Source organism: Molossus molossus, unplaced genomic scaffold (genome assembly GCF_014108415.1).
Source record: "Molossus molossus isolate mMolMol1 unplaced genomic scaffold, mMolMol1.p scaffold_m16_p_2, whole genome shotgun sequence".
Taxonomy (NCBI): Eukaryota; Metazoa; Chordata; class Mammalia; order Chiroptera; family Molossidae; genus Molossus; species Molossus molossus.
This window is the reverse complement of record NW_023425355.1, coordinates 85,581,869-85,653,957: the sequence shown is the minus strand read 5'-3', so window position 1 is coordinate 85,653,957 and position 72,089 is coordinate 85,581,869. Positions and strand designations below refer to the sequence as shown.

General features: G+C 37.3%; 1 protein-coding gene across 14 annotated transcripts; it reads right to left on the bottom strand.

Moving 5' to 3' along the window:
- Positions 1–27,826: 27,826 nt before the first annotated feature.
- FMR1 (FMRP translational regulator 1) lies at positions 27,827–68,956 on the bottom strand. Of its 14 annotated transcripts, none has more exons than XM_036270478.1 (17): positions 68,838–68,956; positions 58,488–58,540; positions 54,462–54,555; positions 51,861–51,932; positions 51,429–51,577; positions 50,284–50,377; positions 50,082–50,198; positions 45,967–46,137; positions 45,794–45,872; positions 41,697–41,806; positions 40,390–40,524; positions 39,825–39,887; positions 37,413–37,499; positions 34,764–34,959; positions 33,049–33,231; positions 32,501–32,583; positions 27,928–30,253 (listed from the first exon to the last, which is right to left on the bottom strand). In XM_036270478.1, exons 1-17 carry the CDS (start codon positions 68,886–68,888, stop codon positions 30,092–30,094), a joined length of 1,899 nt encoding a protein of 632 aa, XP_036126371.1. In that variant the 5' UTR covers positions 68,889–68,956; the 3' UTR covers positions 27,928–30,091. The 14 variants fall into 14 exon arrangements, with proteins under 14 accessions (XP_036126375.1, XP_036126371.1, XP_036126374.1 ...); XM_036270481.1 differs by having other exon boundaries at positions 27,928–30,202; XM_036270480.1 differs by having other exon boundaries at positions 33,049–33,195.
- Positions 68,957–72,089: the final 3,133 nt, after the last annotated feature.

Genomic DNA, 72,089 nt, shown 5'->3' with positions numbered 1-72,089 from the left:
CATCTATCCCAAACTCTGGAAGTCCTATGCAGAACACCAGAACTACATTCCAAGGCACTGAGTAAATGAGACTACGAGCCACCAGGAAAAAGCTAGAGATTAGCTGAACCTTTCCTGGGCTTGCACATCTACCCAGGAACGTAAGATTTAACAGTGGTGTTTAATGTGGGCCCACCCAGGCTTATCCAAACACAGGAGAGACAGCCATGAAGACCAGAACACCAACACCCACAGGAAAAATTTGGCAAGCTCCAAAACCCACAGAGACAGCCAAAATGATGAAACAAAGAATAAAATACCAAATGAAAGAACAAGAAAACTCTGTCAAAGATGAGATCAATGAAATGCAGCTAAGCAAATTATCAGAGATAGAGTTTAGAGCCATGATTTTGAGGAGGCTCAACAGCATGAGTAAGGACATCAGCACTATGAGTAATCATATAGAAACATTGAAAACCAACTAACTGGCAATAAACAATGACATAGCAAAAATAAAGAACATATTGGAAGGACTAACCAGCAGAGTAGAGGAAGCTAAAGACCATATCAGTGAATTAGAAGACAGGATAGAAAAAGTCAACCAATCAGAAAACCAAAAGAAAAAAAAATTAAAAAACAGGAAGACAGCTTAAGAGAACTGTTGGACAACTACAAACGTAATAACATTAGCATCATAGGAGTCCCCAAAAAGGAATAAAAAGGGCAAGGGTTTGAGAGTATATTGGCAGAAATAGTGACAGAAAATGTTCCTAACATGGAGAAGGAAGAAGGCATTCAAGTTCAAGAAGCACAGAGAGCCCCAAATAAGAAGAACCCAAACGAGCTCACACCAAGACGCATACTAATTAAAATTTCAAAAATTAAAGACAAACAGAGAATTCTAAAGGCAGCAAGAGATAAGCAACAGGTTACCTACAAAGGAAACCTCATAAGGCTCTCAGCTGACTTCTCAACAGAAACACTATAGGCCAGAAGGAAGTGGCATAAAGTAACCAACGTCATGAAACCCAAGGATTTGAATCAAAGTCTACTCTATCCAGCAAGGCTATCATTCAAAATAGAAGGTAAAATACAGAGCTTTCCAGACCAAAAAAAAAAAAAAAAAAAAGGCTAAGGGAATATATTAACACCAAACCAGCACTGCTAGATATGCTGAAAGGACTTCTGTAATTAGTAGAAGGCATAGAAAGAAAAATAGAACTATACTAAACAAAAACAGCAATCATTAAGTACATATCAATTATCACCTTAAATGTGAATGGTTTGAATACTCCAATAAAAAGACAAAGAGTAGCTGATCAGACATGAAAGCATAACTTACATATATGTTGTTTACAAGACACCCACCTCACAACAAAAGACTCACATAGGTTGAAAGTGAAGGGATGGAAAAAAATCTTCCAAGCAAAAGGAAAGCAAATAAAAGCTGGGGTAGCAGTACTCATGTCTGATAAAATAGATTTCAAAATGAAGGCCATAAGTAAAGAGAAATAAGGCCACTACATAATATTAAAAGGATCTATCCAAAAGAAAGATATACCCTTGGCCCTGGCCAGTTTGGCTCAGCGGTTAGAGCGTCGGCCTGCGGTCCAGAGAGACCAGGGTTCGGTTCCCGCTAAGGGCATGTACCTCGGTTGCAGTTTGTCCCTGGCCCTGGTCGGTCGTGTGGGTGGCAGCCACTCGATGTGTTCCTTTCACGTCGATGTTTCTCTCTCTCTCTCTGTTCCTCTCTCTCCCTCCCACTCTACCTGAACAAAACATAAAAAAATAAATAAAAAAAAAAAGAAAGATATACCCTTGGTAAACATATATGCATCCAATTTAGGAGCACCAACATATATTAAAAATCTTTTGGAGGACTTCATAGGAGAAATAGACAGCAATACAATCATAGCAGGGGATTTCAATACCCCACTGACATCACTGGATACACCTTCTAGACAACAAGTTAACAAGGAAACACAGACTCTAAATGAAGCACTAGATCAAATAGACTGAATAGATATCTACAGAGAATACACTACCAAAGTGCAGAATTCACATTTTTCTTAAGTGCACATGGGATATTCTCAAAGAAAGACCACATGTTAGGGCATGAACTAAATCTCTACAAGTTCGCCCTGGCTGGTTTGGCTCAGCGGTTAGAGCGTCGGCCTGCGGTCCAGAGAGACCCGGGTTCAGTTCCCGCTAAGGGCATGTACTTCAGTTGCAGTTTGTCCCCGGCCCTGGTTGGTCGTGCGGGTGGCAGCCACTCGATGTGTCCCTTCACGTCAATGTTTCTGTCTCTCTCTCCCTTCCTCTCTCTCCCTCCCACTCTATCTGTACAAAAAAATGGAAAAATATCCTCGGGTGAGGATTAAAAAAAATAATAAAATAAAAAATTAAAAAAAAAAATAATAAATCTCTACAAGTTCAAGGAGATTGAAATTATATCAAGCATCTTCTCAGATCACAATGGCATGCACCTAGAGATCAATTGCCACAAGTACATGCAAAGACATTTGAAAACATGGAGGCTAAGTAACATGTTATTGAACAATGAATGGGTTACCATGGAAATCAAAGAAGAAATTAAAAACTTTGTGGAAACCAATGAAAATGAACACACAGCGACACAAAATCTATGGGATGCAGCAAAAGCAGTTCTGAGATGGAAGTTCATAGCACTACAGTCCTACCTCAAGAAACAAGAAAAATTTCTAATAGACTATCTAACCTCATAACTTAAAAAACTAGAAAACAAACAAAAATTAAACCCTAGAGACAGTAGAAGGAAGGAAATTGTGAAGATCAGAGCAGAAATAAATGACATGGAGCCCAAAAAAACAATTCAAAAAAATCAGTGAAACAAAGAGCTGGTTCTTTGAAAAGATAAACTAGATTGATGGACCCTTAGCTAGACTCACCAAGAAACAAAGGGGGAGAACCCAAATACACAAAAGCAGAAATAAAGGAGGAGAAATAATAACTGGCACCACAGAAATACAAAGGATTGTTATCAGATATTATTGACAATTATACAAAAACAAATTCGACAATCTAAGCTAAATGGACACATTTCTGGAGACACTGAACCAGGAAGAGATAAAAAACTTGAACAGACCAATAACAACAAAAGAAATTGAAGAAGTAATCAAGACTTTCACAACAAACAAAAGCCCCGGCCTGGACGGCTTCACAAGGGAATTTTACCAAACATTCAAAGAAGAACTAATACTCATTCTCCTCAAACATTTTCAGAAAATTAAATTAGAAGGAGGACTTGCAAATTCTTTTTATGAGACCAGTATAATTATCATTTCAAAACCAGAAAAAGACACTACAAAGAAAGAAAACTATAGGCCAATATCCCTGATGAACATAGATGCCAAAATCCTGAACAAAATACTAGTAAGTCAAATCCAGCAATACATCAAAAAAAAATTCTCACCATGACCAAGTGGGATTCATCCCAGGGATGCAAGGCTGGTACAATATATACATATCAATAAATGTGATACACCACATAAACAAAAAAAAATAAAAATTATATGATCACATCAATAGATGCTGAAAAAGAATTTGACAAAATCTAGCATGCATTTCTGATAAAAAAAAATGCTCAGCAATCAGGGAATAGAGGAATCATATCTTGACATAATAAAGACTATATGTGAAAGACCTACAGCCAACGTCATACTCAATGGGCAAAAATGAACAGGATTTCTCTTAAAAACAGAAACAAGACAAGGATGCCCACTCTCGCCACTCTTGTTTAACAGAGTACTGGAAGTCTTAGGCACAGCAATCAGACATAAAAAAATAAATAAAAGGAATCCAAATTGGAAAGGAGGAAGTGAATATGACATGATACTATACGTAGAAAACCCCAAGGATTCCATCACGTATTTACTAGACTTAATAAATGGATTTGTCAATGTAGCAATATACAAAATAAACATCAAGAAATCGATGGCATTCATATACACCAATGATGAACTCACAGAGAGAGAAACTAAAAAAAAAAATCCCATTTACTATCCTGGCAAAAAAATTTAGATACCTAGGAATATACTTAACCAAAGAAATAAAGGAGCTATTCGCAGAAAACTACACGTCATTGAAAAAAGAAATAGAGGAAGATATAAAAAAGTGGAAGCACATACCTTGTTAATGGATTGGAAGAATTAACATCATTAAAATGTCCATACTAACCAAAACAATTTATAGATTCAATGGAATTCCCATCAAAATACCAACGACATACTTCATAGAACTAGAACAAATGCTTCAAACGTTCATATGGAACCAAAAAAGACCCAGAATAACCACAGCAATCTTGAAAATGAAGAACAAAGTAAGAGGGATCACATTACCAGATTTCAGGTTATACTACAAAGCCACCATAATCAAAACAGCCTGGTACTGAAACAAAAACAGGCATATAGACCAGTGGAACAGAACAGAGAACCCAGAAGTGAACCCAAGGCAATATGTCCAATTAATATTTGACAAAGGGCAAGAGCATACAGTGGAGTAAGGACAGCCTCTTTAATAAATGGTGTTGGGAAAATTGGACAGCTACATGCAAAAAAATGAAACCAGACCATCAACTTACACCATACACAAGAATAAACTCAAAATGGATAAAAGACTTAAATGTCACTCATGAATCCATAAAAATCCTAAAAGACAATATAGGCAACAAAATTTCAGACATCATAGGCAGGAGAATTTTCATTGATACATCACCTAAGGCAACAGAAACAAAGAAGAAAATGAACACATGAGACTACATCAAACTCAAAAGCTTCTGCACAGCAAAAGATACAATCATCAAAATGGAAAGGCGACCCACTATATGGGAGAGCATAATTCCCAATGATATATCAGATAAAGGGTTAATTTCCAACATATATAGAGAGCTCACACAATCAACAAAAGGAAAACAAAGAATTGAATTAAAAAATGGGCAGAGGATCTAAATAGACCCCTCTCTAAACAGGACATACAAAGAGCTAGGAGACATATGAAGGAAGAAATGCTCAACATCACTAATCATCAGAGAGATGCAAATTAAAACATGAATGAGGTATCACCTCACACCTGTCAGATTGGCCGCCATGAACAAATTATCAAACAACAAGTATTGGCAAGGGTGTGGAGAAAAGGGGACTCTAATACCCTGCTGGTGGGAATGCAGACTGGTACAGCCACTATGGAAAACAATATCGTGTCACCTCAAAAATTTAAAAGTTGAACTTCCATTTGACCCAGTGATCTCACTTCTAGAAATGTACCCTAAGAAGCCTGAAACACCAATCAGAAAGAATATATGTACCCCATGTTCATAGCAGCACTATTTAAAATAGCTAAGATCTGGAAACAGCCCAAATGTCCATCAGTAGACGAATAGATAAAAAAGCAGTGGTACATATACACAATGGAGTACTGTGCAGCTGTAAGAAAGAAAGTTTTCTCATCCTTTGAGACGATATGGAGGGACCTGGAAAGTATTATCCTAAGTGAAACAAGCCAAAGAGAGAAAGACAAGTATCATATGATCTCACTTATTTGTGGAATATAATGAGCATAACAGTCTGAGGAATGGGGTAGTCCCAGAAATGTGGAAGTGGAGTACAGACTGACAATTCCCAGAAAGGGTTGGTGGGGGAGAGATGAACCACAGAACTTATATGCATGTATGCATGAACAATGGACATGGACAACAAAGCTGGGGACAGGGAAGGGAGGGTTAGGGAGGGGGAGTCAGTGTGGGAAAAAGGAAAAACATCTGTAACTAAAATAAATTAATTCATTAATAAAAAATTTAAAAAAGATAAAGTTTGAAGTAGCACACTACCCAATATCAAATTATGGTACACGACCATAATTTTCAAAACAGCATGATATTGGCATAAAAACCAGCATACATATCAATATAACAGCATACAGAGTACAGAAATAAGCCAACACATTTATGAAAAAAACAATATTTGTCAAAGTAGACAAGAACATGCAATGGGTAAAAACAGTCTCTTTAATAAATGGTGTTCGAAAAATTGAACATGAAATACAAGGAAGAAGCAAACAATAAATAAATAAATAGTATTATCTAAAGTTCATCTATTGTTTTCATTTCTATTTAATATTTTCTTAAATAAAAACAGTTAAATTTAGTTATTTTATTAAATATGGCATAAATATTATAATACATTTTAATAAACACTTTTGTTGTTGTTTTTTTTTAAAATTAAACTAGACCATCAACTTACTCTGTACACAAGAATAAACTCAAAATGAATTAAACACTTAAATGTAATTATGGACACCATAAAAATCATATAAGAAAATATAGACAGTAAAATTTCAGACACTTATCATAGCTATATTATTGCTGATATATCTCCTTGGGCAAAGAAAACAAAAGAAATAATAAACAAATGGGACTACATCAGACTAAAAGTTTTTCACAACAAAAGAAATCATCTGGAAATGGAAAAGGGAATCCACTGAATGTGAGAAGATGTTTGACATTGATACGAGGTTAATTTCCAAAATATATAAAGAACTTATAGAACTCAACTCCAAGAAGAAAACAATCCAATTAAAAAATAGGCAAAGAGCCTGAATAGACATGTCTCCAAACAGGACATAGGGCAATAGACCTGTGAAACAAGCTCAACATCTCTAATCATCAGAGATATGCAAATTAAATGACTAGGAGATACCACCTCATGCCAGCCAGAATACTGCCATCAACAAATCATAAAACAACAAGTGCTGGTGAGAATGTGGAGAAAAGGAAACTCTAGTACATTGCTGGTAGGAATGCAGACTGTTGCAACCACTGTGGAAAACAATATGGTAATTCCTCAAAAAATGTAAAATGGAATTGCCATTTGACCCAGTGATCCCACTTCTAGGAATATATCCTAAGATGCCTGAAACACCAATCAGAAAGAATATATGTACCCCTACATTTATAGCAGCACTATTTATAATATTTAAGATCTGGAAACAACCCAACTGTCCATCAGTAGATGAGTGTATAAAAAAGCTATTGTACACAATGAAATACTATGCAGCTGTAAAAAAGAAAGATCTTTTACCCTTGGAGACAACACAGAGGGATCTGTAAAGTATTATGCTGAGTGAAATAAGTCAGTCAGAGGAAGACAAGTACCACATTATCTCACTTATTTATGGAACATCATAAACAAAATAAGCTGCCGATCAAAATAGATCCAGAATCATAGAAGTAGGGAACAGACTGACAAACCTCAGAGGGATGGGGTGTAGGGGGTGGAAAAAAATAAACCAAAGAACTTATATGCATGTATGCACAACCAATGGACACAGACATTAGGCTGGTTAAAGCAGGAGGGGGTGGGATCAGCGAGGAGGAGATCTGTGAGGAACATCTATAATACTTTCAACAATAAACATTTTTAAAAAAGAAAGAAAGCTTACATTTTGGGACAGCATGGGTGGACCTGAAGATTATTATGCTAAACAAAATAAGCCAATCAGAGAGAAATTAATATCACGTTATCTAACTTATATGTAGAATCTAATTAACAAAATAAGCTGTTGAACAAAATAGATACAGAGACATGGATACATTGAATGGAAGATATCTGTCAGAGAGTAAGGTTTTGAGGGGCAGGATAAAGGAAGGTGAAGGGAATAAGTCATATATGTATGTGTGTGTGTGTGTGTGTGTGTACAGAACAGTGTGGTGATAGCCAGAAAGAAAGAGGGTGAGGGTAGGTGGAGGTGGGCAAAAAGGGGGAAATGGGGACTGAAAGATACTTGGGGCAATGAATGCACAATGCACTGTGCACATGATGCTTAATTAAGTTATAAACTTGAAACCTGTATGGTTTTGAGAACCAATCTCAACCCAATAAATTCACTAACAAAAGGAAAAAATGATGTAATTTGGAATGGGCCTCTTTGGGTTCATCTTGTTTGGGACTCTCTGCACCTCCTGGACTTGTATGTCTATTTCCTTCACCAGGTTAGGGAAGTTTTACATCATTCATTTTTCAAATAAGTTTTAAACTCCTTGCTCTCGCTTTTCTTTTGGCATTCCCATGATGTGAATATTGGTATGCTTAAAGTTGTTCCAGAGTCTCCATACACTATCCTCATTTTTCTGGATTATTATTTTTTCTTTTAGCTATCCTAATTGGGTGTATTCTGCTTACATATCTTAGGAATCTCTAATTAGACCATCTACTTTATCTACTCCCTCTAATGTATTCTTCATTTCAGATATTTTATTCTTTACTTCTGATTGGTTCTTCTTTATGTTTTCTATTTCTATTTTTATATTTCCTATCTTTTTGTTGAAGTTCTCACTAAGTTCATCTACTCTTTTTCTAAGTGCTTTGAGCATCCTTCTAATCAGTGTTCTGAACTCTGCATCTGGTGGACTGTTTGTCTCCATTCATCTATTCTTTTTCTGGAGTTTTGTTCTGTTCTTTCATTCGAGACATGTTTCTTTTTTGCATCATTTTGGCTGCCTCCCTGTGTTTGTTTTTATGTGTTAGGTAAAGCTGCTACATCTCTCAGACTTGGTACAGTGGATTTATGTTGTAGGTGTCCTTTGGAGACCAATATTTTAGCTTCCCAAGTCAAGAAATCTGAGCACTCTATGTGTACCCCCATATGGGCTGTGTGCACATCAAATTGTAGTTGAGTCTTGATTGCTTTTGGCACATTAATGGGAGGTATGTACCCCCAGGCAGAATGGCTGTAAGGACAGGCCACAACCAATATGGCATATCTGCTTGTAGGGGCTGACCCCATGGAATAAGAGGTTGGCACCTCCACAGCAGGACTCACTTCAGTGGGGCTCTGGTGCCTGATGAATCTGCCCCTTGAGTGTGATGCTTGTGGAGGTTGTTGGTTGGCACTTTGGCATGATCTGAAGCTGTCCACAGGGTGTGCTGCATCTGGGGCCTCCTGGGAGCTGTAGGCCACAATCGGCAACCACTTGTTTCCCACCTGAGGCCACCTGGAATGAGATAAAAAGTGATCCTCAGGTGGTTGCTCCTTGTGTTAGGCTTAGCAGGGCCCAAGAGAGGCCAAGCTATGAACTGAGGCTAGCTGTTGCAGTGCTGGGGCTGGAAACACTTATCAGGATGTACAGGCATGTTGATTCCAGATGCTGTTGTTTGAAAGACTTTAGAAAAGTCTACAGCATGAGCCAAGTCAGGCTATTTCTTTTTTGTTTGTTTGTTTTGTTTTTATTTAATTAATTAATTAATTTTTGTTACAGATGTTTCTCCTTTTCCCCCCAATGATTCCCCCCACCCCGGCCCTGTCCCCAGCTTTGTTGCCAATGTCCATTGGTCATGCACACATGCATATAAGTTCTGTGGTTTATCCATCCCTCACCACCCCCTCTTCTGGGGATTGTCAGTCTGTACTCCATGTCACGTCTCTGGCAATACCCCATTCCTCATACTGTTATGTTCATTATATTCCACAAATAAGTGAGATTATATGATACTTGTATTTCTCTGTTTGGCTTGTTTTGCTTAGGATGATGCTTTCCAGGTCCCTCCATGTTGTCTCAAAGGATAAGAAAACTTTCCTTCTTACAGCTGCATAGTACTCTATTGTGTATATGTACCACTCCTTTTTTATCCATTCATCTATTGATGAACATTTGAATTTTTTCCAGATCTTAGCTATTTTAAATAGTGCTGCTATGAACATGGGGTACATATATTCATTCTGATTGGTGCTTCAGGCGTCTTAGGGTATATTCCTAGAAGTGGGATCACTGGGTCAAATGGCAGCTTCATTTTTAATTTTTTGAGGTAACATGATATTGTTTTCCATAGTGGCTGCACCAGTCTGCATTCCCACTAGCAGTGTACTAGAGTCCCCTTTTCTCCACACCCTCGCCAACACTTGCTGTTTGATAATTTGTTGATGGCAGCCATTCTGACAGGTGTGAGGTGATACCTAATTGTTGTTTTAATTTGCATCTCTCTGATGATTAGTGATGTTGAGCATTTCTTCATATGTCTCTTAGCCATTTGTATGTCCTCTTTGGAGAGGTGTCTATTCAGTTCCTCTGCCCATTTCTTGCTTGGATTCTTTGTCTTCCTTTTGTTGAGTTGTATGAGCACTCTATATATATTGGATATTAACTCCTTATCTGATACATCATTGGCAATTACCCTCTCCCATACAGTGCGCTCCATTTACATTTTGATGATTGTATCTTTTGCTGTGCAGAAGCTTTTTAGTTTGATGTAGTCCCATGTGTTCACTTTCTCCTTTGTTTCTGTTGCCTTAGGTGATGTATCAGTGAAAATTCTGCTCTGTATGATGTCTGAAATTTTGTTGCCTACAGTTTCTTCTAGGATTTTTATGGATTTATGAGTCACATTTAAGTCTTTTATCCATTTTGAGTTTATTCTTGTGTATGGTGTAAGTTGATGGTCTAGTTTCATTTTTTTGCATGTAGCTGTCCAATATTCCCAACACCATTTATTAAAGAGGCTGTCCTTACTCCACTGTATGCTCTTGCCCTCTTTGTCAAATATTGAGCGTATTGCCTTGGGTCCATTTCTGGGTTCTCTATTCTGTTCCATTCATCTATCTCCCTGTTCTTGTGCCAGTAACAGGTTGTTTTAATTACAGTGGTATAACCTGAAATCTGGTAATGTGATCCCTCCTACGTTGTTCTTCTTTTTCAAGATTGCTGTGACTATTCTAGGTCTTTTTTGGTTCCATATAAACTTTTGAAGTATTTTTTCTAGTTCTGTGAAATATATCATTTGTATTATGATGGATATGGCATTGCATTTATAGATTGCTTTGGGTAGTATGGACATTTTAATGATGTTAATTTTTCCAATCCATGAACAAGCTATGTGCTTCCACTTTTTTTTATCTTTCTCTATTTCTTTTTCAATGTCCTGTAGTTTTCTGCGAATAGGTCCTTTATTTCTTTGGTTAAGTTTATTCTAGGTATCTTAATTTTTTTACCGTGATGATAAATGGGATTGTTTTCTTAGTTTCTCTTTCTGTGAGTTCATTATTGGTGTATAAGAATGCCACTGATTTCTTGATGTTAATTTTCTATCCTGCTACTTTGCCAAATTCATTTATTAAGTCTAGTAGATTTTTGATGGAGTCTTTAGGGTTTTCTATGTATAATATCATGTCATCTGCAAATAATGACAGTTTCACTTCCACCTTTCCAATTTGGATCCTTTTTATTTTTTCTTCCTGTCTGATTGCTGTAGCTAAGACTTTCAGTACTATGTTAAATGACAGTGGCGAAAGTGGACATCCCTGTCTTGTTCCTGTTCTTAATGGAAGTGTTTTTAGTTTTTGCCCATTGATTATGATGTTCTCTGTAGGTCTTTCATATATGACTTTTATTATGTCAAGATAGGATCCCTCTATTCTCACATTACTAGGCATTTTTATGAGAAATGGATGCTGGATTTTGTCGAATGCTTTTTCAGCATCTATTGGTGTGATCATGTGGTTTTTATTTTTCACTTCATTTATGTGGTATCACATTTATTGATTTGCAAATATTGTACCAGCCTTACATCCCTGGAATGAATCCCACTTGGTCATGGTGAATAATTTTCTTGATGTATTTCTGGATCCGATTTGCTAATATTTTGTTCAGGATTTTGGCATCTATGTTCATCAGGGATATTGGCCTGTAGTTTTCTTTCTTCGTAATGTCTTTTTCTGGTTTTGGAATTAGAATTATGCTGGCCTCATAGAACGTGTTTGGAAGTCTTCCTTCTTCTTGAATTTTTTGAAATAGTTTGAGGAGAATGGGTGTTAGTTCTTTTTTGAATGTTCGGTAAAACTCCCCCGTGAAGCCATCTGGGCCTGGACTTTTGTTTGCTGGGAGATTCTTGATTACCTCTTCAATTTCCTTAGTTGTTATTGGTGTGTTCAAGTTTTCTATCTCTTCCGGGAATAGTTTTGGGAGACTGTGTGTTTCTAGAAATTTGTCCATTTCGCTTAGATTGTTGAATTTGTTGCCATATAATTGTTCGTAGTAGTTGTTAACGATCTTTTGTATTTCCGTGGTGTTAGTTGTTACTTCTCCTCTTTCATTTCTGATTTTGTGTATTTGGGTTCTCTCTCTTTGTTTCTTGGTGAGTCTAGCTAAGGGTCCATCAATCTTGTTTATCTTTTCAAAAAACCAGCTCTTTGTTTCATTGATCCTTTGAATTGTTTTTTTGGTCTCTATGTCATTTATTTCTGCTCTGATCTTTACTATTTCCTTCCTTCTACTTGCTCTGGGGTTTTCTTTTTGTTTGCTTTCTAATTCTTTAAGTTGTGAGGTTAGACAGTCAATTAGAAATTTTTCTTGTTTTTTGAGGTAGGCCTGTAGTGCTATGAACTTCCCTCTCAGAACTGCTTTCGCTGCATCCCATAAATTTTGTGTTGTTGTGTGTTCATTTTCATTGGTTTCCAGGAAGTTTTTAATTTCTTCCTTGATCTCCTCGGTGACCCATTCATTGTTTAATAACATGCTATTTAGCCTCCATGTGTTGAAATGTTTTTGCATATTCTTCTTGCAATTGATTTCTAGTTTCATGCCATTGTGATCTGAGAAGATGCTTGATATGATTTCAATCTTCTTGAACTTGTGGAGATTTAGTTTGTGTCCTATCTTGTGGTCTATATTTGAGAATGTCCCATGTGCACTTGAGAAGAATGTGTATTCTGTAGTTTTGGGGTGTAATTCTCTGTAGATATCTATTAAATCCATTTGTTCTAGTGCTTCATTTAGAGTCTCTGTTTCCTTGCTAATTTTTTGTCTAGAGGATCTATCCAGTGCTGTCAACGGGGTGTTGAAGTCCCCTGCTATGATTGTATTGTTGTCGATTTCTCCTTGGAAGTCCTCCAGAAGATTTTTAATATATTTTGGTGCGTCTATATTGGGTGCATATATGTTTATCAAGGTTATATCTTCCTGTTGGATAGATCCTTTCAATATTATATAGTGGACTTCTTTGTCTGTAGTTATGGTCTTCATTTTGAAATCTATTTTATCAGATATGAGAATTGCTACCCAAGCTTTTTTTTTTTTTTGCTTTCCATTTGCTTGGAAATTTTTTTTCCATCCCTTCACTTTCAACCTATGTGAGTCTTTTGTTGAGAGGTGGGTCTCTTGTAAACAACATGTAGATGAGTCATGCTTTCTTATCCAATCAGCTACTCTGTGTCTTTTTATGGGAGCATTCAATCCATTTACGTTTAAGGTGATTATTGATATGTACTTATTTATTGCCATTATTGTTTAGTGTGGTTCTATTTTTCTTCTCATTTCTACTGCTAATTACAGCAGTCCTTTTAACATTTCTTGCAGTGTTGGTTTGGTCCTAATGTATTCCCTTAGCCTTTTTTGTCTGGGAAGCTCTTTATTTGATCTTCTATTTTGAATGATAGCCTTGCTGGGTAGAGTAGTTTTGGATTCAGACTCTTGTTTTTCATGACTTTGATTACTTCATGCCATTCTCTTCTGGCCTGTAGTGTTTCTTGTGAGAAGTCAGCTGAGAGCCTTATGGGGTTCCCTTTGTAGGTAACCTGTTGCTTATCTCTTGCTGCTTTTAGGATTCTCTCTTTGTCATTAATTTTTGGCAGTTTGATTACTATGTGTCTTGGTGTGGGCCTGTTTGGGTTCTTCTTACTTGGGACTCTCTGTGCTTCTTGAACTTGAATGCCTTCTTCCTTCATCAAATTAGGGAAGTTTTCTCTCACTATTTTTTTGAATATATTCTCTATCCCTTGCTCATTTTCTTCTTCTTCGGGGACTCCTATGATGCGAATATTATTACGTTTCCAGTTGTCCCACAGTTCTCTTAAGCTGTCTTCCTGTTTTTTAATATTTTTTTCCTTTTGTTTTTCTGATTGGTTGATTTTTTTCTACCCTGCCTTCTAATTCACTGATCCGGTCCTCAGCTTCCTCTACTCTACTTTTTAAACCTTCCAATGTGTTTTTCATTTCTGATATGTCATTTTTTATCTCTTCTTCATGGTTTTTAATTTCCAATTGGCTTAGTTTCAGTGTCTCTATGTCCTTACTCATGCTGTTCATCTTCCTGAAGATCATGGCTCTGAATTCTACCTCTGTTAACATGCCTAATTGCTCCACATTGATCTCATCTTCAGAGGAGGTCTCTTGCTCTTTCATTTGGTTTCTGTTTCTGTGTTTCACCATTTTGGCTATTACTGTGGGCTTTGGAGCCTGTCAAGTTTTCCCTGTGGGTATTGGTGTTCTGCTGTTTGTGGCTCCCTCTCCTGTGTTTAGATGAGCGAGGGAGGACCCACGTTGAACACCACTGTCAAGTCTTACTTTCCTGGTTAAAGTTGCCAGCCAAGGGGATTTCCTGAGGGTGGGGCAGATGCTGGTTGTTAGTGAGCCTCAATTAGCACTTCAGTGGCCCACAGGGTGGGGTTGGATCTCCGAGGGAGGGGCTGCTGCCTCTCCCCAGAGCCCTGGGAAGGAGCAATATGCCCACCGTCCTGAGTGGCTGCACTCAGCCAAAGTTCTGAGCACCCTCCAAATCTCAAATGTCCCCACACAGTTCCAGTCCAGTCTGCCCTCCCTCTGCTGGAGCCCAAGGTGAGTGGCTGTGGCTGTTTTAGCCTCTGTCCCGGCTCTGTGCTGTGGAGCCACTTGGGAGTGTAATCCCAGAGTGCTGCTCCCAGCTAAGGCCGCTGCCGAGCTGGTGACCGAGGGCTCCCAGCCCCCTTCTCGCGCTTTCGCAAGCCTACTGGGATGGAGTCAGTGTCCCTTGTTGTATGGTCCTCGCAAGCTGCTTTTCTGTTGGTTTTTCCCATCGATTTGTCTGTGTTATAGTTGTAATTCCAGTTTGGTTCTGGGACATGGTCTGTGTAGCTTCCGTTCACTCCGCTGCCATTTTTCCTTCCTGTTCTTTATTTCTGATATGTCATTCTTTATTTCTTCTTGGTGTTTTTTTTAATTTCCAACTGGTTGATTTTCAACATTTCTTTGTCTGTACTCATGGTGCTCATGTCCTTATACATGCTATTGAGCCTTCTCCGGATCATGGCTCTGAATTCTAGTTCTGTTAACTTGCTTAACTGCACCTCATTTATCTCACCTTCGGTAGAGTTCTCTTGCTCTTTCATTTTGCTTTTGCTTCTGTGTTTCACCATTTTGGCTATCTCAATGGGCTTTGGATCCTGCCAAATTTTCCCTGAGGTTGTTGGTGTCCTGCTGTTTGTGGCTCCCTCTCCTGGGTTTGGATGAAGGAGGGAGGACCCACATTTAACACCACTGTCAAGTCTTACTTTCATGTTAGAGTTGCTAACCCAGGAATGGTACAGTTATCCTTAGTTTTTGCCTGGAGGCTATCAATAGGGTTTACTTGAAGAGCCTTGGCATCTCTGTTGAATGAAAAAGTCTCTCAGGTGTTCAGCATAAGGGGATTTCCCAAGGGTGGGGCAGATGCTGGTTGGTAATGGGCCTCAATTTGCATTTCAATGGCCACTGGGTGTGATTGAATCTCTGAGGGTGTGGCTTCCACCTCTCCCCAGAACCCTGGGAAGGAGTAAGATAACCACTGTTCTGGGTGGCAGCAACTCAGCAAAAGCTCTGAGCACCCTCCAAATCCCAATGTCCCCAAACAGTTCCAGTCCAGTCCACCCTCTCTCTGCTGGAGCCCAAGGTGAGTGGCTGTGGCTATTTTAGCGTCTGTCCTGGCATGAGCTGTGGAGTCGCTTGGGAGTTTAACCTGAGGGCGCTGCTCACACCTAAGGCCACTATTGTCTTTGGGCTTTCAGTCCCCCTCTCATGCCTCCACAATCCTACCATTGATTTAGTGTTCCTGGTTATATGGTCCTCCAAGCTGCTTTTCTGTTGCTTTTTCCTGATAATTTGTCTTTATTTTCGTTATAATTCCAGTTTGGTCCTGGGAGACGGTCTGTCTAGCTTCCATTCACTCCGCCGCCATTCTCAAAAACCCAAGACAGGCTATTTGTATGGAAACACCACTAGAAACAGTTTGGGTGAGCCCTCTAGTTAGTGTGGAGGGGTGGAGCCTCAGGAATCATCAGGGCAGGGCAAGCCAGGTTGATAAAGTCTCAGATATAGTGCCCACATGCCATCTCTGTGTGGAAAGGTGTCAACGAAGGAACACTGCCCTTGCCAGCACTTCCGAGTGGGATAAAGATGCCTCTCCCATACCTACCCTGATGTCATACCATTCAGTTCCTCCTCATCTGCCCCTGGTGCCTTTCAAGATGCTGCCCCAGCACTGGAACTCAGAGCAAGTGAGTGCAGGTAAGTCAGTGTGCACGTTCTTTAAGAGGATTACATGGGCCTCTAGCAGCCCTCAATTTCACTCAGCCACAATCTCGCTTGTTTTCACAGCCATAAGTTTTGGGGACTTCTCTTCCTGGTACTGGAAATCTGGGCTGGGGAGCCTGTTGTTGGGCTGAGATCCCTCACTCCTCAGGGAGAATATCTGAAGCTGATATATTACTAAATTTTTAACCATGGGTATAGGACCAGCCTGTTAAGCACCTCAGCCACTCCTACCTATCTTGATGTGGCTTCTTCTTTATATCCTTAGTTGTTGGACTTCTGTTTGGATAAATCAGGCAGCTCTGAATTCTGGTTGTTCTGCACTGTAGTTGTAATTTTGATGTGATAGTCAGAGGATGCAAGTACCATATTTACCTACTCCACCATCTTGACTGGAAGCCCTGTAATTATCTTTTATTTTATGCTAAATTTTCTGTCTCCCAGTGTCTTTTTCTTCTGCACCTCCAGCATCAAGTATATTACCTGACTCATAGGATGTTTAATAAAAAATAGTTGAATGAATGAATTTTCATTCCTTAAAGAAAAATATTTCTCAAGCCAAAACTCTGAATTATAGCCCTAGATTCTTCCCTCTCCTTTTCCCCACTCGTAATAATCACCAAGTCTCCTGATTGTATCTCCTGAATATTATAATAATCCCACCAACCTTCTCCATTTTCACTGCCATTGCATTGGCTCATTATCCAACAACCTGGCCTCCCTGCCTTTTGTGTTTCCCCCTTTAACCTATCTTTAAGAGGCAAGTGAAGGAAAGCACACCATGTCGCCTGGCTGACTGGTGTTGAGTGTCAACCCATGCACCAAGAGGTTGTTGGTTCTATTCCTGGTCAGGACACATATCCAGATTGTGGGCCCAATCCCCAGTAGGGGTCATGCAGAAGGCAGCCAATCGATGTTCTGTCTCATTGATGTTTCTATCTCTCTCTCATTCTCCCTTCCTCTCTCTCTAAAATCAATAGAGAAAAAACAAAAACAAAAACAACAACAACAAAAAAACACCACCATGTCATGTAGAATGAGCACAAGAATAGGTTAAGTTGCAGTAATTTACAAGCCCAAGTGTTAGTAAGATGAGGCACATGGTCTCCTGTTCTGTCCTTATCTCACAGTGAGACTTGCATTGCTATTAAGGGCTTAAATTAATTGGATTTTAAGTAGGGTTTCTGGAGTTGGTAACTATGGCAATCTCCACAAGTGAGCATTAGAAACTCCTCCTGATGGGGTGGGATACATGCAAATAGTAACAAATTTTTTCTCTAATGTCCCCAGGGAGATCCTGCTGATAGCACCAAAGGCTGAGCACATACAGTCTATGGCCACTGGATCTTTGGTTACCAAAGATTTGTATAGCTAATTTTAATACGTGGTAACCCTGAGTTCAAGGGAGAGGCAGGGGAAGCAAGGGAGACTGTCTTGCCACTCAGAAACACTAGTCCTGTAAGTTGATGGGAAGCACACAAATGCTACTCTGAGTTGGGTCCAAAGTGATCCTCTGCATTCATTTAGCCTAGATATCACAGAGGATGGACACATGAGTGTAGAAGGTCAAGGCAAACAGTGGCTAAGATCACCACCTGCTAGAAATTATACCTAAGGCACTGTTTGATAGTAGGATGCTGATAAGATCCCTCATAACCAAGTCAAGTTGGGAGTTACATATCTAGCTTTGTGATAATTGGCACCATTGTCAGTTCCAGACAGATAAAGTCTGTCCATATCTGGACTAATAAAACAGAAGTCATTTGCTTCTTAATCCCCTAATTTCCTCCCAGGGTTGGATTTGCCCATGCCCAACCATTTTGGGCCCATTAACTCCTCTAAGGAATGAACCAGGACTTTTTTTGATAGCCCAGAATTAAAAGCACCACAGAGACCTAGGGCTAATAATAATTCCTTTACCAAAGGCAATCTCTTGAAATTGAGGAAGATAGCTACAGTGCAAAAGTGACTTTTTGCATGAGCATAAGAAGCAAAAGAGTGTCTCTAACTTGCAAAGGAAGTGTGTGGCAAGCCCAGCGTCAGAGTTGTCTGCCCAGTGGGAAAGGATACCAGATGCTATTTAAAACTTGTGTTCATCCACATTTCTGTGATTCATGCAGTAAAATTTCCCAGACACTCACAATGGCTAGTGTAGGTCCCAAAAAGAAATGGAATTATAATTATGTAATGTGGCAGCCACACAAGTGTGCCTCTCCAACCTGATCGCCTGACAAGTCCAGTTGCTGTCCTTCTGGATTTATCACTGTGTTTGTGCAAAAGTCAAGTTTCCTGTAGACTACTTTCAGACAATAATTGAGCACAGTGTGGGTACTAATGTAGATCCATTATTGTGAATAGAACTTTCTTAACAGGTGACTGTGGCTCAAGAACTTCCCATCAGCCTACTTGAAACTTACTCAGAACTGCACTATCATATAAAATCCTTCCTACCCAATCCCTCTTCCTTCCTTTTCCTTCATAAATGTCAGATCTGTATCATGGTCTGAAAGTCTCTCTTGACCTTCTGTGGCAGTGGAAAAGGTAGTCTATCAGAGCCTTAAATATATGTGTCCTATCTGGGGGAGGTAGACAGAAACCCCATACCTAGAAAGCATATCCAATGTATGTAGGGGCAGGGGACCTTTGAAGTGTATGTGCCAGTATGAGCCAGTCCTGTCTTTTGTAGTAAGACAAAGTTCTCTCTCAATTACATGCTTGTAAAACTGCCAAGGAGTGTAGTTTCTGGGGGTGATAGTAGCTTCTTTTTATGTCAAATGACAACACTTTGTGGTGGTTTTGTTATTGTGGTGGGTCTGGACATGGATCTACTAGGTCACCATGGGTTTAATGGCGCACAGGCTCCATTGACTTTCTCACTGCAGATGCCTTACTTTTCTCAGCATGTGGCCCTTTTTGGAGATAGATACATATATAGTTTGTGGGTAAGTTATATTTGTTTCCATAAGATATGATTTTAATAGTCTCATCCTGGGTGGCCTAATGGCCTGACTAAAGAGTAAAGGGTTATTTTCTTCATTGAGGGGCAGAATGCTTTATCATCAAAAGCACCACTTGAAGTTCCACACATAGTGCAGAGCAGCCAATGCCACTGTTTGTACCATTATTATAACAGATGGCTTAGTATTCCACTAAACTTGCTCACCCATCAGTAAAACAGGCTTCCTAGTCTCAAAATTGAGACCCACATTGAGCCAGTAGTTCAGGCAAAGCAGGCAATGGGGCCATTTCGGTACCTACTGGGTGGGAAGCTACTTATTCTTGCAGTTGGCTTGACCAGCAATTGAATGTACCATTTCCATTTCACAGTTTTTTGGCTTGTTGCACTTTGTCAACTATTAAGCTTTTGTCCCTCTGTTCCACATTACCCTTCTTTATAGACTCTGCTTTGTGAGGCTGGTCTGGGACTCTGGAAACCACATTTCTCCTTTGTCCGTGCTGCCTGTTAGGTTCTGCCGATAAGAGGCTCTGGGAGACTGGAAGATCATGATTCTTCACTCTGGCAGAAATGGTTCAGTAGCAGCAGCTGAGTCCGATTTTCACATTTGCACCCTCGCCCCTTCTTTCAGAATCCATATCATCATGTTTGCTCAGAGACACTAGTATCAGCCAGTTTTTGGCACTACCTCCTTAGTGGTCTAAATCTCGGCTCTATAAAGCACTGCCTGCAAGTTGCCAAGGTACCAGTACTGACTAAAAGTGCCCCTTTCTTAGAGGTATGGGTTTTAATTCTGAGGACCTCTCCTTTGAGCTTTTAGGTTCTCATCATCCCAGCCTCATCCCTTCATTCACCCAGGAGTCAGGATGGTACATGCTTCCTTGTAGACCCCACATCTGTGCCACTTCAATATTCCTGTTTTACATTTTCAGTCCTTTAATAGCTATTTAACCAATTTATGTATTAAATTCTTAGTTAAAATCACTAGTGTGGTTTCTGTTTTCCCAATTGGACCATCAGTGATACACTCACCTGATAAAATTTGGTTTAGTGACAACCCATTACAAGATGAAAATACTGAATTTCAGAGTTACACCTTCTTCAGTGAGGCAATCTGTCCCCACCAGGGCCAATAATTGTCATTCAAAAGGCAAGTACCATTCAGAAGCAGAGAGGTGACCCACGCCCAATATTGGTAGAATCTCATCACCAGAAGTATCAGAATGGGTTGGGAGAGGAGGGGGGCAAGTATTGTTTTACTGCTGCCTGTATTGCTTTTGTGGCTTTTTACTGCAAGTCTCTTCAATCAAATTTGACTACCAGTCTGGTGACTTAGTACAGACTCTTAAAAAACATTCTTAGGTGCAGGATGTGCTGCCTCTCATACCCAAGAAGCCAAACAGGCGATAAGGGCTTGTTTTTTGTAGTTAGTATCTCCAAGGCCTGCAGTCTTTCCTTATTAGGCTGTGGAATATCTCCTTGGGCTGCTGCTCATATAGCCCCCAAGGTAGGCTCTGGTCTCTTTCCTCATTCAAGGCCCTGCCACATATGGATAACTGTGCTTAGAGAGCATGCATTATAGTGAAAACACTTTCCTCTGGGAAAGTCGCTATATCAAAATGTCATCAATATTATAGAATGGGCATTTCCAACTTAATGCTGCTATATTGCAGTTATTAAGTTTTGCTGGGGCAGTCCAAAATGCCAGAGGCAGAACAGCCAAGGGGAACTTCATGCTCTGTCAGGTGAAAATAAAATGGTTTTCTTTTCTTCCTAGAAAAATCTAGAGAAGAAAACAAGAATAATATAATTTAAAATTTTCTAGTAGTCACTATTAAAAAAAAAAAAACATAAAAAGAGACAGGTATAACTAATTTTAGTGACATACATAGTTTAGTTAACCTGGTAGATCCAAAATATAAACATTTCATCATTTAAACATAAAAAAAATAATTAGTAAGGTATTTCTCTCTCTCTCTCTCTCTCTCTCTCTCTTTTTTTTTTTTTACAAACTAAGTCTTCAAATCTGTTGTTTATTCTTAGAGCGTCTCAATTCAGACTAGCCATGTTTTAAGTGTTCAACAGTCACATGTGGCAAGTAGCTGAAGAACTGGACAATGCAGCTCTAGGGCCACTGACTACCGGTGATGGCTGAAGTTTAGTCACCTATTGGTATATAAGGTGTTCTGTGGCCACTATTAAAAAAATACAATAATCTGTAATCAGGGGTATTGGACACTGAATTTACTCACTGGATAAACAGGGCTGGGAATTGGAAGATAGTGTGGCCTACCACTGGCTCATAGCAATGGAATAAGATTTGTATGTTTTCTTTCTCAAATACTGATCTGTGATATTGTTTCAAATGCACAGTCCTGGAAGTCTTGGAAATATGAGGCTCTGTATTCACCAGGGAGGATGGCAGTGCTTGCACCCACCCAGCAGGTCAGTGTGATGTACTTAGTTTACTAAACCGAGCATGCCTGTATCAATTATGCAGTCTCATCTAAGGGACCCATGGCATCTATTGTAACTGTGCCCAGTCTCTTGACTGTAAGTAAAACCAGTCCCAAATCCTGTCAAGAAAATGAATTTTCTCTGATACATCACCTAAGGAAACAGAAACAAAGGAAAAAATGAACACATGGGACTACATCAAACTAAAAACCTTCTGCACAGCAAAAGATACAATCATCAAAATGGAAAGGCAACCCACTGTATGGGAGAGCATCATTGCCAATGATACATCAGATAAGAGATTAATTTCCAAAATATACAGAGTACTAATACAACTCAACAAAAGGAAGACAAAGAACCCAATTTAAAAAATGGGCAGAGGAGCTAAATAGACACCTCTCCAAACAGGACATACAAATGGCCAAGAGACATATGAAGAAATGCTCAACATCACTAATCATCAGAGAGATGCAAATTAAAACAACAATTAGGTATCATCTCACACCTGTCAGAATGGCCACCATCAACAAATCATCAAACAAGTGTTGGCGAGGGTGTAGAGAAAAGGGGACTCTAGTACACTGCTGGTGTGAATGCAGACTGATGCAGCCACTATGGAAAAGACTAATGGTATTACCTCAAAATATTAAAAATTAAATTGCCATCTGATCCAGTGATCCCACTTCTAATATACCCTAAGAAGCCTGAAACACCAATCAGGAAGAATATATGTACCCCCATGTTCATAGCAGCACTATTTACAATAGCCAAGATCTGGAAACAACCCAAGTATCCATCAGTAGACAAATGGATAGAAAAGCTGTGGTACATATACACAATGGAGTACTATGCAGCGGTAAGAAAGAAAGATCTCTTGTTCTTTGAAATGACATGGAGGGACCTGGAGAGTATTATCCTAAGTGAAACAAGCAAAGCAGAGAAAGACAAATATCACATGATCTCACTTATTTGTGGAATATAATGAACATAACAGTCTGAGGGTAGACCCAGAGATGTAGAAGTAGAGTACAGACTGACAACCCTCAGAAGAGTATGTGGTGGGGGGAGGGAAGAGATAATCCACGGAATTTATATGCATGTATGCATAACCGATGGACACAGACAACAAAGCCAGGTACGGGGTGGAGGGGATGGGGAGAAGGGTGTCAATGGGGAAAAAAAGGAGAAACATCTGTAACAAAAATAAATTAATAAAAAATGTAAAACAAAAAGCAGTGGACCTGCTGAGAAGTAAGAATAAAAAAGAGTGTATAATCTGAAAAATAAATAAACTTTTCACATTCTCAAAAATGTGAGTTTCCTCCTCTGGACCCTTCTCCCAAGGATACGGGAAGCTTTGGGGATTTGCTGGCCAGGCTGTGGGGAAAACTAATGGCCTATATCTCCAAAGGGAATCTTTCCCCACCCAGGACCTCCCTGCTTCAGCTCTCCACAGGTGTCTCCTTCATTTCCACTCTAAAATCAGTCTTTTGTTTCCTTTTCTCCACAAAACCTCCTTGGAGTGATTTAGGTTGCTTATCAGCTCACCAGCCTCTCTGCTTTTCCAATCTATCTCCTTATTTAGCAACCCCTTTGCTTAAGACCTAGAGTCCATAGCGTGCTGCCTGAGGGAGCCTCAGAAGGAAGTTTGGAATGGTGCTCTTATCCTGACTTTTAATTTCTGCTGACCCCTGGGAAGCTTTACAGGCACCCTTATATCATGTGCCACATTTAGGTGAGGCCTAAATCAGCCCTAAAGTATTATCCCATCCTTTACTCCCTGGCAGGAGTAAAGTTAAGCATGTCCTTGTGCATGATAACATCAACTTTTCCAGCATTCTCTGAATTTAGTTCATTTGGTCACAAGGATTTTCATCCAACTGTGATATAATGCCATGCCAAAGTGCCTCGAAGATATGACCTCAGAAGGGATGTTGCAGTTTTTAATGTCTCAGGGAAGTCTCTTCTTTGTAGCTATGTGAATCCAATTTCCAGGAGCATCCAATTCAAGCACAGGGCAGGCATATTTGCTTTATCCCCAATGGAGGGACTAGCCAATTCATTCAGCAAGACAATCTGGTGGTAATCCCCAAATGCTGGCCATTCAGTGTAATTTATCTCATGGGTGTAGCTTCATTATTATGTAAGAAGTTCAAGCCTCAAGGAACTCCCGTGACCATTGCTAGGAATCCAATTCTGTTAGTATACTGAAGCCCCTCAGGCTGTACCTCACCACACTCCAAGCCCGTTTGCTACACTGATCGACAGATTTAAAATCTAAGAGTTTAGGTTGCATCTACTATTTCAATGCCACTTGGAATCAAGGGCTATTTTCTCCCACTTTCTTCTACCTTAAGGCTCACATGGCTGGCTGACTTGTAGAGTGCCAAGGAATCAAACTGTCTCAATCTGCTTTATATGAGAACTTTCCAGGGCCTTTGTGGCACATGGCATGGCCATAAATAAGCACTGAAATAACATGTTCACCAGTAATTTCAGCTCAGCTACGTTTCCCACCACCAGCCCTAGAAGGGATGTCTTCCATCCCTGGTATGGCTGGTAGTTTCCAAAAGGCCAGAGTTGGATTAAGTGGAGTTTGCCTGTTGGGCACCATCTGTGAAGCAGCAGGTGAAGGCAAACAGCACACCACCATGTAAAAAGAAAAGGTCTTAATGAAAAATACCAACAAGGTGAATCAGAAAAGAGGGATATGGACACCCATTTGCTCATGCAGGCAATGTAAAGGCTGGGGCACTGAGGGATGCACTTTGGAGCTGTACTAAAAAAAAATCTGAGTCTACTTATGCATAGGGCATCCCTGACAATAGCCTTGCATGCAGATCAAATCAGGACTTAAATATCATCTGTCTAGAGGAGCTGTCTGGGAACATAGAATGCTAGCAGCCATGACCTTGTGGGAAGCTGGATTTGGAATGTAGTGCAAGGGATTTGGGCCTAGTCCCTCCTGCTAGCTGGTAACCAGGCAACCTGATAGAGGAACCAAGCTGTGGGGCAATCCTGTCTGTCCCTCCACACTTCAAGCATAAATCCGTTACTAACCCTTCAAAGGCTTCCTAAAGTTTAACTTCTAACGTGGTGCCATAGGCCCTCCTTGACACACCTCTCACTCCCTGCCTCAGATTCTATGTCCAAATCACACTAAAGCTTTCCAAATAGCTTTTCATGCCTAGATCAATGTCCCCAGCACTTCTCCTGGCTCTTACAATCAGTCCTCCCTCATATGTAAGATTTCACTTTACCCAAGAAACCCTTTACTAACAACAGAACCCCTGACTTGGGTGTCTCCAAGGGGCTCCTACCTCATCATGAGCACCTTAGCACTTACTGCACCATATACTGGAACTTCTATTGACTCATAAAGCTCATTCAATACTGAGCTTTCACTGTGGTACCTTCACACAGTGAAATACTACATGGCCATAAAAAAGGAAACTTGCCCTGGCCGGTTTGGCTCAGCAGTTAGAGTGCCAACCCGTGGACCAGAGACCTGGTTTCAGTTCCCACTAAGGGCACATACCTCGGTTGCAGTTTGTCCCTGGCCCTGGTTGGGGTCATATGGGTGGCAACCACTCAATGTGTCTCTCACATCGATGTTTCTCTCTCTCTCTTCCTCCCTCCCTCTTGCTTTGTCTGAAGATAAATGCAAAAATGTCCTCTGGTGAGGATTAAAAAAAAAGGAAACTTTACTCTTTGAGATAGCATGGATGGACCTGGAGATTATGCTAAGTGAAATAAGCAAGTCAGAGAAAGACAAATACCGTATGATCTCATTTATATGTGGAATCTGATGAATAAAATAGAGGCATGAATACTTGGAAAAGACAGACAGCTGTCAGAGGGGAGGGTAGTGGGGGAACCGGTTCAACGATGAAGGAATTAGCCAAAAAAAAACCAATGCATATATACATACACACACACAGAGAGACACAGACAACAGTATGGTGATAGCCAGAAGGAAATGGGGGTGGGGACTAAGGAGAGGTGGGCAAAGGGGGTGAAAATGGAGACCGAAAGAGACTTTACTTGGGGCAATGGGTGCACAATGCAGTGTGCAGTTGATGCTTAATTGAGCTGTACACGCGAAACCTGTACAGTTTTGAAAACCAATGTCAACCCAATAAATTCAATTAAAAAAATACAAACAAGCAAACACTGAGCTTTCAGAAGGCATAAAACAGGATCTTATATCCCTAAACAGCTTGTGAAGTGCCTGCTATATAGTGAACATTCAGTAAATATTTAATGAGAACAAGATTAAATCAGGTGAGTGATTCATTAACATTTACTCTCTGTAGCTTTCTTCATATAAAACATGAGTACTTTATTAATGTGCACACAATTCTGGAGTTCAGACACCTTAGCAACCATTTATTTAACCCAAGAAGAGATTGAAACCTAGAAATTAAATGACTTATACAGTTATCACAAAACTATTCTATGCCCTGGTCCTGATTCCTCCTTTTTACTCCTCCTTTTCCTCCTAATAACTCCACATATCCCTTTCTAACATGTAGTATGTATGCTGCACTTGCACCGTTTAATGATATATACTCATTGAGCACTAGTACTGTTCTTTGATGCAATTATCTTACAAGTTTTGATCTCTAGAGAAATCTGACAATGTTTTTGTACTTACCAAAAGAACGTCATATTTGAAATAACATCAGAATTATTTTTTTCCTCTCTTAGCATCAGCCATCCAAGTTCTGTATGATACAGAATAATGAAAATAGACCCCAATTCCCAGGTTTCCATGTAACCATATTTTGTTGAAACTTAATCTTCCTTCCAATTTTCAACCGACCCCTGTGATCAAGTGTATGATATACCAAAAATGGTGGCAAGAACTTTAAGCAATACATTTTGAAGGTTAGTTTTTAAACATTTAGCAGCTAAAATTTGCAAAGAGTTTTTAAAATGCCTCTCCCACTAGTAATAAAACTCCTTAGCATAAAAAATTGATTTCCCCATGTCTTGAAGTTCTGAGAAATAGGAGGAAAATTTACAAAGTCCCAAATAAAAATGTAAAACAGTGTTAAACAAACATAGGAAAAGGTGCTCAAGATTTAAATGCTGGTATCTGTTAAGCCTTTTAATCAATCAATACGAGCATCTGGTAATGGCTATGTCAGAATAACTGATTATCAGAGGGATCAGAAGGTTATGAGGGAAAGATGCTGTTTTATGTTCACAGAACAAACTGGCTCAATAGGAATCAAATCAATAATATTGACTCTAAATGGGCACTAGACTCCTAGCTACCAGGAACTCTAAGATCATGATCAGATGACAGAAATGTCTCTGAGTGAGCCCAGTTGAGTCTCAAGCCTGCTGCTGCCAACAGGCTGTTCATGTATAGCACTGAAAACTACTATGAAACCAAGAAAACCCAATCAAGTTACTTGATGATTGTTTCTAAAAACCACCTCTAGGAGACTGTGATCAGTTCTTTAGGCTCTGAAAGAGCCCAGAACTAGGCAGAAGAGGTAGCAAAGAACCCTAAACACTAGATAAGCAAAAAACAAAGACAAAAATTTTCTGAAAAGCAAAACAAAATAAAAAACATCAACATAGAAGAGACTGTAAAGCATCATTGGATCATTTTGGACTCCAACTGCCTCTCCATTTCTATCCTTTTTTTCAAGCTGTGCCAAACAGAGTTCCTTGAAGTGACCACAACAGCCAATTTAGGCATATTCTACCGCAATCTTGTCATTAATTTTATTACTGAGATATTGACATCAAAATTGTTTTTATTTTTAGGCACACAGACACATTTAATATTTTCCAAATGGCAAGGTATACTTATGGTTATACAGAAAAAAGTATGTGTTTAATATGGTTTAGGGTCATTCTACGGAATTAATGTGTTGAAATCTTATTAACTGGGAATATGGAGAATTATATTTTCAAATATCAACATTTTTGCCTTTCCAGGCACATAAAAGATTATTTGCAAGGCATATATGCTTTGCATGGTAAATAAACTTCCCCCCCACATATCATTGATTTTTTAAACATATTTAGTAATTTAAGACCAGGAGCAAACACATCTGTCAGACTAATTTTTTGCTTTTTCATAAGTGCAACTTTTTAATAAAAATTTACATCTAGATAAACAATCTTCAGATTTTGAAACTTTAATAAGATTTTAAAAACATCATAACTGAACTGAAAAACATACACATTTAGCACACAAATATTGTAATATGAATCAACTCCAACTCCATTTGAAAACAGGTGAATCAAATTACAGTTTTAGAAGTTAATAATTCACATTTAAGCAAGTTAGCGCCTTGCTGAATTCAGCCTTTATAAAAAAAAAGAGACTTAGTGCATATTGTAATGGCACAATGTGCTTCTGTACCATTTTGTTGATTTTTTTTTACCTTATTAAACAAGATCAAGTTCTTGGAAGTTGGTAGATAACGGCTAACTTTTTATGACATAAAATTTCCAATGGTAACAGTTACATTTTATAACAGAACACTTTCTATAGATTTCTTTTCCTACCTTAAAATTTTAAAAGCAATCATTTGTAAGGATTGCATCAACATCAATTTAGCAGAGGAAGATCAAACTTTATTGAAACTGCTTGCATACAAAATATATTGCACTATAACCAAACAAATGTCAACATAAAATCCAATCTGCTGTCACTAATATGTACAGAGAATATTGCCCAAGAGCAGTTACATTACAAGGTCATTCTACCTTGGTTAATTATCTACAGTATTTTAAACCAAACAGCTTACAGATGATGTGTGCAAGGTACCAATTTCTGTTTTCAAAGACTATACATTCCCAGAATAAATAACTAGAAATCATCATTCATGTTTGGCAATACTTTTAAAAGATTTTTTTTAATATTCTTGAAATCATGTGCAGTCTGCTGCCATTTTTATATGTTTATTTGTATGCAAGGAAAAGTAACTGTAAAATGAAAATTCAATGAAACAAACTCACAAAATACATCAAAGGCAGAACTTCTGTTTGTACGGCTCTGTACAGATTCAGTGGTACCCCAACTTAGAGTTATTTTTTAAGAAAAATATAACATCTTACAGTGAAGGTCCTTCAATATTTTTACTCACTAAATTCCACCCATTATAAAAAAAGATTCAAAAAACAAAACCAGACCCAACACATCCAAAAACAAAGAAAGAAAAAAAGTTATTTGTTAACCAATCTTAGTCTGCTTTCCAATTCTGCTTATACATTAGACCTAATATTTCGAAGTTAACAAAACATTTAACCTGCTTCCAATATTTCTTAAACAAAGTACAGGTACTTCACAGGGTTATTATGCACATATGGAAATGACCCTATCTCCCCAAAATAAGCATGAAATTAAAATATGAAAAACTTCACAAAACAAGGGGAGGACAAAATAAAAAGGCTCTAAGTTAAAACTGGTCATCAAGCCAAAGAGCAGGCATATCCTACCAACTTTCAACCAAAAAGATTTGTTCCTAGCTAAAAACATTTTAGCCTCTCTCAAATGAAAAGATACTTATTTCTTCTCCTGTCTATACAGAAAAAATTACACATCCCTCTCAATAACACTATTTGTCAAACTTCAGTGCAACAAAACATAAACAAAAACAAGTCTTATTCTTTATACTGCCTAACCTGATGTTTATGCAAGGAACAAAATATGGAAAGCATGCATTCTTCTATAAAGTACTAATGTTTGACAGGGTTTGCAATATCTTCAATATTTAGTGTTTCCAACTTATCTTCCCTGAACTCTGCATCCAAATATAATATTCCTACCTGCCAAGATATAAAAAAGGCACAGATCATACAACTTTTTTTTTTTTGCTAATGAAATGACAAATGTCACATCACACAAATCTTGGGGTCCACTAAAATACTGGAAAAGTGGACCAAAACATAAATTGACACAGGACATGAAATGACATAGCATTTCACTGACTTCTATATGAGATTGAAGACAGACGTCTAATATGATTACCGTAAGTGCTATTTATTCAGAAAATCTGAAAATGTACCAGTAAGTTACCACCCTATGTAGAAAAATGATCCAAATTAACAAAGAATATCACTTCTTAGTACTTTACTAAAATCCTGTCTTGAAGTGATAAGTATACTTAAAAGCAGTGGTTCAAAATTTCAAGATATCTTTTTGTGCAAATCTGAAAATTGTTGCTTATAGCCAATACCAGAAAAATAAAATTCTTAAACAGAATTTGTGTTCATTTCATGCCCTGTGCCACCTTGCCTACCTTTTGTCTTTGGCCTAACAAAGTTTTCTAATATGGAATAAGAATTACAGAAATGGTAATGGAAATATAACTTCAGAATTATGCAGTTTAGGGTACTCCATTCACAAGTGGTTGCTGACCATCCACGTTGTCTGGTTTTTCCTTCTTCTGGTTACGATCTTTACCCGTGCGCAGCCGATTACCTTCACTGGAGGTATTCTGTAATGTTTTAGTGTGGACACTCCTTTCATTATTGCAGTCAACTCTGATCTAAAACAAGTTATAATTGTTATATACAAAGACCATATCCTACTGTAATCTGTAATTGGCCTGACAAGAAATTTAAGCCTGAAGTGTAAATTCCACATGTTAAAAAAGGAAACGGGGGGATAAGAATATAAGAGTGCAAGAAATTAGGTCAGGTAGGATCTTTATTTTGTTTATGATTTTAAAACACTCTTCTTCTTTAACTGGAACACACTGGTCATCTCATTGCATCCAAAGTTAGATAAAAACTCACAATCCTACCGTGTCTTCTTCTAAGCAGAATAAAACAGTGAGAAACAAATAATTAAAATGAATGACGATTACTGATTACAAAATACACATGGCTATAATGCTAGAGTTCAAAAGAATGGGTGATTATGAAATGCAGGAGAAGAAACAAATTGATGTCTTCCTATTCTGACTTTACCAAGATAATAACTCAACACTCTTATTAACTTTTTTATATCTATCATGGGTGTAATTAAGTTTCTCTATACTGAGGGCTCCCACTGTCTATGGTAGAAGAATATGAGTATTGGTTTCTAGCAGCTTATATTTCAGTAAGGCAAGTCAGAAGATCATGTAACTTAAATTCTAGAGAATAAAAAGTGTATGAGGAAATTTGAAGACACTAATATGTAGAGGGACTGGAGTCCCAGGAAGTGTAAAGATGAATGCAATTAAAAAAATAATAGTCTAACAAGTTTCATATGATCTCACTTATTTGTGGAATATAATGAACATAACAGTCTGAGGAATGGGGTAGTCCCAGAGATGTGGAAGTGGGGTACAGACTGACAATCCCCAGAAGAGGGGGTGGTAGGGGAGAGATAAACCACAGAACTTATATGCTTGTATGCATGAACAGTGGACATGGACAACAAACTGGGGAATGGTCAGGGAGGGAGGGGGAGGGGAGAATCAGTGGGGGAAAAAGGAGAAACATCTGTAAAAAGAATTAATTAATAAAAAAAATAAAAATAATAGTCTAAGATTTATGCAATATTTTAAGTGCCAACACTGAATACTTAAAACACTGCTCGCAGAAATCTAGACACTGTACAAAAGGAAGATAATATTCTCACATTGACCTGTGACCGTTGCATTATTCTAATGCTGCTTTAATCACAAATATGCATCCTTTTAACCAATGTGATCAGAAATCCTAGTTCATCAAACTTATCCATTTAAGTAAAGAATTACAAAACTGGTACATTAAATGCCTTACATCTTTGTAAAACATGTGTATATACATTATTTCATCCCTCTCTTTATCTAGGTCTAAGGTCATTTCTATGCTGGTCCTGAAGAACCCATCAGTAGTTAACGTAGTTACAACTGCTATTGAGTTCTAAAGAACTTTGTCATAAAGGCTCTTTCTCACTTATCTTTGGTCCAAAACCAATCCACAGTCAAGAAGGAACCCTAACTAGTTGGGTTAAGAATTAAGAGTCAAAGAAGTAGAAAAGAACATGGTTTCTTGAAATCAAACACCGGGATTTGAATATCACTGCACCATATGCTACGTGATCTTGGGCAAAGGACTGAATCTTTCTAAACTTCAGTGTACTCACCTACAAAACCAAAGGATAAAACTACTTACCTTAGGGGGCTGCTGTAAGATTAAATTAGATAAAACACACAAAACACTTAGCAAAGGTGTCTGGACATGCTCAGTGGCAATTTCAAAATTATTGAAAAATGAGTTCAGGACAGGTGATGATCAATTGAGATGGGAGTTTCAGAATAGAAGCTGGCTGTAAACAAACAGCTGACTGATTCAGCAGGTTCCAGTTGAGTATCATCAGCCCTGCCTATCACGATCATTACCCTTGAAATAGATGCCTTCTTTTCCTTACTTTCCACTTAAAGAGGACATCCTATTCCCATTACTCAGGGGAAGAGTGACCCACAGGTCTTACTCAGATCTCACTCTGTCAGTACAGATCCCACTCTGTCAGTACATTCTGGGATGTTCTTTTCTTGGGGGAATCAGAAGGATCACCAATGTGGTACTTGAAGTCATAATGTGGCTGTCAAAGTCTTCACTAATATTTTGCAATTCTAGAGAAATCTTTGCATGTTTGCACAAAAGTCTAAGATTGCCACAACTGTAATGCTGAAAGGGAATTATTTCACAGATATCAAATTTACAGTCTTTAAATATGTTTAAAAATAAAGCAAAATAAATTCATAAATTTCAAACTACTGTAATTCAAAAATTTAGATGAAAGAGGCACATGGGTTTACCTGGAGGGATCCATCTGCTGTTCTTCCTTTAGCTTCTCTCGGATTACGTGGACGATTATCTGTTCGGGAGTGATCGTCATTTCCTTTAGGGATGTTTTAAAAAGGTTCAACAATTACTGATTCTAACATGCTTATTGGAAGCTCTTTATTCTCATATCCTTAATTTACTTAGACCAACCACAAAATCTAAAATATTATCAGCAACCTAGAGATTACAGTTATATAAAGGTTAATAATATAGCATTCTACCAAGAAACAAAATATTTTGAAGGCATCAGAACAGTACAGCTGTCACAGGTCAATATGAGTTGTTATGTTTAGACTCTCCAAAGAAACTGAACTAGTTATCAGTGTTTATTCACATACTCTACATAAACCATAAGGAGACTAATATTCTGTTAATTACTGTAGGAAAAGCTGAGCCTTTACTACAGAAACAGGAGAAATGGGGTCTTGGTAATACGGTGTTAAATCACCGAGATTTTCACAAAATTTCATGCAGTCGTTACAATTCACCTTTATTTCTTAACAAATGAAAGCCTCTATACCTTTGAAGCCACCTCCGCGTCCTCTTCCTCCCTGTCCTCTTCCTCCACCGCCACGTCGTCGTCCGTCTCCTCTGCGCAGAAAGTTCTCCCTCTCTTCCTCTGTTGGAGCTAATGACCAATCACTGAGTTCATCTCTGTGGTCAGATTCTGTTTCAGAAGCATTTGATGCTTCAGAATTAGTTCCTATCGAGAGTTAAAAGTTATATACCATTGTCCGACTTAAAAAAAAAGTTAGGTTAACAGAAGCTTCCAGAGACGTTTCAGGGGTAATCCAACAATCTTCCTCCCAATTTATAAGCCCACTAAAGGGTATTATCATCTTCCATTTTATAAAACAAATTATCTTAAGTTAAAAATAAAGGGTTTTACAATTTTTGAGGTAATTCTGGTAAACATTTTTGGTTCTCATTTTTGTTAAAAAGGTATTTTATTAGCCATCTAAGTTCAAACCTGAGTATGCCACATCATTAAACAGCTGTGCTCCTTTAATCATCTGTGCTCTCTGGAGGAAAAGTTGTCTACAACAGTTAAATGCAATACCTTGAGAAACAAAACCTCTATAGAGTTCCTTTTAATACAGTTTGACTAAGGAACAGAGGGGAATGAAGCACACATTTTAGTCACCTCTGAGAAGGTGGCAAAGAAGGTTACCATGGCAACTGGCAACTGTCTCAGGGAAGGGTTCCTTGTGGGAGCAGGGACTGGACCCAGCTAAATGGGGATATGGCTTGGTCCATAACCTTCCCTCCCATTCCCACTGGAATTATTTATTATTAATAAAATAGTTATTAAACTCATTATGCCTGAGGGGGTGGGTTAATGACCTAAGGAATGGAAGTGGAAGAAAAGAGCTCTATAGTGAGATGGGACTTCAACAGCAAAAAGAACAGACTTTTGAAAGAGGGGTTAGAGGTTAGGTTCAAGGTTGGCCTTAGGAGTAGGTATGTCTCTCCCCCACTCCACAATATCAACTCTACTACCTCTCTCTCTTCCTTTGTTGGAGCTAATGACCAATTATAGCTTCACCATTATAGCTTCATTCCTGTGGATCTTGAAGGTTTTCCATCTTAAAGAGTTCCTTTTTGAAATGCAAATATTTGTGAGATGGATTATACCTTATACCATCAGAAGTAAGTTACATAGTAGATAAACAGTTGAGCAAGAAAGACAGTAGGCACTGGCAGGTGGGGACAGTGTTCAGGGAAAGGTACTGGGAGAGAAGAAAGAAGCACAACAGAAGAGCTGGGAAGGCAAAGAGAAACTTCGCCGACTTCTTGACTGTGCCTAGGGCTGACTTGGGTCATGGCATACAAAATCACCTTATGAGTCACAGGATGCAGACCCCTGATTTACAGTCCATCCAGCAAGTATGACCAGCACATGCCTGACAAAAAATGAGCCATAGTACACAAATGTAAAAAGTTTTCGCTATACAGTAATAAAATCAGGAAAGGCCTTAAGAAAGTCATGAACACATAGGGGCTTAAGCAGATTTACCCCAAGTCAGAGCATGGACAGAACTCACACCTGCCCTGTGAACTCTCTGTTATTATCAGGTTTTTACTCTATGTCTCTTGCAATACAATTTGATCCACTGTGAATCGGAAACCATGTAGTGAGAAATTGTTAAAATGGGGTTCTAATGAATATTAGAGGTTAGCAGCTATTAAGTGTAGGAACAGATAAAGTAACTGAGTAAAATGCTTAGTTTGTACCTGAAGTATATCCAGGACCGCGTCTGCCGTGCCCCCTATTTCTGTAAGGTCTACTACCTCGACCCATTCCTTGACCATCATCAGTCACATAGCCTTTTTCCTTATCTGTACGATTTGGTGGTGGTCTAGAACTAGCTCCAATCTGTCGCAACTGCTCATCAATTTGTAATCTCTCCAAACGCAACTGGTCTACTTCCTATTTAAAATATACAAGATAACAGTAAAAATAATTTCACATTTTACTTAATAATACCTTTCTCCTTTTCATCAGATAAAAAATTATACTGGAAATATTTCAATTTCAGTTCTTAATTTATAGTAAACACTGTTACACAGAATTATCAGGAAACTGAATGATCTCTTTAAAAAAGAAAATTACTATAAATAACAGATTACTGATGCCCAGAATTAGATATTTAAGAAAAAATACTCAGTATTAATAGAATTTAAAGTCTGATTTGGCACTATTATCCAATCAAATCTGCTAAGGCATAAATATGCTAGTTTGGGGACTTCTTAATGACAGGATATTGAATAAAACAACTCTAAAATGTATGAATACAGGAAACAGACATTTAAGTTTTAACCAGCTAATCCTAAAAATCACACATTGTAAATAATTTGAATTAAAATGTACTTGCCAGTTAATATCTTAATTTACAAAGCACTAAGTTTGGGCCATCTTCTTTTCAAAGAACATATATTACAGGTCTTTGGATGTGATTATACAATTAAGGAAGAATTATTTTCAATGAATTGAAAATGATCATATTCCTTATATAGGGCAGAAAACTAATAGCTGACCAATGTTAGGCCTTACATCATGCCTTACAAACCTCTTCAAGCCTACAACTCTTCTAGAATAAGTATGACAAACAGTATGAATTTAGTTGATCAAAATATACACCTGGGGTCCATAGACAATCCTTACACACAGTGTTCTTCCAATATGTTGCATTCTGTCAAATCAATATAAAGTCTCAATTATAACCCTTGTCTTTCAATCTAACCATAAACATCTCATTTTGGGGTTATAGGAAGCTAGATCCATAACTGTAGTAGTACTGGGTGTCTCAGTCAAGCAGAGGCCATCAGAGAGTCAGACTGTCTACATTAACAGTCACTGGAGAAGTCCCTGAAAAGCTAAGCTCCTAAAATCTTGGTCATGGCAGTTTCTGGAAAATAAAGGGCAGGTAATGATTTGGGTGAGTTTGATCTGAGCTCTGAAATAAAATTTGTTTTACAAAGGAATTGAACAAAGAAGAGACTATAGCCGAGTAAGTAGCTTACTCCAAAAGTACAGTTATAACTCATGGAATGGGCAATTCTTGCAAAACAGAATGGTAGTCCAGGTTATCTCACTGAGGCAAAGCAGTCACCTTTTGGTGAAAGATGCCAGGCCCAATCAAGTGAAGATTTGGTGATGGAAAGAATGGCAACAGGACAGCTGCTGATAACCAAAAAAGATATTCAATTGTGAAGAATAAATCAAAATATCTAAGAAAGATTAGTCAAAAGAACAAGAGATCGATACAATGCAACACTAACTCTCCAGGGTCTTCATAATTAATGTAAGCTAAGAATATTAAGAAAAACACATAAAACAGATTATACATAAACATGCTCTAAAAGAAAAACAAATAAGCAAATCAATGGGGAATCCTATCCATGTCAGCCTTGCTGGATAAAACTTTCCCATTTTCAATTATTAACCACCATAAAAATGAATGAAATGTCCCACTATTGAAGTTTTTCTTCCTTATTTGCATACAAGTAGAAATTGTTTAATTTTATTTCTCTAAGAAATTGGCAAAAAATTCTTAAGACAGCACTATAAATAAAAAAGTTGGACTACTTTTAAAATTTACTTAGTACTAGTTACATTACAATTGTGATCCATATGGATAGAAAGAAGAATTATAAAAGTGACATGAGTAAGATTCCGTTTCATTGACTTATGGAACATTTTGGCCAAAAGAAATTTTTAAAAGCACCTAGTCTAGGGAAGTGACTTGCCTAAAGTCACACAGCTAGTTTATGGCAGACAAGAATCTAGAAGCAAATCACTGGACTGCCAATCCAGTGCTCTTTTCATTTATGCCTTGTACCCCTAGTTCCTGCTTTCTAGTTTGCAATCTAGAGGCATAAATGCCACACACACTATCTAAAACAAGCATTACAAGAAGACAGAAATAGTTTCTATTATGTATAACAGAGAATAGAGAAAAATATAAAGGGTAAATACTCAAAAAGACTTCATGAAACACTGGGATTTCCTTAATAAATGACATAAAAGAGACAACAAAGGCAAGTGGAAAAACTCACACGGCTAGAAAGGATCAACTTAATGAAAAAGCTAGGTACAGGATTTACCTAAATTGAGTGCAAGGATTTAAAAGAAGAATAATGGGAAATAGGGGGATTTATTGAGAACTGGGATACTGGCCCTTAAGTTTATGATTATGATGAAAATTGACTTGAGTTTTCAAAAGGAATATAATAAACTAAACAAAGTATGTTCTCTGTTACTTTACACAGGTCATTCATTGTAATGTACAGAATGAATCTTAACAAAAAAAAAAAGGTTTATTATGGAGTTTTTATATTTTAGTGCAAAAAGAATTTGAAATTAAAAGTTCTTGTTCTCACCTTTAAATAGTTCAGGTGATAATCCAAAAGAACAGTAGCATTAGCGATGCTATCCTTTGTTCCCACAAAAACAAATGGTACCATACCCTGGAAAAGAAATGGTAACAATGATCCTATAAAATTAATAATGAATAAATCTGAAAAATGCAAATAATGACTAAATCCCCAGTACAAGGTCTGATAAATAGTAGGTACACAAATGTTTGTGAAAATATAAATCAATACATGGAAAAAAAGTAGCTGATTCCAATATTATACACATCTGTGAATAAGGACAGATCAATATAGCAACCCCTTAAATGCATCAGGTTATTACATTTTAAACACTACAATTAAATTTTGGCAAAGTCACAAATTATGTAATTCAAAATTACACAGGCTTTAACATGAGATGCATAAACAAAATTAATACTCTAATTCACCTAGAATTTTTTATCAAAATCAAATTCTTTTAAAAAATCATTAAAAATTAGAAACTAGGGTACAAAAGTAGAAACTAAATCAATTTTGCTAACCAAGTCAACAGAATACAAACAAAACACAAACAGAACTGGGACACATTAAAATGCACTGTGCAATTATTCTGTGAAGGAAAAAAAGCCTGGCATATCCATGAGCATAAAATTTAACATTTCAATACATTTCAATGTGCTCTAAAAATTATAAAAGGCTAAATCATAAGGAAAGTTTCATCTCTCTAAGGCACTACTTTAATATAAGGAGAGATTTTTCAAAGTAGTAGTGTACTAAAATTTTATAATTCCAGCCCATCAGTACAAATGAGAAAAAGGCACTATTTCTTGTCACAAGTTATAGGGACACCTAGGCCAGTCATGCAAACGAACAGCTGGCAATTATGACATTCAAAGTTGGGAAGAGTTCAATATTTTGCTGAAGAAATACACATGGTTACTGATATTCATAAGTAACTTTAAAAAAGCATACAATGGCTCTGATGTGGATATAATAATTTTCTAGGTGAAGTTTCTAGGTGTTAGAAGCCAAGAAGCTGTCTCTTTAGCAAGTATCACTCTTTTAAAAAGAGCAGTCATTTGATAGGTGTGGCTACTCCTGGGCTGCTTTTGCTTGCTCACATTCAGTACACAGCATCTTAAACGGATGTGGGGCTGGAACAGGTTTTTTTCTTTTTCCTTCCACATGAACATGGCTGTTAATGGGGAACAAAACTGAACAATTAGGAAATACAGCTTTCATACTGACCTTTATCTGGTAGAAAAGGCACTGCTTCCTAGTAGCAATGACCACCTGAAGACTCAGGTGCAACTGAAAACCCATGGGCTTCATAATGGATTTTTTTCCATCAAATAATATATGAACTATGGAAATTATCAAGCCTATGGATCAGATCTTCTTCTCAAAAACATTTCTGACTGTTGAGTTTTTCCTCAACTGACTCTGATACAAAGCAGTTAAACATCCTATTTTCCAAAATGCCATATAATGAAATGCTATACCCTTTCCTCTGGATCATATGCAAATAAAATAAGCTTTGAAACCCTATGTAATTGATTTAGTTTGATCTACTTTGGCACAAATAATTTTAAAACATTTTTGCTTTTAACATGTCCAAACTATTAGTGTACCCAAGTGCCACTCTAATTTAAGCACATCACTACCAGTGGACCAGAACAGTAAGTTCAAGTGAAAAATGGTGAGAGTACAATGGTGGCCTACAATACATACACCAAAAAAAAAAGTGATTCCCTGTTATGGGATGAGAACTGAGCTGCCCAACAGAGAAGAATATTCAATTCACTTGAGGTTATATTTCTCTTTATAAACTGGCATTTTTGCTTTGAATCTCTTGTGAATCACATTTTCCCCATAAACAGTTCTCACAAATCATGTAGGGGTCCTTGCACTCAAGGAACTCAAAATGTGGCTGAGGAGGTCGACAAGGAAATGTCTATATACTAAGTGCTATAATAGGGGTAGCACATTCACTGGAACATGGAAGGGAGAAAGGCTCTTCAGCCAGTCAGGGGAACAGGACCTGTGGCAAGTACACACAGAAAGCTACATAAGGAGTAAGGTCAAGCACAGTGGCAGGAGGAAGAGAGCTCTAAGCGGAGAAAGCATATACACCCGACTAGAAGCAACAGACAGTGTAACTGTTCAGAGACTTCTAAGTACTTCAGTATGGCTCAAGCCTCTCTAGAGATCAAGGGGAGGTGTTGTAACAGATGATATTAGACAGGTTACCATGAAAGAAAGGCTTTATAAGCAACAGGAAGAAATCTGAGCTTTCTCCCCAGGGCGATAAATCCACAAACCCACAAACGCTCCTCCACCAGCCTCCAACCCTGGTGATCATTTGTAGTCTCTCTTAACAAGGGGGATAAACATTAAAATATAGAATTAAAATGTATTTTTCAAGGAATGTTTTCCTACCTGCCAAGCCTTGAGTTCAGGTTTCTGGGATTCCCCTGCTACAATTGATGAAACCACTAACACCTAAAGCAGTATAAGGAATGCAAGTGATGTCATTAACTATAACAAATGATACACAGAAGCCTGAACGCAGGACTTTCACTGTAGGGTTTCTAATCTCATTTCTAAACAATTAGGTTAGTCCAAATATTGAAAATCAGTTTCTAAAATATGGTTTTAAATAGTAACGAATGCATCTAACAGATGGTATATTTTGAGCTATTACAACCTGCAAAATTTCAAGAGATACATGAAAAAAATAAAGTCCACCCTCAAAAGAAAAATGTGACCATTAAATACAACCCCGTATTTTATGTTCACAACATAAGATTTGTCACTGTGAATAACTGAAAAGTAGATATCACTTTGGTTTGTAATATCTTATAAGTTAGCAATATGATACTGAAAAAAACACAATATGAGTAGCCTATAAGCCTAACAAGAGAAAATACCCAAAACACCAATTATAACATCTAGGTTGATGACATTACTTTTAGTGTGATTCAAAGTGACAAATATTTCTTACCCTTTGGACTTTTGTACTGTTAGGTTGAGAAAAATGAGCACTGTTTTCCTTTATATCTGTATGTTTTTTTTCTTCCGAGGGAGTAGGTCCGACCCTTGAGTTACTGGAAGGTAGGGAATTTGGCGGCATAATTTCCTTGGTAAAACACAAAAGATAAAAAAGAGCCAATTTTTAAGTCTTTATTTAGCTCCATTATTGTATCAATGATCATATTTTAAGAACATAAATTATTATAAACAGTTTTGGTAAACAAAATAGAATGTAAAAACCATGCAATTAAAAACCCTCAAAATTTAATTTCAGCCAAAAGAAGTTTTCACAACAGAAAAACAGGCCAGACAATATGTAAAAATGATGGCAATTTGGATAGATTTTATTTTAAACAGAATACTGTTGTACAGAAAAGGATGCCCTCACCTCCCCCACCCTACACAAATACTTATACATACACACAAACTGAAAAAGCCAAGGGATAATAGCCAGAAAGCCTAAGCAGTGCCCCAATTTTGTCTCAGTCACATTTAAGTGATCTTTGAAAAGTATTTTTTTTTTTTTTTTACAATTACAACAACCCATTTTAAAGATTAAGAAATAAGACTTATGCCCGGCTGATGTGGCTCAGTAGATTGAGCATTGTCCCATGGACTGAGAAGTCCTGGTTTGATTCTGGGTCAGGGCACTTGGCCGGGTTGCTCGATCCCCAGTAGGGGGCATGCAGGAGGCAGCCAATTAATGTTTCTCTCTCTCAACGATGTTTCTATCTCTCTCTCTCCCTTCCTCTCTCCCTAAAAAATAATTAAAAATATATTTTTTAAAATAGACTTAAAGGGGTTGCCCTGGCCAGTGTTGCCCAGTGGTTAGAGTGTCAGCCGTGCACTGAAGGGTCATGTGTTTGATTCTCGGTCAAGAGCATTTACCTGGGTTTTAAGTTTGATTCCTGGCCCCAGTAGAAGTGCATGTGAGAGGCAACCAATTCAGGCGTCTCTCTCTCTCTACCCCGCCCTCCTTCCCTCTCTTCCACTCTTAAAAAAAAAAAAAAATCAATGGAAAAAAATATCCTCAGGTAAGGAATAATCAAAAGAAAAAAAAAACTTAAAGGAATTTAAGTGACTAATCCAAAGTAATAGCATTCGAGAATTGACAGAGTCCACGTCTACAATGTACCACTAACTGGCATACTTGATAAACAGAATTTATACATCTACATTATGTGTGTAACACAGAGGCCTCTAAATTAATATCAAACAAAACAACAAAACTTTTACTTTTCTTAGACAAACCTTGGAAACATATGCACTAGAACATACCTCTTCTTGTGGAACATTTTTCTCATTTTCGGCCTCAATTCTCACCCTTACAACTCCTGACTTGTCCACAATTTCCTGAATCAGTTTTCCATTTTTTCCTATAACTTTGCCTAAGTTAAAAAATGAATAATTCACGTTTGGTTTTAAGAACACATACCTTAAACCAGTAAGCACACCACACTATTTTATATAAAACTGCAAGACCAAAACAGAAACTGTTCACATGAAAGACAGGTTAAAACTGGCTTGCCAATTTACTAGATCATCATTATTTAAACTCCATTGGTTAGGTAATAGAGTTGATTAATACTCATGAACTAATTGGATAATTTTGAATTTTCAGGCAGTTCAAAGATAGGCTCTTATTTTGCAAACAAAGGATATACTTTAAACTTGCTAGTACAGTGGTGTGTATCACTATTCAAAACTATTAAAATTAAGAAAAAGTATAGATAATAAAAATATATTTGCATATTTATTTGACAGTTTCAATTATATCTGTACCTGATTTAAATCTGTTTCTTTTCCAATGGTAAATAGAATCTTGCACCACTTAAAAATGTGGACATGTGCCCAGCGGGTGTGGCTCAGTGGTTGAGCATTGACCCATGCAACAGGAAGTCGCCAGTTTGATTCTGGGTCAGGGCATGTGCCGAGGTTGTGGGCCTGATCCCCTGTGGGGAGCGTGCAGGAAGCAGACAATTGATGTTCTCTCTCACTGATGTTTCTATCTCTCTGCCCCTCTCCCTTCCCCTCTCTCTCTCTCTCTCTAATATCAATGAAGAAAAAAAAAGTTTTTAATGGGGATATGTTCTGAGAAATGCTTAGTTGGGCAATTCTGTCACTGTGCAAATATCAGAATTCATTTACATAAACCTAGATGGTATAACCTATTGAAAACCTAGGCTATGGTATAGCTTACTGCTCCTAGGCTACAAGACTGTACAGTATGTTATTGTACAATACAACAAGAGATTAAATCAAACATAAGAGAAAACACAGCAATTGATACTCAATGAACATGAGTTGTATGAGGCTGCTGTTGGCATAACACGGTATATACTGTTTTACAGCTAACTTTTTTTTTTGTAAGTAGAAAGAGTACACTCTAAAATAATGATAAAAAGTATAGCACAGAAAATATACGCCAGTAACAGTCAAGTACTATCATTATCAAGTATTATGCACTGTACATCATTACACTGTTATACTTATATATGACTGCCAGTGAAGGTTTGTTTACACTAGCATCACCATAAACATGTGAGTAATGCATTACATGTGACATTACAATGGCTATGGAGTCACTAGGCGACAAAAATTTTTTAGCTCCGTTATAATCTTATGGAACCACCAAAGTATATGTGGCCTGTTGTTGACCAAAACGTCATATGTGGCATATGACACCAATATGTTAAAACAGAATATTACTCCTGTGCATTACTCACAAATTAGATAAGTATATTAAAATGTGAAGGGATTAAAAAAGGGGAAGGGATAAGTCACAGAGTAAATGATTAATAAATTACATGAAAGAGTTTGTGAAAAATAAAGAGATCATAAATCATAATCTGAGATTCAAAGAAAACTCATGCAATACTGATTAGACATCTCACTAAAGATCTGTCTTGGCAAATCTTAATAATACAAAAGTGCTTTCTGAAAATTCCAAGCATTCCCAGTGTCAAAGTAGACAATTTCTAAAACAGAATTGTTTTATTTTACTAAATGGAACCAAAACAAAAATCAGGCTGATTGTACTTCAGCAGGTTTTCTAGTGAAAGGTCACTTCTGGAATCGTATTCTCTCCAGGGAAAACGACAGGCAGCTTGCACTTTGTAATAGCAAATAATCCAATTCTGCATTACATAGTTATTTCAAAATCCCAACTGACGATTTAGTAATTCTGCTCTACTGAACTGAATGGAATTGTTCTGAATAAGAGGAAGGAAAGAGAGCTAACATTTAAAGACTCTCCTACTATGTTCATAGCTTAGGCAATATATATCTATATACCTATACTTAACTATCTATATATTCCTATTTAATCATCACAACAACCCTTTGATGTGGATACTATTATCATATTTGTTTTAGAGATGAGTAAAGAAAGACTCAAGGAGGCTAAGTTAGTTGCTAAAGATCAAACAGCTACCAAAATGTGAAGTAGGACTGAAATATAAATCCAACTACAATACCCAAGAACTTCCCTGATCATCAAGCCATTTCCAAAATGAACTTTAATTAATCTGACACATTAAGTTTCCATTTGGTAAATTTTGCTTGACAAACTGTAAATAAGATAAAAATAAACATAACACCACTTAATCTGAGGTAATTAGGTGGTGTGCAGAACTGTCGTGCAAGTTATCGCAATAACATTACATAGTCATGTTCTTTAGTTGTTTGTAGTATACAGTTGAGTGAATAATTCTGCATTATTTCACTAGTATTTATACGTTATCTTCAATCAAACTAATTTCCTTTGGAGAAAAATATTATTCCAAGTGTTTTTTAAATGGCATAGGAAGTTGGTTATTATTCTATGCTGACAAAAAGCAAGCTAAATAGGACTAAAACTGTGAATGAAATGCACAGAAGTCCTTATTTTTTCATTCTTTAAACTTTCCAAAGGGCATAAATTACTTTTTATAATTAGTAATGATATAAAGTTAAAAAAATGTATAGGCAGTATGTCCCAATTTTATTTGTAAATTAAAACCTTATGTAGTATTCTTGATAAAACTGCACGTTGATACATTCTACTAAAGATATCTGCGGCATTTGAGTATTGGTGAAGAGTTCTCAGGTATTTGATGGGTACTCGTGATGGTCATGAAACAACAGTAAATAGGTCAAAATGAAGAATTATCATTGATGGCGAAGGAAATCATCAAGAAAATAAAAGACAACCTACTAAATGGGAGAAGATATTTTCAAATGATATATCTGATAAGGGGTTAATATAAAAAATATATTAGGAACTCATTCAACTTAACACCAAAAAAAAAGAAAAGAAAAATCCAACTAAAAAAATTAGCAGAAGACCTAAACAGATTTCTCTAAAGAGGCCATACAGATTAGTGAGGATGTGCAGAAAAGGGAACCCTAGTGCACCGTTGGTGGGGATGCAGACTGGCGCAGCCACTATGGAAAATAGTATGAAGGGTCCTCGAAAAATTAAAAATAGAGCTGCCATACAACCCAGAAATACCACTTCTGGGTATTTATCTGAAAAACAAAACAAAAACACTAATTCAAAACAATATATGCAACCCCATGTTCGTTGCAGCATTATTTACAATATCTAAGACATAAAAGCAACCTAGGTGTCCATCGACAGATGAATGGATAAATATGTGCTATACACATACACAGACACACACACAAAGGAGTATTAGTCATTTAAATAAATGGTACCTTGCTATTTGTGACAAAACATATGAATCCAGAGTTTATTATACTCAGTGAAACAAGTTAGGGAAAGACAAATACTGTATGATTTCACTTATATGTAGAATCCATACAAAACAAAACAAATAAATGAACAAAACTAAACATAGACCCACAGACAAAGAGAACAAGCTAATGGTTGCCAAGCAGGAGGAGGCTGGGGGAAATGGGTGGGAAAAAAGAATTACTACTGATGTTATAGAAAGCCCTACAGACATTTGGAGTTACAGATTTGATTACATTCAGATTCTCAACTCTTAAAAAATTAATAATACTATCATTTTATAGCCCCATTAGAGGGATCAAATATCAATCCATTCCAAATAATAAAGCTCCCAAAATGTCACTAGTTTTGAAAAAAAAAAAAAAAAATTTAATATATGCAAAAAAGACAGCGAAGAGCCTGTGCAAAATTTCTTTCTTGGCACCAGTAGTTTGAACTAAAAAACAGTATCTTTTGCACACCTTCTGAAATGTAATCTTGGAATAGCATATTTACCTAATATTTTCCATACACTGTAGCAACTAATCACATTTCCACAATTACATTTCAATTAAATAAGTTAAAATGAAATTCTATTGGTGTAAATGACTTACCGAACTTTTATTCTTATAGTGTATGTCAACAGCAATTTCTCACTCACCTACTAAGTTCCTTGGGACTTGTATGACATCCTCAGCAAATTCAAGAAAGCTTCTAGCCTTTTTTACTGCATCCTGATCCTAACAAAAAGGGCAAAAATATTTAAGCCAAAAGATGAGCCATCTGAAACAATGGCTGTTATTTTAGACAAAAACTATTTAGTCAAATATTTACCTCTCCATAAATATGAAATGTGCAGGTATCTTCATCTAGATCAATAGCAGTGACCCCAGGTACTTTTCTAGCTTGCTGAATATTAGCACCATGAGTACCAATAGCTAGACCCATCAGATCTTCTCGTACGATAAATTGTTCATGAAATCTTGAGGCAAGCTGCCTTGAACTCTGAAGAGAAATGTATATCTAATTAATATGTTTCAACTATTGAGACAACTGTATTTAGGTAAGCTATGTAAATTATATTGACAAATTATATCCTACAAATTAGTTTAAGTTGGAAATTAACAGGTTTTAGAAAATAACACCTACCCACAGCATAAGTTCTTTTTAGGTTACTGAAGGTCTATGCTATTTGAGATATTTTTTGTTAATAGGAAAGTGCTTGTTGACAATTTTTCAAGGTATCTTTTGAAAACCTATTTTCAAGGCTGCCTTAGTTAACCAATAACATCAACAATGTAGTGATTAAGAAGCAGATCAAATGTTCCCAAATAAAAAACAGCTCACTGGGTCTGTCAGAATCAATTTTTTTAAGTAGAAAATGTGGCTTTCTTTCCCAAAATATCATCTCCACAAAAAATTGTATTATCTTCATTTTTTTTTTTTTTGGTATGTGCCCCTAGCAGGGACTGAACCCAGGACTCTCTGATCCGCAGGCCAATGCTCTAACCGCTGAGCCAAATCGGCCAGGGCTAACTTCATTTTTATTAATGGATACTGGTTTATATATCCTGGAAACAGTGCCATTTATATAACATCACTAGCTACTATGGTCTAGACAGCACTTTGAGGAAATGATGACATTAAAATGACATCATCCCACCTCATCCCCCAACCTGAAGAAAGGGATTCATAGAAATTGTTAGTAATTAAATTAAATTGAATAATTAAAGAATGTCAAAGATTTACAACTTATCTTAAGACCTTGTGAACTGGATCCACAAGTATGAATTCTTTAAAATATTCAGTGATGACTGAATTAGGATAAAATGACAACCAAAACTTGTAGATAAGTGCTCTCTTTAAATAGTAGTATCACAATTTAATATTTAGTTCTAGCATGATAATAATGAAACCCAAACATTTTAGTAGCTCATGTTTAAAAATGGAAATTTCTTATCTGAATATCTGTATCTCTTTAATATTAGTGAGGAAACATAGGCATGCATACTAGTTTCTCATTATTCAACACACCTGATAATTTGAATAAATGAATATAACTATGGTAAACATTGTTAAAAGTATAATAACCTCTTTGTAGATTAGAGTAACAAAATGTACCAAACATGTGTAGGATTTTTCAAGAAATCATGTTTTTTTGAGTCCTGGTTCATTCACCTGGTTTCTTTTCCTTGATAATCGCTGATACATGGTAAGCCAAAGGTGGAACAGATCATTTAAGAATTAGATATTTAAAAAGAGGCATATGAGTATATTTCTATAATACAATGAAAAGGAGGATGGTTGGCCTAAAAGTTATGAGAGAATCACTAAAGAAACCACAAACTTGTGAACACAGGGGGCATCAAGAAAGAATGAGAGCAGCCCGGTTGGTGTGGCTCAGTGGATGAGCATCAACCTATGTACCACGAGCTCACCGGTTCAATTCCTGGTCGGGGCACATGCACAGGTTGTGGGCCCAATCCCACAACCTGTGGGGGGGCATGCAGGAGGGGACCAATCGATGTTCTCTCTCATCGATGTTTCTATCTCTCTCTCTCTCTAAAAATCAATAAAGAAAAAATATTTTTTAAAAAAAGAAGAAAGAATGAGAGCAAAAACCAATTCAACAGACCTCCATGGCCATCAGGAAAACGAAGTAGCAAAAGGAGATATAGCAAAGGGGGAGATCCCAATGTCTTCTCTCCCTCCTACTAAGAGCTATGCAAGAGCACATTAAGTTGGAAGGTAGCCAGGTTTCACAGGGTTTTACGACAACACAGCCTTGACTACTCTCTCTCTTAAAATGCAATTCGGAACTCCTTTTTTTTTCTTTATTTAGTTTCTATAGTAATGAATTAAAGTACTATATAGTTATCAATGAAAATAAATATATGGTGACGAAAATTAAGGGAGGATTAATAAAAGTAGATGGAATGAACTTTAAGAGAAAAAATAGTAAATTAGGGAAAAAGCCTCTGGCAGGAATCTGAAGACAGGAGTTTTAAAGAGTAACAACCAATTAGAATAAAGAAGATCTATACCCTTTTAAACAAAGATAAACATACATAATGAAAAGAATATGATTAGATATTTAAATACTACCCAGTACCTTAATAATAACATTTTATTAGTGGCTTTGACAAACTTCCAGTAAAAGCGAGTTCCAGAAGTTCCTTAATATACGTAACTGCCACTTAACTTTAAATCCTCAGGCATAAAAAATTTAGTTATGTAAAGTTAGTATGTAAACTTTTAATACTTCAAAGTTCATATGGAACCAAAAAAGACCCCGAATAGCCACAGCAATCTTAAAAAAGAACAAAGTTGGAAGCATCATATCACCAGATTTCAGGTTAGACTACAAAGCCACTGTAATCAAAACAGCCTGGTACTGGCACAAAAAACAGGCAGATAGATCAGTGGAACAGAATACAGAACCCAGAAATGGACCCGAGACAATATGCTCAATTAATATTTGAAAAAGGGGGCAAGAGCATACAGTGGAGTAAAGACAGCCTCTTTAGTAAATGGTGTTGGGAAAATTGGACAGCTACATGCAAAAAAAAATGAAACCAAACCATCAACTTATACCATACACAAGAATAAACTGAAAATGGATAAGAGACTTAAATGTGACTCATGAATCCATAAAAATCCTAAAAGACAATATAGGCAACAAAATTTCAGACATCATACGCAGAATTTTCACTGATACATCACCTAAGGCAACAGAAACAAAGGAGAAAATGAACACATGGGACTACATCAAACTCAAAATCTGCACAGCAAAAGAAACAACCACCAAAATGGAAAGGCAACCCACTCTATGGGAGAGCATAACTGCCAATGATACATCAAATAAGTGGTTAATTTCCAAAATATATAGAATGCTCATACAGCTCAACAAAAGGAAGACAAAGAACCCAATTAAAAAATGGGCAAAGGAAATAAATAGACACCTCTCCAAACAGATCATACAAATGGCTAAGAGACATATGAAAAAATGCTCAACATCACTAATCATCAGAGAGATGCAAATTAAAACAACAATGAGGTATCATCTCACACCTGTCAGAATGGCCACCATCAACAAATCATCAAACAACAAGTATGGGCGAGGTTGTGGAGAAAAGGGGACTCTAGTACACTGCTGGTGGGAATGCAGACTAGTGTAGCCACTACGGAAAACAATACGGTGTTACCTCAAAAAATTAAAAATTGAACTTCCATTTGACCCAGTGACCCCACTTCTAGGAAGATACATATCCTAAGAAGCCTGAAACACCAATCAGAAAGAATATATGTACCCCCATGTTCATAGCAGCACTATTTACAATAGCTAAGGTCTGAAAACAGCCCAAATGTCCATTAGACAAACGAATAAAAAAGCTGTGGTCCATATACACAATGGAGTACTATGCAGCTGTAAGAAAGAAAGATCTCTTATCCTTTGAGACGACATGGAGGGGCCTGGAGAGTATTAACCTAAGTGAAACAAGCAAAGCAGAGAAAGACAAATATCACATGATCTCACTTATTTGTGGAATATAATGAACATAACAGTCTGAGGAAGGGAGTAGTCCCAGAGACGTGGAAGTGGGGTACAGACTGACAATCCCCAGAAGAGGGGATGGTGGGGGAGAGATAAACCACAGAACTTATATGCATGTACGCATGAACAATGATCATGGACAACAAAGCTGGGGACAGGGTGGGGAGAGTGGGGGAGGAGGGGTGTCACTGGGGGAAAAAGGAGAAACATCTCTAACAAAAATAAATAAAATAAAATAAAAACTTTAGTATGATTAGTCTTTGTATAATTTAATTTTTTAAATATAGGATATAAGAACTAACTAAGAAACAGTAATAAAAGGACAACTTGCCCATATTCAAGTTTTGTAACCGAACACTTGTCATTTCTAGATATCTTTACAAGTACCACATACCTCTAGCTGCTTACTGGCTTCTTCATTTCTCAGTATAAGAGATAGCTTAGTTCGCAGACTACGAAAGTGCATGTCAATCAGCATGTGTGCTCGTTTTGAGGTGACTTCATTAACAGACTAAAAGATATAAATTAACACCATTATCATCTAAACAAATGCCCCAAATGATATGCACCAAAATAAACAACTCAAAAACACTCACCAAAATGACAAGCTGATAATTTTCTGGATCATAAGTTACAGAAAAGGCACCAACTGCCTTTTTAAAATCCTTATGTGCCGATTCTTTGGCACACCTAGAAAAAACAAATATGCATTGTGGAGTTAAGGTGAATGATTACCAACTACTGGTATAAATATATGCAGAGAGATTTACACTTGGAATTGTGGACTCATACTAAATTTCATTTATACAAGATATATCCATTTAAAGGTTTAGGTCCTTTGACATGCACCTCTGAAATACTCAATTTAATCAAGGATTTGTGATTATAGAGAAAGGAAAAAAACAGTTATGTTCTTAAGGGATTATGGATGGTCTGGGATTATCACAGGGGACATATTTAGGAAAGCCATTCTTCCTCTGCAAGCTTCCTCATCTCACATGTTTACATATAAGTAATTAATTTTCTTGAATTAACTGTTGAAAACTGTTAGGGATAGCTACAAGGTACCCAACTTTGTTTTATCATTTATTTTCTTAAAAAAAACTGCTGAGCAAATTAAGGGAGAGAAAGAAATGCACATGAATCATTAGGCACAAAAATATATATGCCTATCTATAATCAAAATGTTAAGATTTCTATGTATTTTGAACTGCAAGCCAATGTTTATCTAAAGTACAACATGTCCAAATCAAGCTTACTAAAAGCCCTTTCATGCAATCTTTAAAAAGGAATCTCTTAACTAAAAAGTCTTTAAGCATGACTCCAAATAAAGATAGAGATGACCTTTGGAAGCTTCATTACCTCTGTTTATTACATATTTATCTGAAAATATTAGCTAAAAAAGAAAAAAAACCTGGAGTAATCTTCATTGTCTAGAATTTTATTGGTCACTTATGACAAAATCTTTATTAATCAGTTTCATAACCTTAAGAGTCTATAAAGTTAGTTTATTTTGGAAAACAAGTGTACATTAGCCAGGTATCTAACCATACAAGTGTATACAAGTGTAATGCTGGCTGAGTCACATAACTCAAAAAAGCTAAGTATGTTTTTTTACCACTTTTTATAAACCATTTTCACTGAATTTAAAAATTGATTTTTATTATTTCAAAATGTATATCCTTTTAAACTAATTGTATATCATCTGTAAATTCTCAGTGTTTCTTGCACATGAACTTACATTTGTCGTAAGTCTTCTGGCACATCCAGTTTGATTTTATGAAAAGTATCTTTTGTGGCAGGTTTGTTGGGATTAACGGATCGTAGACGTTCAATTGTGACAATTTCATTGTATGTAGCATCACATGCTGCATATTCTATCACGTAAAACTGAGAGAAGTAAATAAAATTCATTCCTGGTCATAGTGTTTAAAGTAATAGCAATAAGCTCTACCTATTCAGTAATTTTTAAATTCTCTAGGGGGTAAAAAAAAAAACTATTTGATCAACTAATTGAAACACATGAAACATACTGAACATAGAGAGAAAACATTTTAATAAAATGACTCAAGCTATTTATTATTTTAAAATAAAAATCCAGTCTGAAATGTAGTACCTGGGTTTAAAAATGGGAAATAGTATAAGAAAAAATTTTAAATATGCATTTTCCTACCTCACCCTTTATCATCCTCACTTTAGCTAACCACCAACAGCAAGGCTCTTTTTCATTTGCTCTGGAATAAACCTACACAAAAATTACAACAGAATATTGCATGATTAACATCATTCAGAAATTAACTTATCAGACATTGAGGAAATTTCTTTAAATAACCCTAGATGTCTTTCAAACTCATAAGCTATATCCTTAAACCAGACTGTACTCCTACAGCTAGACACAGATATATAATCAGAAACTGCCTGATTACCTGGGAGAGCCCTATAAAAAGAGCTTTCCTATTTTTCTGTTCTAATTCAGTAATAATTAGTATGAATATGAATGCTCAAGAAAAGCTCACTATTCATAAACCTGGGCATATTTTCCTTAGATACTTTGAAAGCTAAAAAAATGTATCTAATAAGCAAATAAGTGGAAGTCAATGATCTTGGCCTACTCCTGGCTGCATGGTCACTAAATGGGAAAGGTCGCCGACCACTCACAGCCCACTAAAAATACCACCCTGCCATTCATGTCTCCTGGGGACTAAATGAACAGATCCCTGGTCATTGTCCAGTCCTCTCTCCACAAAACTGCCATGCTGACAATCCTCTGGATACCACCTTCCTGCTCTCACACACTGTGGATCAGTTCTTCTAATCAATTTCTCTCATGACTACTTCAAAATTCACTTATGATGTGCAGCATGAAACCTTTTATGAAGACACTAGCAAATCAAGGTCAATAGGAAAAGAGACAATACAGGATACACAGAGAAATAGAAATACACAAAAGCAGAAAGAAACAGCAGGGAAGACAAGGGGGATGGGGAAAAGAGAACTGAGAGGTACTAAGCAACTCAAAGCTCCAACTCTTGTCTTTATTTTACAGTTGAAGTTAATAGTTATACAACACAGTGACTAAATACAACTTAACCTAACTTACCTTTCGTTCTTGCCTCCATGACTTCCTATTAACTCTGCTTTAGCCAGAGAAATAACCTGGTAATTGTTATGTAAAACAAAGAGGTTGTCCTTGTAAAAATGTCTTATTGGTCCCCACCTGTCATGTGACTAAGTTGGGGGAAAAAATTCCCTCTATCCATCACTATTTTGAGCATTCCTTATACAGACAGACCAAAATACCTGGTGTCTTACCTCCCTTTTATAACCTAAGTTAATGGTTATATAATACAGTGATGAAATACAACTTAATTTAACATACCTTTCCCTCTCGCCACCATCAGTCCCTTTCAACTCTGCTCCAGCCAGAGCAGTAACCTCAGTTATGTATTATTGTTAGGCAATATAGAGGGGTCACCCTAGCAACAGTGTCTCATTGGTCACCACCTGTCATGTGACTCATTTGGGGTAAAAAAAAAAGCCCCCTTTATCCACCCAAACAGTATTATGAGCACTCCTAATATAGACAGACCAAAAGTCATGATTTTTGCCTTCAGGAAGCTTATAGTCTCCCAGGGAAAATGAACAGCTAACGGTCCTCAAGTATAAATAGTGTTTAGTTGTTTAGTTCCCTACTGGGATCCCTCATAAAACTAAGCCCAGTTCCTTACACCTAGTAGATACTGAATACGTTTCTGGTAAATAAATAGTACTTTATTCTATTTCTAATTTAAAATTGTAGAGAAAAGAACACAGACCTGAATATCCAGAGACATTCTCTGAGCACTCTCTAAAATAGCACTCCTACCCCCACATCACCTTCTATCCTCTTACTTTTTTTTCTTCCTAGGACTTACACCTGCCATATTAGTAATCCTCCCTAGAATGTGAACTCATCACAGGCAGGGACTCTTCTGTTTCACTGTGCCATCTGTACCTCTTATAGAAAATAAGAATTCAAAGATCTAGTACACTTTACCTTACCTGTACAAATGTCTACTTAGCTGTCATGAATACACAGATATTCATGAAGTTGTAACTACTAACAAGGCATTGTGGAGAAAGAAGCTTAAAATGGAGTGTGTGAAAGGGGAGGAAAGTACACAGACCAACCATAATTTATACCAGACTCCAAGTGCCTTATGCTACCCCACCCCCAATTTTCAGTAACTAGAGAAAACACAAACACAACGTTTCTGTTAATGTGTTACATCTCCACAGCACCTTTTAGTCAAAGACATCATTGGCACATGAGCTGGTAGTTCACAGCATGCCCTGTGAAAAGAGGTTTTACCTATATGTGTATATACTAAAACTCAAAAATGGCTTTTTAAAGATATACCAGGAAGATTTACTACTACTTAAAGAAATTCTAGGATGATGATCCATTATCAAGTTATGATCTTTTTCCTTCATAAAACTAATTTTCCTAATCCAAAGATTCAGAGATTCAGAGAAGCAAGAAAAGAAATACTAGTGTACAAAGGAAATCAGTGGTGACTTTCAAAGATGTGACCAGACTACTGCTCAGGCAGCCACATTTAAGTATCATGCATTATTTTAAATCACTAGTCAGAAAGCTCAGTCAAAAGCAAATGTCCATCACAGTTAAAACTCTCAAGATAGTTTAAAGTGTTAAAGACAAGGGTACAAAAGGTACAATTTAAATGTTCCCATTCCCTCAGTGCTTAATAACTTGATGACATGGGAAACTTACCTCAACTTCATCACTTTCATTTATATCTTTATTATAACCTACAGGTGGTGGGAATCTCACATCATGGAATGGAATCTGCCTCTCAGGCTGCCAGCTGCAAATAAGCAAACACAATTATTTAACAAGCTGTTCGGTTTAATGGAAACAATGACAATGACAATGACCACGACCACGGTGCCATCAAGTTTGGTTAAGTATGACCCTCTGTTTTTCTAATAAACAGAAGCAAATGCTTTAAAACTGTCAGTGTTTGGCTGAGTGGGGCAAAAGGGGAATATAGAGACATGTCAACAAAGTCTGCATGCAGCACAGCAGCCTTGTAGTTCCATTTGAAATATTTCTTTAAACACAACAGACCAGCATTACAATTTCCCAAACGAGTCCTCTTTTTCCAATAATTTCAACCTCTAAGAGTTCTAAACATAAGATCACCACAGAAATTTCCTTTGATGCTTAAATTAAATATATTAGTGTCAGTAAAAGTGTTAGTAATATATCACCAGACTTCTACTTGCAAAAGAATTTTAACCACATTCCAATTACCACAGAAACTGGTACTAGATGCCATCTAATTCCCAAGCAAAATGGGGCAGTCAGCACATTAGCAATTCAGAACTCACTTTTCCCCATTTAAATTTTAGATCCCACGAGGTGGTCAGTTCTTGCCATGGATAGCTGGCTGTTGATCAGCATGATGTACCAGCATGCACTGGCCTGGTGGGGTCTCCTAAACCACAGAAGCCCAATGGAGATAGCCTATGGAGTTTGGTTAAGTTATCTATGGTTTTAATTTTAAATGATATGGAACAATTTTGAAAAACACAAAATTATTCTTTTATATCAACAATGATATAAAATACTAAAAGACAAACTTTCAAAAAACGCTGGAGGACTGAACTGCTGGAACAGTCATTTCTATGTTTTGTTGTTTTTACTAAAGAGCTTTCTTAGTAAAATCCTATTGAGAAAAGTACAATTTTTTTTTTTTAAGAAGAGCTATTATATAAGACAGGAGGGTGGGTAAATAAGTCAGAATTTGTGGAAATCTGATTAGGGTCTATAGTACACTGAACCCTTTCTCTGATATTAAACACACAAAAAACATAAAATAAAATAAAAATTTGTCCTGCTTCAGAAAACCTTTTTAAACTTACTGAAAACCAGTGACTTTTAACATGTTACAAATTCATTGCTAACTTTGATTTGTAAAGCAAATAATAATACATACTTTTTTTTGGTTCCAAATAGAGCAAATTACTTAAGTTTTACGTGTACAAAGATAAAAATTCAAATTCTTCAAAAAATGTGAAATAGGGAAGATAAAAGCAAAGCATTTAAAAATAATTTAGTATTCCTAAGAAGCCTGAAACACCAATCAGAAAGAATATATGTACCCCCATGTTCATAGCAGCACTATTTACAATAGCTAAGATCTGGAAACAGTCCAAATGTCCAACAGTAGACGAATGGATAAAAAAGCTGTGGTACATATACACAATGGAGTACTATGCAGCTGTAAGAAAGAAAGCTCTCTTATCCTTTGAGACAAAATGGAGGGACCTGGAAAGTATCATCCTAAGCGAAACAAGCCAAACAGAGAAAGACAAGTATCATATAATCTCACTGATTTATGGAATATAATGAACATCACAGTCCGAGGAATGGGGTAGTCCCAGAGACCAGAGACGTGGAAGTGGGGTACAGACTGACAATCCCCAAAAGAGGGGGTGGTGGGGGAGAGATAAACCACAGAACTTATATGCATGAACAATGGACATGGACAACAAAGTTGGGGACAGAGCGGGGAGGGTGGGGGAGGGGAAATCAGTGGGGGAAAAAGGAGAAACATCTGTAACAAAAATAAATTAATAAAAAAAAATAATAATTTAGCATTAAATAGGAGGTTATGACTAAAAAAAGGGTAAGTATAGTCTGAAGTTCTATAAAATATTAGGTTTTTTTTAAAACAGAAAAACAAAAAGGAAACAAGGAAGGGCAAAGAGAATACTTTGGTAGGGACCTACCAAGTCCTGGTGATGTGCTTAAATCCAGCACTGACTCTCAAACATATTCCATGAACTCAAGAAAAAATAGTTTATCTATTTCAAATTCCAGACATGGCAGATAGTTTTAAGATAAACTTTTACACAGCTATGGTACATGACAGAAACAGTAAGTCCAAAGATATAATAGTTTTAAGTTTATAGTAGAAATCTGATTGAAAACCAAAGGAAACTGATCTGATAAATCAGTGAGTAAATTAGATACATTCTTGAGGAAATGACAGTTTGCTTAATACTTTAGATTAGGAACTACAAGAGAAACTAAGTGTGGCAAATAAAGATAATTCTCCTTTTATGGGAAACAGTGTTTACCTAGTGATGGGAGCAAGCAGTAAAGAATATGCTTACAATAAAACAAATTATTCTCCAAGTTATCAAATATTCCTCCATTAGAGGTATAATGCTGTTGTGTAGTGTACAATCATGGATACCAGAAACAGCAAAAAGGCAGATTCTAGAACTTTGGGCTCTGTCTTCAGAAAAAGGTATTCTATCATGCAAACTATAATTTGGACTGAAATTATTAATCTAGAGCTAAGAATAAAGTTGGACACACTAAAGCATTTTATCTCTGTCCCCCTAAACGTGTTTCAGGCATCAGAGAATACTATGTTGTCCTCTTGGTAGCTAAAATAATCTGTAAACAGTCTAATTACAGTATGTCTGGGTCAGATATTATATTTTAACAAATTTATTGAGATATAATTCACATATCATATAATCCATCCAAGTGTATATACAATGTAATGGTTTTAAGTATATTCACAGATATGTGCAACCAGTCAATTTAGAACATTTTCATCATCTCAAAAAGAAATCCTATACTGTTTGGCTATGGCTCCCTATACCCCCAGTCCTAAGCAACCAATAATCTACTTCTTCACTCTATACATTTGTAATTTGCTTTTGATATACCATTAATTCTCTTGGTATATAAAACCCAAAACATAATTGTTGACCATTCTGCAGAGTTCAATAAAATACTAAGATCATGACCACGTCTACACTATAGCTAAAGAGTTTATTTGTACTTTAGAATCTTAAATGGCTACTCTGAAAACAGCCTTTATTATCAACATAGATACAGATAACAGATTGACAGTTGTCAGGTGGGAGGTAGTAGGGAGGCTGGATGAAAAGGATGAAGGACTTAAGCAGTATAATTTGGAAATTACAGAATAGTCACTGAGATGTGGATTGCAGCATAGGGAATATAGTCAATATTATCAAGATAAATATGTATGGGGCTGGGTGTGTGCTTGGGGTACTGGGGGGACCATTCTGTAAAGTGCATGATTATTCTGGCCTCTTTGATGTACATCTGAAACTAATATAAAATAATATTGAATGTAAACTAACTGAAAAATAAATTTTAATGAAGAGACTGGTCTCCCCCAATAAAATGTTAACATCTATATTACTGATGCTTTTGTATAGCTAATGTTCCTAAGACCTATAGGTATATGTATTTACTTATCTAGCAGAAGAAAGCAGAACAGATCAGTTACGGCTATTGTTGATTATAAATATATGAAACAGATAAAACATAAGTTAAGGGGTAAACATTATTATTTCCAATAAAATATATTAGAAAATTAAAACCACTGATTTTAGATTTAACATTACCAATATCCATAAATACATTCATTTTCATCTTTTAACAATTACAAATATTCCTATCCAAACTCTCAGTTATACAGAAGAATCTGATTTCTTTCTTCACACTGAAGGAAACTAAGACGTAAGGATCAAGACTATACAAAAGGGATCTCTGAGGTCATTAGCAGGAACAGTTTTTCCACTGGTTTAACATTGAATTGTTCAGTAACTTCATGGTCAGTAATATGAAGATCCAATCCTGAAAAACACTCAAACTAGACTTAAATATTTTAAATGAGTAAGAGGAATAATTAGCATAAAATATTAAAGAACCTGAACACTAAAATTATATCAAGATACTTACTTGTTTTCAAATGCAACTGTTATTGAATCTTCATGAACATCCTTTACAAATGCCTGTAAAAACAAACAATTAACTTAACTTCTAAACTTGAAGACCATTTATTTTTAGTTAAATTTCAGATACCAAACATTCTATGTTTAAGAATAAATGGAGCTTCAAAGGAAAGTTTCTCATTTTGTGAGGATAACTCATTCATGAATCACATCTATATGTAGCCACCTATTATGTGCTAGGCCCTAGGAATATTAATTAGTTAAACAAAATATGACAAAATTGCTCTAGAGTTCAGCATCTAATAGGAGAGGTAGTGAGTACACAGCTGGAGGTATACATTAGGCTATAATTATCAGAAACTATAAAACATGTTCCACAGCCGTACGCTAGCCTGCTGTAACCTCTTTTTCACCTTAATAAAAATTTAGTATACAGTAGTAAATGACTAAATGTAATTGCAAATCCATGTATACACAAGTACACTAAATTTTCTTTAACAATATGCTGCTAATACCACTAAAAAGTCCAATTACCAGAGTTTAATTAAATTCTCAATCTCACAGGCCCTTGGAGTAAAAAATAGTAATATAAAGTACAGAGGTTTAAATCTTTAAAATCTGATAACACAGTTGCTAGTAATCTGCAGAAAGACATAACAAAAGTAATAGCTAATTAGGGGGAATCCTTTAATCAGTGTGCTGTCTGTAATTCTATAAAATTACATAACAAAAGTTAATAGCTAACTAATTATTAAGAATTCATTAATCAGCATGCTGTCTCTGATTCTGTAAAATTAAGTTTTTAACAGGTGCACATTTTGTTTTTGTTTTGACAATTAAATGAGGACAAAGCATAAAAAAACGAAGGGCCTTTATATCTTAATTTGTTTTATAATGGCTTGAGAGATTTAAGCTTCTTACTCAAATTTATTCTGTACTTGTTTCTCTTCCATGGCTCCTCCCTATCCGCAAGGATTGTGGCCAAACTGCTCTGGCTGTAAAAGGCCCTTCATGATCTGGCCCCAAGGCTCCTCTCTCCAAAGCTTCATCTTTCCCATCCTTGGAGGTTGTGACATAGCAGTGCTAAACTACCTGGGCCTCTCTTTGTAAATGCTGTTCCTTCTTTCCAATTGTCCTTCTCCTCTTTTAACCTTGCTATCTCCTATTGCTCTTTTAGATTTCAGTTCAGACCTAGGTTAAATTTTGTTCTCCACATGCTTATAGCATGCTATGCTTATCCATACTATACACTTATTCTACTTTGTTACCATTGCCCATTTTCCCACTAACAGCAAACTTTCTGTTTGTGTGAGGGCATTCTTATTGTATTTACTGTTGGACTCGAGTGCTTACTAAAAACTGAATGAATATTTATTAAGTGGATCATTGCCTAAGGGGTTCCCATGTTAGCCTTGGAGGAATAGTATGTGTGTTAGAGAGAAAGTGTGTTGTATGTATCAGGGAAGATCCACAAGAAGGTGAGGTTCCCATGAAACTTTAAAGGAAGAATTAGCCCAACAAAAAGGAGCAGAGGTTGGGGAGGCAGGCTAGGCATAAGGGGCAGCAGGAATAACGACTTAGAATTAGAGAAATGGGTGTGATAGAAAAAAATCCTTTGTGGGAAAGGAAGCCAAGATGATTCAATGGAAAAAAAGGATACTATTTTCAACAAATGGCACTGGGAAAACTCGATATCCATATGCAAAAAAATTTAACTGATCCTTACCTCATACCATATACAGAAATGAACTAAAAAATGCACCAGAGACCTAAATATGAGAACTAGAACTACAAAACTCTTAGAAGAAAACATAGTAGTTAAACACTGATGATGTTGGATATTGGAAAGATAGTTAGTTTGAATTATCCTCACTAACTGGCACAATTTCTGGTATATAGTAGGTGCTTGATAAATGTGTTAAACAAATGAGTCAATGCAAATGTCTTGGTAAATAAATATGCCTTCAAAGGCCTGAAGTTAAATAATTTTTAAAAAACTAAAATTACCCAAAATACTAAATTAAAATATATTAGTCAAGTATTAATTAGCTGCTCCTAAAAAAAAAAAAAACAATGGCAAGTGAGGCAAGGCCTTGGAACACATTTATATTAAAGATATATAAACATAGAGACTCAAAACTTCTACAATTATGTTTAAAAAATAAAAGCAAAGCTATGCCAAAGGAAGTTCCCTTGTAAGACCAAGGTGGGCTAAAATGGAATCTAGGTGTTCTGCTATACCCAAGATGGCTATATCATTACTTCTAAGTTAAACATGTTTATATATCTTTATAGTTGCTGATATAAGGGAGAGGGGTCCACATTTTCTTCCTATCATTTTGATCTTGCATATATTTACTCAGCTATATTTAAATCAGGAACAATTTCTACAGCATATTTTGAGAACTCTAGTTTAATACTGACCATGATGTTTCAGAATATACTAGATTTAATAAGGGTATATGCCCCCAGTGCTCTAAGTGGTTACTTGCTCACTATTACTTCAGGAGCAGAAAGGCTTGATTTTGAGTTAAAACTGTAGGAATTGGTTGTTCTTAGTTTTATAAAGTAAGTCCCTAAAAGTATGGAGAATGGGAAGAACAGATCTCACCCCCATTTCTCTCTTCACATGATGCTAATACCAAATTAACAATCTGCTTTTTTTTTGGGGGGTGAGATTAGAGTAAGGACTAAAATCATCACTCTTATTAGGAAGTGATGTCTTATTTACCAAGAAGGGGCACTGCTTCTGTCTTCATCCTTGTTTAAAGTTTTATGTTTACATGTCTTGGCAGTACAGTAGACCCTTGAACAACATGGGTTTGAACCGCGTGGGTCCACTTACACACCAATTTTTTCAATAAATACCTGTACTGTTTTCGATCCACCCTTGACAGACTGCAGATGTAGAGGGCTAACTATGCATTCATCTACAAAATTTTATATAGGGGACTTGAGTATCCGAGGATTTTGGTATTCACGGGGAATTCTGGAAGCAATCTCCAATGAATACCAAGGGAAAACTAAGTTTTGGGGGAGTCAAAGTTATACACAGATTTTCAAATGTATGAAGGTTTGTGCCCCTAACCCTATTTAGATGCTGAAAATGTTAGTCCTTTAGTTAGCTAAGAGAACCTCGTTACAGCTGGATGAAGAACTGCTGTCATGAAATCAGGTGTCTTTCCAATACTACTGCCCTTGTGTAAAACTGTGTTGTCCACTATAGCAGCCACTGGTCATATGTGACTTTTTATATTTAAATTAATTACAATGAAATAAAAGTCAGTCTCCCACTCAAACTTGCCACATTTATATCACTCAATAGCCACACATGGCTTAGTGCCTACTGTAGTGAACAGTGCAAGTAGAAACCATTTCCATCATTGCACAAAGTTCCACTGGACAACACTAATTTAAAACATTTACAAATCTTGGGGACTGTTTACAAAACCACCTTTAAAAGCACTCTGAAAACCAGTTACTTCATTGCTATATATTTTTCTATTTGCCAAAAAGTCACTGCACAGCTTAATCATACTCATTCACATCTGTCTATTTCCTACATAAAACAAGATCTGCAACTGTTGTGATTATTAAAAAGAAAAAAGAAAAAAAAAAGCTTTCAAAGGCTCTGAAAGCAATTCCAGATATAGTATCAGAAATGGTTTGACTAATCATCACAGCCTACCAGGCCCACCACCTCTGAGTTAAGGAGGCTTATCTGTATATGAATGTTTGCATGATCATTCCAAAATCAGTCATTTTTGGTCACTGTTTGCACATTAAGTAAACACAGAGGCATTTAATACCTTCTCATTGCTGCTATAATAAGTGGAATAAAAGAAACTCATTGGTTTCTTCTGGCCTGCACCCACACCAAGAACAACTGCTTCCTATGACTTCTAAGGCCTTTTACTAAACTGTAAATTCCAACAAGGGTCCCATCTTTCTGTTTATTATTCTACTTTCTCCAATAACTTTCCTGTTGGCCCTACCCCTCCCTTACCGGGACTTTCCTACTCTCCTTCTCTGGCTTCTTCCACAGCACTATTGCACCACCCACCATCAACTTAGAGAACCACATTTTGTTGTAAACCCCACCTACCTATATCAAGTAAAGTTGATGTTTGTGGAAAAGATAGTCAAGTTGGTGTTTGGGGAGGGGATTTCTGAGAGGTTACCAAAGGCAGATTGAGTGGGTTTGAATTAATACACAAAGGGAGCTGTACTAAATGAGAGCTAGGGCTCTTGTTAGAGTCAATAAACTTAGTGGTTAAGAATTTTGCTGTGAATGATATCTAGGTTCAAAATATTGACTCTACCACATAATAGCTGTGGGGCTCTCCAAGAAGCGGTCTCTAGGCCTCAGATTCCTTATTCATCTGCAAGTAAGGAACAGATACAGGGGAACTGGACCTGCCTTCTAAAGTTGTTGTGGATAATGAAATCACACATGTCCAGTTCCTAGCACATAGTTGGCATTAAATAATTGAGAGGCAAAGCAGAGAGCGACATACTTTATAAAAGATGCAGAAACATACATACATGCTCTTGTATTTGAGAAAGTTACACCTCAGCAAAAGCACACTTTAAAAAGATTTAAAAATTGAGACAGAAAAAGAAATGGTTGTTTCCTCAAAGATAGATGCTAAATACTAAAAGGTTCTTTACATTCTGAGAAGGAAAAAATGTGATGAAAATATTTGGGGTCTGAGAAAGGTGTTAAAGTGCAGCTAAAGACAGATGCAGGCCCCTCATCGGGGGGAATAAATAGAAAATCAAAAAATCATTATGGCCCTGGCCAGTTTGGCTCAGTGGTTGAGCGTTGGCCTGCAGACCAGAGAGTCCCAGGTTAGGTTCCCACTAGGGGCGCATACCACACACACAGACAAAAAATCATTATGGGCTTCCCAACTTATTGGCAATGGGCTCAAAGAGACAATCACAAAAATCATACTTATCAAAGTGTGTAAGGACTACAAATCCAATTCAAATCTTACATTACCAAGACGGATGAAACTAAGAAAAAAATCCATCCCTATTTGAGTGAACCCTTACTCCCCAACTATACCTCACACCCTTCAGTTTAGTAAACTCTCTCACAAATGAGAGTCACTGGTCACAAGAGGTTATCATGTAGAGAAATTTCAATGTAAGCCCCTGACCACCAATAAACATAACCACTATAGTATCACTGCAGATAGCACATATAGTGCAATAATTTTCATTAGAGAAAACTTTGAGCATTGCAAAATAATCCTTCAAAAGAAAACTTGTAAGAGAGGATAAAGACATGTAATAAAATATGATTCAAACTCAAGGCCTCACATATAAAGTGAATTACTGCTTTGTCACCCTTTGTATGTGGGCAATAATAAAATAAGGGAATAAACAATGAAAAGGGAAAAGTACAATAAACCTCATGAACAATCCTTCCAACCACAGTGCATGTCCAGGAATACTTGACATCACCTGGGTTTTTACCACAAATTCTAAGGAAAATAGACTCTTTATGGTTCACCCTAACCAAAAATCACACACAAATACAGAGAGAATAATATTAAAAGAGTTATTAATTTTCCTGTGTGTATGTATTCTATTTTTTTAATCCTCACCTGAGAATATATTTTTTACTTGATTTTTTTAGAGAGAGAAGAAGGGAGAGAGAAAAACATCAACTTGTTGCCTCCCACACATGCCAACCTAGATCAAACCCACAACCTAGGTATGTGCTCTGACTGGGAATCAAACCCATAACTTTTTGGTGCATTGGATAATGATCCAATCAACTGAGTCACCCAACAGGGGCTGTATTATGTGCTCTCAATGTAACAAAAATCAATTTTATAGCATGGTCAAAGATTTCTAACTTTACCTTTCCTTAACAGCCTTTCATACAAAGAATTATAGTGTAATATTTCAAGATGCAAGAGTTAATAAAAAGAAAGCTGATACATTAGCTGAATATTTTACGACATTTCACAACATCTTTGTATCAACAGTAAAAAATGCAACATAACCTTGCAACTGTACTTATAGAATGCTAAGGCCATGTTATAGTAATAAATACAATCAAAGATTACAATGAAGTCAAAAAATGGGCAACAAATAAAATCCAATTCATTTTTCCAAGCTACATTTCATCATTTCAGGAAGTCGGACTATCTGATCTCGAATCCCAGATCTGACTTCTACTAGCTCTGACACATAGTAGTAAGACACTTATCTGATCTGTCTGTATATCTATGTCCTCCTCTATAAAATGGGAATAATGACAGTACCTCTGGATTGTGGAAGAGGATTAAATAAATTAACAGAGAGGAAAAGGGCCTAGAACAGTGCCTGGCACCTAGAAAGCTCTCAGCATCTGTTAACAGTTATCATAATCATGATGGTAGTCATCTCAGGGAGTATATTTCCATAGTGGGCAGGAGTCAGAAATCGATTATATCACTGAATTTTGTATTTAATTCACTATTTGAAGGTTTTCAGAATGTTTAGGATGAATTTGGAAAACACACAGTTTAAAAGGGTGAAAATAATGCTTCCACCAAGATACTACACACTAAAAAGGTTATTTAGATTCTGGGAAGAAAAACAATGTAGTTAAATTGAATAATTCATTTCCTCGAAGTAAAAAATATCACCTGTATGCAAAGTTAGTTCTAGAGACTTCAGAGGAAACGTGAACAGTGCCTTATGCAACTTTAGTAAAACAGTGATTTCCAGCTGGCTAGGTAGCTGATATGACATGTTGGACCGCTTATGTCTTCATTAAAAAATTTCCTCAACTGTAGATTTTGTCATATTTGATTGCTAGCTCCATATTAGTACTCACCAAATTAAAGTCTATCCTCAGATACCAAACTTAAAAACAAAATATATTAAAATATAATCTAACAATAAGAATGTAGTTTACTATTATTTACACCATATTACTATCAGTCAGTACATTTTCAGAAAACGAAAAGGTATTGTATCTTATGTTTCCAACATACAACTTACCCATCTTTAGTAATTTTCATTAGTATATAAAACCTAAGTATCTTGGGATATATTAGTACATTCATACATTAGTACATTCATGTACATTGGAATGATATACATTCTACATCTAAAATGGGGTTAATTCACTACCATTTTCAATGTATAATTCACTAAAAACAAACAAATAACAAAAAAAAAAAACCCACTACATTGTTTTAGGTAGATGCCCCTAGAATAAAGACCATATTTCAACATGATTCATTTAGGAAATGCTTTGTAAAGATTTTTGTGAGGTATAATGCAAATGTCTTAAATAACAAGGCTCTATAAGTTGTACACATGACTGACATTTTCTAAGTCAAAGAAATAGCTAAGCATAATACCAGTGGCTTTGACAATTAATAAATCTAACTTTCAAGTTTTTAATAATAAACACCAGGCCCTGGCCGGTTTGGCTCAGTGGTTAGAGCGCCGGCCTGTGGTCCAGAGACCCAGGTTCGGTTCCCGCTAAGGGCGTGTACCTCGGTTGCAGTTTGTCCCCTGCCCTGGTTGGTTGTGCGGGTGGCAGCCACTCGATGTGTCCCTTTCATGTTGATGTTTCTTTCTCTCTCTCTCTCTCTCTCTCTTCCGTTCTCTCCCTCCCACTCTATCTGAACAACAACAACAAAAAATATGGAAAAATGTCCTCAGGTGAGGATAAAAAAAAAGAAAAGAATAAACACCAGAGGGAAAAATAGAAATGAGCTGTTACAATCTTAGGGTTTAGGTTTCATGGTTCTGTTAATTCTGCATCCTGAGCTTGAGTTATTTTTTAGGAAAAAAATTCAACTGTTCCTATCATATACTCTATCCAGTTTGTATTGCAAGGTTATATCCTGTGCTCAGAAGATGGAGAATTGTCCCTTGTAATAAGGTGATTCTGTTAGGCAATCAAAGTCTGAGTTCAATTATACTAAAGTCATTTGAGTTGTTTTGTTTTTATTTATTTATTATTTATCTTTATTGTTGAAAGTATTACCGATGCCCCCCCCCCTTCTCCCACTGTCCTACTTCATCCACTCCCCCACCACCCCCAGGCCTTCGCCTGACAAAGGCTTTTCTATCAATTTGATGAACCAAATTCCTTTTTTTTCATAAATATAACATTTCTCCACAATAATTCATTTTTTATTGGTCTTTAATTCCCATCTTTTCTGCCAATCCCACTGGACAAGAAACTTAGTTTACTTTTGCTTTACTTTTATAACTCACAGCAATGAGTCCTATAAAAGTTTAAACCTTTTTCATTATAGAAACTATTTTTTCCACCAGTACAGATTATTTGAGGTTTCCTTAAAAATAAACCTAATTAAATAAATAGAACAGCAATTTCTTTACACACTTTTTTTTTTCAAATTTCCCATTTCCATTCCAGAAACTCAGGACAACCTATTCTTTTTAATCACCTTCAAACTCAGCAACTTTGTTTAAAAAAAAAAAAAAAAAAAAAACTAAGTTATTGATAGCAAAGATAGGGGGCTCTTCTCATATTCCAATCAGTTTGCAAGCAAAATCACGGGAACAAATCATAGATTGCTGGAAGAGAATGATAAATCCTTCAAGACCAGAATGTGCTACTTTCCTCTATACTAAGCAATCTCCACTGCAACACAGTAAGAGTGGCATTCAATCTAAGCTATTATCACAGATCAGAATACTGTTCAACCATTAGCCCCTGCTCATATTTATTTAATACTTAGCACCACAAATCTAGTAAGCAAAACTACCAGTCTTTGAATCAGAACAATTCTACACAAGCTAGCAGAAATTATGGATCACTGAAATAAATGCAATAAAAATTTTCACTGCACAATCAACAGAAACAATTTTATATTGGTGAGACTGTTAAGAACATAAATGTGGGTTAGTTCTTTCACCTTTTACAGTAAAATGCTTTATCTTTTTGCTAAAAGTATGGTACAGTTTACATACTTTACTCAGTTATGAAATATATTGATCTCCAAATGTCTCCATAAAACTGGTAAACACATATGTAATTGAGTCAATTGCTCATTTTCTTTCAGCCAAACCATTTGAAATATTTAAAATGTTATATAATCAATTTAAGAATTGTGCTGGACAATAGCAAAAGCTAATTTCCACATTTCCTGTCATACACACCTTCTATTGCCAAGACTGTAGTAAGGTGAGATATCAGTGCAGAAGTTACAGTGGGACATTGAAGAGGAAACAAGAAGTTGCAGATTACTAGATCTAGAGGTAGTATGTACCAACAGATGCACTACTGATATATCAAAATATTTTTAATCCTCCTTTTTAAAATGTAAGATACTCGTTTATTTGCAGTGGTGTAACTTAAAAAAGAAAAACACACAGTAAAACCATCATGCCTATTTAAAACCTCAACAATACAGTCCACTGCGACACCTCACATTCAGAGCATACAGTTAAGTACAAAATAAATATTTTCACCCACTTAAAAAAATTCCCTAGTAATAACATTTAGTTAATTTCCTTAAGTTTCATGGCATATATTCAGGTCTTCGGCGAGTTGAAAAAAAAAATTTTTTTTTTTAGGCAGTAGAGTTTCTAATGTTTTTAGATGCTGAAGTATCTTTATTCCTGAATTTTCCCATATTTATAAAAAGGGTCGGGGGCCGCAATTATTCAAGATTACTACCTTATTTAATGCATTACTCTGATATGTCAGTGTCTTCCTGAAACTTTTGGATCTGAAATCTACAAAGAGAAGCAACTAAAAATCAGTTGCCATTATGATTTGGTATTGACTACTGCTTGTTACTACTCTTTCTTCACAACCCTTGCCCACAACAGTGGAGCTCTCTGAAGTCCCAATGCTGGACCCAAAAGGAGAGGCCAAAGGAGATCTCAACCCCTCTTTGCAAGGCAGGAGGCGGCTCGACAGAAGCGACCCCCGCACCTCAGTAACTACCCTCACGTCAGGCCCGGATCCCACTGAGAGAGAATATTTAGTAAAAGAGAAATAAGCTATGCAGTCACTTCACGCAGATATTGGACCTTCTGGGAGAGATCTACCTGCCACTGGCCCTCGCCCATCCCCAGCTCTCCTTGGCGGGGCTCGGCCCCCGAAAGGGCACCCTCTCCTCTTGGCTCGCTTCTCATTCAGATAGGCGCCAGGGCCTCCAGCAGGAGAGGAAGCGGGGCTCTAGGGGCTTCCTACAGGCCCCAAGTCCGGTCCTTCCTTCCCAAACAACATTCCGCCTAGCGTGCCCTGGCCCGCAGGGCGCAAATGCTAGGGAAGTGGGCCCCAGGCCTGCCTCCCGCCGAGGCCCACAAGAAAAAGGAGGGAAAGAAGGGCGAAGATGGGGCCTGCTCTGGAGCCAAGTACCTTGTAGAAAGCGCCATTGGAGCCCCGCACTTCCACCACTAGCTCCTCCATCTTCTCGACAGCCCTGCTGGCACCGGGAGCCCGCCCCGCAGAGGTGGGCTGCGGGCACTCAAGGCCCAGCCGCCGCCGCCGCCGCGCCGCCGCGCTACCGCTCGCCCCCCAGCAGAGGCGCCGCCTTCGCCGCCGCCGCCTGCTCTCACTGTCGGCTCAACGCCAGTCTGAGGCTGCCCCTCACCGGAAGTGAAACCGAAACGGAGCCGAACGCCTGACTGAGGCCAAACGCTCTGGACGTTCCGCGTGTAAACAGTGAAATCATGTCACGTGACCGGTGCCGCCCCTCCCCCCAAGTGTTCGGCCCCCCTCAGCCCGCCTGCTCTCTCCGCGCGGGTCTTGGAGCGCGCGCATGCGCACTGCGGAAAATCTGCTGGAGTTGGGAGGGCTGGGCCCAAAGCTAAGCGCGCGCACTTGGGTGCGCGTACTCTGAGGGACAAGGCGAGGTGGGAAGGGCGGCGACAGGTTGTACTGCTGGCGGAGGTCAGGCCTCCTGGAGTCCCCTGGCGACAGTTACAGTCCCCTTTCCTGTAGAAGAGCAAACGGAAGCGTGGGAAAGGGCCTGCCATAGCGATTAAGTGCATTCACGTAGAGTCCTGGCTGGCTTGGTTTGGAAGAGGTTTTTTGTTTGTTTTTGTTTTTTTAAAGTGAGGCAGAGCCTGATTGAGGTGGGGGGGGGGGCAAGAATAAAGGAAAATAATTAGATTGAAGAAGACTTAGAACTAGTAACAGTGGCAACCAAGGTGACCCAGGCTTGTGTGATCCTTACAGGCAGAAGGTGAGAGGAACACCATTCCCTCCCCAATATATTTTGGTCTGTCCTGTGGATACATCCTGTGTCCTCTGAGGGGCAATGGATTGTGTCTGGACCTCTGGAAATGTTAGCCCTCCCGCAGACCCAGCACTGACCCATATACTTCCCTTCCCTCCATTTAGTTTCATAGTTTTATTTGACATACAAAAAAGAGAATGTGTTAAACACTTGTTAATTTACTTACAGTTTATTTCCCTGCTATTTCAGTTATGCTCACCCTGTAACAAAGGGTGGGGTGGGCATGTGTATAGCAGCAGTCAGGGACTCATGGACCTGTTTCCTTCCAACTCTTCCCTGTTAACCCTCCATAGAAGAACCCTAATTTTCTCATTCCTTCTTCTGCAGTGTAATTGAATTCACTGTAACCTAGGTTTCTTTTGGAAGGTTATATCCAATTGAGAAGTTTATTAAGCCTCTACTATATACCACACACTATCTTAAGTGGTAATGAAACATTGAAGAAGAAAAAAAAGAAAAGATTGTCAGCATTGAACTTGGACCCCAGAGGCCTAGATGGACATAAATCAAATGATCAGAAAAGTTAATGCATAGTTGCAACTGTGATAAGTGCTATGAAAGATAGGTAGACCTATGACAGTAGAACACTCAGTCTGGGGTGAGGAAGGAGTGGTCAGACTTGGAAAATGACTCCACCTGGAACATGACCAGTGAGAGTTAACTGGCAGCACTGGGTTGGTGGAGGCAAGGTGAACTCTACCAGGCAAGTGCCACCAGAATGAGAGGCATCTTTGGGCCTCCAGTTCCCTTCCTATCCCATTCCTAGCCAGAGCATCAGTGTTACTTGAAAAGCAACAGATCAAGGGTCACATTCCTTGAGGCCACAGTAAATAGGAATCAGTCACTGGACTAGGGTTTCTAGAATAGTCACAAGGAGCAAAGACCAAAATAGGGCTGAAGGAAAATTTCACTATAGGCTGGATGGGAAACACATCATAATCTTTATTATTATTTTTTTTTATCCTCACCTGAGGACATTTTTCCATTTTCTGTACAGATAGAGTGGGAGGGAGAGAGAGGAAGAGAGAGAGAGAGAGAGAGAGAGAGAAACATCGACGTGAAAGGGACACATAGAGTGGCTGCCACCCGCACGACCAACCATGGCTGGGGACAAACTGCAACCGAAGTATGTGCCCTTAGCAGGAACCGAACCCGGGTCTCTCTGGAACGCAGGCCGATGCTCTAACCGCTGAGCTAAACCGGCCAGGGTACATCATAATCTTTAATTCCAATGGTGTAAAGGGGGATGGATTGATGAGAATGATAATACCTTCCATGTGTAGGGTGTTGTTCACTCTACCCAGGGCTTTCAATTATTATCAGCTCTTCACAACCAATCTGGACTAAACTGGGTGGTGTTCTCTGAATTTTTTTTGTTATTAATCCTCACCTAAGGATATCTTTTCCATTGATTTTTTAGAGAGAATGAGTGGAAGGAAGGAAGGGGGAGAATGAGACAGAGGAGAGAGGGAGAAGACGAGGGAGTGGGGCGGGGGGGTTGATTGTTCCCATATACTCCCTGACCTGGGCAGAGATTGAACCTGCAATCTAGGTACCTGCACTTGGCCAGGAGTCAAACCCTCAGCCCTTAAGTGTGTGGGCCAACGCTCTAATACCTGACCTACACCAGCCAGGGCTGAGAGCTGTTCCCTTGAACTTTTGTTGCATTTTCATGCCTTCATGTCTCTTTACATCCTTCCTGGCCCCCAGAAATAGCCTTCTCCATAGAGTTATCAGCTGGGTTTCATTGGCTAATTATTTTATCTCAGGTGCAGAGAGGTGAGGTAAATTTGCTCTTCAACTCTCAGCACCTTTGCCATCAGTCCCTGCAAGGCCTCTCTCTTATTTATATTATTTTATATTGTTAATAGTATTTTTCCTTGATTTTCTCAATCCCCACTCTCATTCTTTTTCTAGACACCAACTGCAATATGTTTTATATAGATCCTTGATAATTTAAGACATGCAGTGTTTTCTGTGTGCCTTTTACATTTACAGAGATGGTATTGGACTTTAAATCTGGTTTCCACTCAACACTACTTCTTGAGCTAATCCACATTGCTGTGTGTACACCTGGTTTTTTATTCTAACTGTTGCAGAGTATCCCACAGATTTTACTTGTACATTTTCCTAGTGATGAGTGGTCTAAGTCCCTGATGTCACACTGTGGTGAAAATCCTTGTCCATGTCTTCATTAACCTTTGCAAGGATTTCTTTTATGCACTTATATAACTTTATTGATACTCCCTGCTTCCTCACCATACCGCTTGACATATAGCAGGGACTTAGTAAATGCTGAATACCTCTACTATGGTGCTTAATGTATTAAAATCACTTATTTATATTTCTGTTTCCCTCACTGGACTGTG

What these genes read in the sequence shown, in the direction of transcription:
- FMR1 (XM_036270478.1), bottom strand. Translation starts at nt 68,888, where the DNA reads ATGGAGGAGCTAGTGGTGGAAGTGCGGGGCTCCAATGGCGCTTTCTAC. An exon ending in AAGCCAGTAAGCAGCTAGAG is followed by an intron (nt 46,138 to 50,081) that starts GTATGTGGTACT and finishes ATTTCTCTTCAG; the next exon opens with AGTTCAAGGCAGCTTGCCTC. An exon ending in ATCACCTGAACTATTTAAAG is followed by an intron (nt 34,960 to 37,412) that starts GTGAGAACAAGA and finishes TATTTTAAATAG; the next exon opens with GAAGTAGACCAGTTGCGTTT.